General features: G+C 46.9%; 2 long non-coding RNA genes across 2 annotated transcripts; both read right to left on the bottom strand.

The window, feature by feature from the left end:
* Positions 1-12,811: 12,811 nt before the first annotated feature.
* LOC148223069 (uncharacterized) lies at positions 12,812-23,187 on the bottom strand. The gene is made up of 3 exons (XR_015805040.1): positions 23,094-23,187; positions 20,929-21,068; positions 12,812-13,065 (listed from the first exon to the last, which is right to left on the bottom strand). It is a non-coding gene; the product is annotated as an uncharacterized LOC148223069 (long non-coding RNA).
* Positions 23,188-30,120: 6,933 nt separating this feature from the next.
* On the bottom strand, positions 30,121-41,213 carry LOC148223068 (uncharacterized). Its single transcript, XR_015805039.1, has 4 exons — positions 41,097-41,213; positions 34,123-34,185; positions 31,100-31,391; positions 30,121-30,201 (listed from the first exon to the last, which is right to left on the bottom strand). It is a non-coding gene; the product is annotated as an uncharacterized LOC148223068 (long non-coding RNA).
* Between the last annotated feature and the right edge of the window lie 14,393 nt (positions 41,214-55,606).

Raw genomic sequence — 55,606 nt, 5'->3', positions numbered from 1 at the left:
ATGATTTATCCAGTGGATGATTTTTCCAGGGGATGATTTATCCAGTGGATGATTTGCCCAGTGGATGATTTGCCCAATGCTGATTGATTTTTTTAAACACAGGTAGTCTTGTCTAGGAGGAAAATAAAATAAATTAGAAATTGTTCAAACCAAGGTTTGCAGTACCTTCCTTCAACCCCTGAAGGATCAGGAGGGGGAAATGCTGTGGTTTTTTTGCTGCCACCTCCATGGATTCCAACCCTGAAGAGCAGAGGATCCAGGCTGCTTTATAAATCAGATTTTTCAGCCGTGTTTCTCTTGGCTGGGGCTCTTCCACAAATCCATCTGGGATGGATTCCCTCCTGGCTGGGGCTGTCAAGGCAAAAAAAGCAGAATTGAAGAAGAATAAAACCATTCCTGCTCAGGGCCTGCAGGAGCAGAGCTGCAGGTGTTTGTGGTGCTGCTGCTCTCACACAAAAATTCTTTTCCAGGGGCTGCAATAATCCCCAGGGAAGCCTCTCTTTGATGCCTCCATCAGGAAATTCTGCACGGAGCACTGGGGCTCCATCACTGGCAGTAATAAATAAAAATAAATAAAATCAATAAAATAAATAACATAAATTAAACAAATTAAATAAATAAGATAAATAAAACAAATAAATTAAACAAATAAAATAAATAAAATAAAAATATATAAAATAAATAAAAAGAAAATAAATAAAAATAAATAAAAATAAATAAAATAAATAAAAATAAATAAAATAAATAAAGAAAAAGCAGGTGCAGCCTGGGCTCTGGAAGCTGTCCCAGGGACTCAGAGCAGGAGATAACCCAAATGGAATTAAAGCTTCTAGCCTTGGCTGGAACAGGAAAACTGGGGGGAAACATCCCATAAACTCTCAAATGGACAAGTCTAAGGAGGAGGGGAAAAAAAAAAATTCCTGTAAAAATCCCAAAGAGCTCCAAGTCTTAAACTGGGACTGAAAGTCACTCTTGTTAAAAGGTCACTGTGTCCTTAGGTCTGGAGTCATGGAGTCAGCAAGGCTGGAAAGGCTCCAAGATCATCCTGAAACTTCCATCAGATGAAACTCAGTCTCCTCCAAAGCTATTCTGAAACAAAGACCTGAAGGTGGTCCTGAAACAGAAATCCTAAAGCTAATTAGTCCTAAACTAACCCTGGCCAGCCCAAAAATGAGTCCTAAATTAGTCCCAAATTACATAACCCATCACCCCTTGGTGCAACAGGAAGAAATTTTAAATGTGGAACATTAAAAAAAAAAAAAGTAATTTTCATTGAAGACTTCTCGCTTGTGAAGTTTTACAAAATTCCCAGGAACATCCCAATGGAGAAGAGCAGGAGACACCAGCAGGGATCATTTCTTTGCACAAACTCTGCTTTATTTTTTTTTTCTCACTCACACAGAAGCTTCCAGGTGAATCCCTTGTTATTGCCACGGATAAAACCTGAGCACTGGAATCTCCAGGCAGGGCAAAAATTCCCTGCAATTCCCGGCAGTGGGGTCCTGCTGCTGCTGAGCACCTGCTGGCAAGGAGGTGAAACCCAGCCTCATTAACTGCTGCTAATTCTGAAACTCATTAAGAGTTTTCAGAGCGTGGTTTCATTCCTTCCTCCCTCACCATAACAAATCTCATAAACCCCAGCCTGGCCTTATTTGTGCCACATTTAAAGGGGTTTTGGGTTTTTTTGGGGAATCTGGGCTGTGATTTATGGCTCCTGCACAGAGCAGTGGGACCAGAGCTGCCCAAGCCCATCCTTCCAAAGCCCTGTTGAACATTCCCTCCGTGCTTTTGTTCCCACAGTTTATTTTCTCACCTGGCTGTTAAAAATCTGAGACTGGCTGTAATAATCTTGGAGCAGTAAAACCAAAGATAAAGGAGTTTAAAACAGGATTTCAGCACCACGAGCTCCAATAACGTCATTCCCTGGTTTTTCACTTCCATCCCTGAGTCCTGAGCAGCTCAGCAGGGATGAGATGGGGCAGCCTCACCCCTCACCAGAGCCTTGGTGCTGCTGCTGCCCCCCAGCCCTGCACCAAAACCCCCAAATCCACCGTTCTCAGCTCAGGCAAACAAAGGAGTGGGCAGGAAAGGCAGGAAAGGGCTGAGGGGCCAGCCTGGAACAGCCTGGGGTGCCTGGAAGGGTTTAGGGGTGCCTGGAATGGTTCAGGGAGTTTGGAAGGGTTATGGGGTGCCTGAAACAACCCAGGGGTGTCTGGAATGGCTTAGGGGTGCCTGGAAGGGCTCAGGGGTGTCTGGAAGGATTCAGAGGATTTTGAATGTCTCAGGGGTGTCTGGAAAGGTTCAGGGGTGCCTGGAACAATCCAGGGGTGTCTGGAACAGCCCAAGGGTGTCTGGAATGGTTTAGGGGATTTGGAATGTCTCAGGGGTGCCTGGAAGGGCTCAGGGGTACCTGGAAGAGCTCAGGATGTCTGGAATGGTTCAGGGGTGCTTGGAATGGTTCAGGGTACCTGGAACAACCCAGGGGTGTCTGGAATGTCTCAGGGTACCTGGAATGTCTCAGGGTACCTGGAATGGTTCAGGGTGTGTTCCCAAAGCAGCTGCTCCTCAAACATCTCTGGGATGCACAGCAAGAGCCTGGGGGAAGGAGGAGGGCTCAGGGATGCTCAGGATTTGGGATTAAAGTAAATCTTTGGCTCACCCTAATTAGCTCCAAGCCCATCCCATCCTGCTGCTCCTCTCCAGGGCTGCGTGGCACAGGAAATCCCGGCACTGCCACCCAGGCAGGGTGAAGATTTGGAATAGAGTTGGTGTGGCAGGGATGGCAGCAGGGTGAGGGAACGAGCCGCGCCCTCCGCGGGAGCTCCTGGGGGATTCCTCGGCTCCTCCGGGACTGTTTGCTCGGGAAGGCAGAGCTGCCCCTCCATTAATTAGCAGTAATTAACACTGATAGCCAGGAAGCTGTGGGTGAAACGCTCTCGGCTGACATCCCAGAGTCCTGCAGGAGATTAGGGACTATTCTCCAGGTTATCCCACTTTTCCTCCTCTCTGTGTCCCACTGGGTCCTCCTGGGGCTTTGCAGAGCCAGGACATCCTGAACATTCCTGAGGGTGAATATTCCAGTGACTCCCAGCCCGTTTAACCCCCCCAGGCCAGCTCACATCCCCACAAAACGCTCCAGGGAATGTTGGGTTTTTTTTTTCCCCAATAAAAGCCTCCCAAAGAAGAATTCCCTGCCAGAGACCTTTAAGGATTGTTCCAGCAGCGGTAATAAGCATTATAAATGATTTCTGGATTTTTTTCCCTTTTAGAATATATATCAGAGAAATGAGTTTTAATGGCCTTTATTAAAATGTTCTCATAGCCAGCAGTGCATTTGCAGTGGTGGGGACTCTATAAAAAAGCAAACGTTTATGATGTACACCAGGAGAGTTTTGCATAATAGCTGATCTTTTTCATTTTAATTTATCTACCACGATTTATCCTCTTTATTCTTTCCCAGCCCCCTAACCTACTGAAAAAACTTCCTCCTCCTAGAAATTCTCATTGTCTCGCCCTTAAATCAGTGCCTTTGATTCATTCTGCTCCATTATGGAGCAGGGCAGTGGTGCTAATCATGTTTTCCAGTCTGGAGATAAACAGACTTGCCCCAAAAAACAAAAGGCATGTGGAAAGGACATGTGCAAGCTGCTGGGTTTGAAGTTGGAGACAGGCAAAAAAAAAAAAAAAAAAATTAAAAAATAAAAAAGGATCCTGGGATCACAGGGAAATGTGCACAAAAAGCTCTGGGCTGAGCCCTGACCCGGAGGAGGCTGCAGAAGTGGGAGATAAGACACATTTTCTGGTTTGATTCTTCAAGAAAAATCAGACTTTTATGTTGTCTGCAATAATCTTCAATCAATCGATTCCCAGCAGGGACTGGAGGGTGGCCAAGGGGACAAACTGTGCCAGGAAAGCTGGGAGGAGGATCCAGGGAATGACAGACCTGACCTCAGCTGGGAGGGGCAGAGAATCAGGGAATCATGGAATGGGCTGGGTTAAATCCCATTAAAAACCTATGGAATGGGCTGGGTTAAATCCTATTAAAAAAAACATGGAATGGGCTGGGTTAAATCACATAAAAAACTCCATGGAATGGGCTGGGTTAAATCCCATTTAAAAAATTCATGGAATGGGTTGGGTTAAATCCCATTTGTGATAAATCCCAAATCCCCAAATCCCCCCCAGAGCCACCCCAGCCATGGCAGGGACACCTCCCACTGTCCCAATGTCCAACCTGGCCTTGGGCATTCCAGGGATCCAGGGGCAGCCACAGCAAATCTGGGCACCCTGTGCCAGCCCTGGGTACTGGGACCCTTCTCCAATCCTCATTCCCAGCTCTCTAATAAATCTTGGTGTCATTTTGAGAAAATCTCACACTGATCCCACACCCTCAGACCCCCCCCAGGTGTCTCTCACCTGCTCAGTGGAGATCTTGCTCTGTTCCCAAATTCCATCAGCTGGGAAAACCCCCCTGCCCAGTGCAGTTTTGTCATTATTATTTTGTTATTATTATTTTATTTTGTTATTATTATTTGTTATTATTTTATTATTACCCGAATTATGTTTGCCTGCAGAAATAAGATCTCCTTAAAAAGAAATCTCCATAAAAATTGTCCGTGGTGCTGGGGGTGTGAGCAGACAGCTCAGGAATTTTGGGATGTGTCAAACACACCGGGGCAGCCTCCCCTCCGCGTGTCAGCACTGAAATCCAAATCTGTGATTCTGCTGCTATTAAAGGGGGTCGATTGCTGTCTTTGAGCTCACGAAAATGGTGATGATGGGGTGCCAATGATGGGGAGAGATGGCCGGGAAAGGAAGGCTCACAATTGCATCCCAGAGCAAAGATTGAATCCCAGATAAAAACACAGCCCTGCCGGGTCAGTGCCACTCGTTAGAGGAGGAATAACACAGAGGGAAAATCCATCCAAAATCTCCAAAGTCAGCGTGTCCCCCCAGCTCAGGGCAGCTCCCCCTGTGACAAATGTCAAGGGCCAATTCAGAACTAATGGGATTTAATTTCATGAATTGTTTCTATAAATGCTCTAAAATGTCTCTTGAGAGGCTCTGGGTATCCTTTCATCTCCCGTGAATCCATGGAAACATTTCAGCATGGAACAGGAGCAGCTCATTGCTGGAATTGTGTTTCTGAAGGGAACTGAGGCTTCACTGGTTTGGGGTCAAAGCACAAAGATCCCCCAGCCCCTGGAGATGCCAAAAATGCTGGATTGCACAGGCTCCATTGAAAATATTCCCTGGATTGTACAGATTCCATTCACAATTGCACAGGTTCCATTTAAAATATTCCCTGGATTACAGGTTCCATTTAAAATATTCCCTGGATTACAGGTTCCATTTAAAATTTCCTTGGATTGCACAGGCTCCATTGAAAATATTCCCTGGATTGCACAGCTTCCATTCACAATTGCACAGGTTCCATTTAAAATTCCCTGGATTGCACAGGTTCCATTTAAAATATTCTCTGGATTGCACAGGTTGCATTTAAAATTCCCTGGATTGCACAGGTTGCATTCAGGATTTCCCTGGATTGCACAATTTCCATCAACAATTCCCCTGGGACAATTAAGCAGCCAGGAATTATCATATCCTCAATAAAATCTCAGAGATCACCTCCACCTCACTGACCCTGGGCATGCAGAGAGACAAATCCTTATTTTTATTTTTATTTTTGTTTTTTTTTTGGTAGTGGGAATAGCTGGAATAACCTGGACATTTTAAGCCTCTTCTTTCTCTCCTAATAAAAGAAATACCATCAAAGTACACAAATACATTTAAATGATATCATTAAAAAACCAGAAAAATCCCACATTTAATGAAGCAAACTGCTTTTCTTTGTTGCTGACTGCTCCGTATTTCCTGGCATAATTTTACCATATTTAACAATAATTCTAAATCCCAACAAAGGAGGAGCACAAGTGATGATGGCAGAAGGATTCCCATGAGGTGGAGAGGAGAGATTGGATTTGGCTCATCCCTTCTGAGCTGGAAAAACCCAACTTCTCAAAAAATAAAATCATCATCATGGAATCCTAGGGCTGGAAAAGAGCACCTGGACATGAAAAGTTTGATCCTGATTTAAATTCAATTGGATTGATTTTCATTAGGAAGGAAATTGGCAGTGAAGGGAGGAGATGGACGGGGAGGGTTTCGATTTTGTGAACTGGCCAACAAAACCCAAATATTGCAATAGGAGGGACATTAATGAAGGATTTGGGACAGAATATTTGTATTAAATGCCCGTCCTGGCCCTGATCCTGCTCAGAGCTGAGAGTGAATAAAAGCCTGGTGCTTGTTTTTCCTGAGCTGTCAGCACGTCCTTGTTTAATGACTGCTGGAGCAGACCGAGTGCAAAGAGCTTTCTCTCACACTTATCTGTCACCATCAAGCTTTTATTTCCTCTGTCAGCTGCGATTTCGACGTCGCAGGAGCTGTGGACACGATTTTTGATTTATTTATGGTTCGGAATTATTATTTTGTTTTTATCAAAACGCAGCTGCTTTCCCAAAGTTCTTCATTTTATGGCTGTGCCGTGGTATCTCACATCTCTCACACACAGAGGGGAAGGCTCCTAATTACAAAAGCTGAATGTTGTTTGCCTTCCCAGCTTTGATTAAAAACTCCTTTTATCTCACGGGATCAGAGAATCCCGGCATGGTTTGGGACAGAAAGGGACCCTAAATCCCCCCCAGTGCCACCCCTGCCATGGCAGGGACACCTCCCACTGTCCCAGTGCTCCAACACCAACGGAAGAACCTGAAGAAATCCGAATGTATGAGCAGCCTTTCCAGGGAAATGGCTGTTATCCCAAAAGCTGTTTATCCCAGAAATCAGTTATCCCAGAAATTAGTTACCCCAAAAGTTATTTATCCCAGAATTTAGTTACCCCAAAAGTTAGTTATCCCAAAAGTTAGTTATCCCAAAAGTTAGTTATCCCAAAAGTTAGTTATCCCAAAAGTTAGTTATTTATCCCAGAAGTTATTTATCTCAAAAGTTAGTTATTAATCCCAGAAGTTATTAATCCCAGAAGTTAGTTATTAATCCCGAAAGTTTTTCATCCCAGGACTGCTGTGCCCACCGTGGGCTGGCAGTGGTGGCACCGAGGGGACATCCAGGGGTCACACACGGAGACACAAACAATCCAATGTCACCAGTGCCCCTCCAAAGGGACAGCGGCTGCCACAGATCCCTTCCAACATCCGGCACAAAATCTCATTTTATCCCTTATATGATTTCATTTCTGAATTTCAACAAACACGGGCGTGAGCTGAGCTCAGACACCACCAGAGCCTGGCACCACCAGGGGCATCCCCAGCTCCACTCCTGGAGAGGAAAAAATCCTGTGGGAATTCCTGAGGGAGCTGGGAAAGGGAATGGAGAATTCCTGAGGGAGCTGGGAAGGGGCTGGAGAATCCCTGAGGGAGCTGGGAAGGGGCTGAGCCTGGAGAAAAGGAGGCTCAGGGGGGCCCTTGTGGCTCTGCACAACTCCCTGACAGGAGGGGACAGCCGGGGGGATTTGGGATCTGGGAACAGGGACAGGAGGAGAGGGAACGGCCCCAGGCTGAGCTCAGGGTGGATATTTGGGAATAATTTCCCCATGGAAAGGGTGATCAGGGATTGGAAGTGCCCAGGCAGGGTTGGATCCCCAGCCCTGGGGGGGTGCAGTGGGACAGGAGCACTGGAGATGAGATTTCCATTGATGTCGCCAAGCTTACAGAGATTTCCCTGCCCTGATCCAGCAGAACATTCCTTGTCTGGCTTCTCTTTAATGTGGATTCTGTTGTGAGGTTCATGCTCTGCATAAATCCCATCTGAAGAACACAAAGGACTCTCTCATTTCTGTAACTCAACAAAGCTGGCCAGGGGCTGGCAGTTCCTTGATGGGGAGATCTGGGTGTGATCAGAGCCGAATTAGCATCCCTTTGTTGCAGGTTGATGAAATGTGGATGGTTTGTTAATACCCACAGCCAGGGACGGGGATTCCTGTGCACAGAACGAGCCTCAAACCAGCTCCTGAGGCTGGAATTAAAGCTCAGTCCAGCTCTGCTGCGGATGGGAGGGAGAAAGTTCTTCTGGAAAGAGCTCAGTGAGGTCACAGAAGAAGCTTCCCAAAGCTCCAAGTGCTCCTTTTGATCCTTCACCAGGCAGCCGTGGGAATCCAGGCTGTGCTGGGATCACGGAGCCTTCCTCTCCCTCATCTTCATCAGTGGATCCCACTGCTCACCCCCTGCAGGATCGCTGCTCCCCGGAGAGCTGAGGGGTGTCTGAGGGGCAGGATGGAGGATTGGGGACAGGGAGAACCTGGGGGGACCCTCAAACCCTCAGAGCAGGGCTGGGCTGGGCAGGTGGGACACGGAGGTGATGGGGGACGTTAGGATGGGATTTGTCACTAATAAATCCAGAGCCTAAACATGTCTGAGCAGCATCTAAATATGTGTGACCTGCTCAGGACAGCCCTGGGCTGGCTCAGGGCCCTTGGGCTCAGCTTTGCTCCCAGTCTGTGTCCTAAAGGATCAGGATCAGCAAGGTGGGCTGGGAACACTCAGGTTGGGTTTGGGAACACTCAGGTTGGGTTTGGGAAAATTCAGATTTGGTTGGGAACACTCAGATTTGGTTTGGGACATTCAGGAATAATTTGGAACACTCAGGCTGGGCTGGGAACGCTCAGGTTTGGTTGGGAACAGTCAAATTTGATGGGGAACAGTCAGATTTTGTTTGGAACACTCAGGAATGATTTGGGACTTAGGTTTCCAATCTCAAGCCTTGCAGAACTCCCAGTTACAAAAGCCCCAGAGAATCTCTGGAGCTCCTTGCAGCTCTTATCCCATCTCAGACCCGATCTCAGCAGTTTTTACTCACCCACCCACACAGGAACGTTCCTGTCTCCATCCAGAACGACCAACATTACCTGGAGAAAACCCCGTTTTTGTTGCCCCTCTGTCCTGCTCCATCTCCAACAAAAAGCTGCCGATTTTCCCCCTGGGCTCTCAGGATTTTTTGCCCGAAGCAGCAGCCAGGAGCATCGTTCTCATCGCGGCTGGGCTGGGCTGTGATTCCCCACCACTCCCGGTGGAGGAGGCAATCTGTGCTCTGCCTCAGCCTTGAGTCTCACTTGGAAGTGACTTGGGGAGAACTCGTGTCTGGGATAATGTTCTTGCTGATAACAAATTAAGCTGCTAAATTAGCATGTCTCTGCAGAACCAGCTGAAAGAGAAACATTAAATTAAAAAAGCAATTTTCTCCATGTGCTGATGATTTAGCAAGGATTTCATTGCACCCTGTGAATCCCAGCCTGCTGCTGGGCCAGGTTGTTGTAATAAATATTGGAGAATCAAGGTTTGGGGTCTGTATTTCTCCAACCTTTTCGTTGCTCATAGTTAGAAATAATCACAGAAACATCTGGAGCTGAATGAAATCCATAAGGATCATCAAACCCAGCTCTGTTTTGGAGCAGTGTTTGATAGAAGGAGCATTCAGATCTCACCTACTGCAGAATTTTGGGGCTGATAAAAAAGCGTTTAATGACAGTGTTTGATCAACCCCCATCAAGTGATTTCCATCCTCTCATCCCTGAAAAGAGGTTCAGGACAGAGCTAAAAAACTTCATTAAGGTTATCACTGCCATGTTTTACAGCATTAGGAATAGAGGAAAGGAGTGTCTGAGGGGAAAAAGAAAATTCTGGGAAACATCCTTGGAACTGGGAGCTGTGAAACCCGGCTGGAAGTGGCTCCTGGTTTCCAGGCTGTAAAGGTGACTGTGCTGCTGGTTCATGCTCACACTGGATCATCTCAAACGCCTTTCCCAGCCTGAACCATTCTGGGATCCTACAAAACCCCCTCGGGGTAGCAAACATTCCAAATTCCCTGTTTTCCTTTGGTTTACAGCTCCTTCGGGTGAGCTGGGAGCTGGAGGAGCTCGGGCTGGCTCTGCTGCAGAATTCCTGAATTCCCAACCCAACCCAACATCGGCTGCCTGGGGTTGCCTTGGCAACTCGGCTGGATGGGTTCCCCACTTTTCCCCTTCCCTTCCCCTCGGGTCAGGCTCCCCCTGCGTTTTTGGGAGCCAAATGTGGATATTGGAGCTGGGGGGTGAAGGGTGGGGCTGAGTCATTGGGGGGACACAGGGAAGAGCCAGAGGAGGAGGGAAGAGAGCTGGGAGCTCCCTCTGTGTGCACTTCACAGGGCAGATCTGTAAAATCAGGGAATATTTGAGTTCTTCCATCTCATGCTTGCTCTGCTCACCTTACTCTGCAGTGTTTTCCCAGCACTTTTCCCCGTGGGAGGAGGGCAGGGAGGGGAAGTGCTGTTATCCCCAGGGGAAAGGACAGATTGCAAAAAGCAGCCGGGAAATTCCGGCTCTCGCTGGTCTTTGAGCAGCAGAGCAGAGGGGAGTGAGAACCCATCGAGCTCCCGGCAGGGAGCAGCCACAGGAGAGGATCCCAAACCCCTGCCAAGATGCAAAGCAGTGAAATCCAAACAATCCCCTCGGCAGAGCTCCCCCGGGACATCCCTGGGGTCTCTCTGAACCCACACGAGGTGTCCCCAATTTTCCATCCCCCCGGAGCTCAGGAATGCCTCGTGCTCCCTCTTTCCCAAACCATTCTCCCTCTTTCCACCATTTCACCCCCTCCCAGCTCCTCTCCCTTCCCCTTTAGCTCCCACATCCCTTCCCATCCTCTCTGCCCTGCTTTTTCCCTTCCACTGATGAATTATGGCCCTCGCCCGTTGCATTTTAAAAAGTGGAATTTTGTTATATACGACTCCATATTTTTTATCCTTTTTAATTTGCAACTCAATTTTCTGCCCCCGCTCCATCCCCAAGTAGCTTCTTCTTGGTAAAATATTTCCTGTAGAAGTTGCTTTCATTGTCTGGGCTCTCCCTGCAATATTTCTTATCAATTAGATAATAAATTATGCCTCTGACAGCGTTGCTGAACTGGAGTTCATGCTCACAGTGACTCCTGAAGAATCCAGCAGAAGTTAATCCATCCTGGGCAGTTCCATTTGTTCCCTTTAGCTGGAGAACCGAGGCACTGATTAGTGCTGGAATTTCTGATTGTATCCCAAGGGATAACATGGAGAAGAGGGCCTAGAGCAGAATCAGGGTCTCAATAGAGATTTGCCTCAAGATTCTTCAGAATCTTTTTCCTAAAAGCCCCATTTTTCCTTTTGGCAGCCAAGGCAGAGTCTCCTAAGTGGGAATCAAAAGTCTTTGTGTGGGCAGGTGATGTCAGCAACACCCCAGTGGGAGCCTGAGCTGCCCAAATCCTCACCTGACTCCAGTTCCTTTCCCTTTCCCTTTCCCTTTCCCTTTCCCTTTCCCTTTCCCTTTCCTTTCCTTTCCTTTCCTTTCCTTTCCTTTCCTTTCCTTTCCTTTCCTTTCCTTTCCTTTCCTTTCCTTTCCTTTCCTTTCCTTTCCTTTCCTTTCCTTTCCTTTCCTTTCCTTTCCTTTCCTTTCCTTTCCTTTCCTCTCATTTTTTGTGGCCTTTTAGCCCCTTCCTGTGCTTTTCAAGGAGTTTGTTAAGAAATCAAGCATTTTTTGGAGCTCTCCTTCCTTCCAGTTTCCACCTGCCCCATCCCTCCTCCCCTCCTGTCAATGTCCCTGGCAGCCTCTGAGCTGTGCAGGGCTGGGGCTCCTGAAAGCCTGAAACCTTCTCAACACTGAAACCTACCTGCTGCAGGAACTCTCCCACCTTTTCAGGATCCACAAACCCCATCCACACCCACAAACCCCATCCACTCCCCACAAACCCCATCCACAAACCCCATCCACACTCCCCAGAGCAGCTCCAGGGGTGGCTGTCCCCACTTCCCAGCCCTCCCATGGGTCAGCTCTGACCTTGGAGCATCCTTGGACCAACCCCAACCTGCAGGGGAGCAGGAGCTGGGCTGAGGTTGGGACACCTGGGGGGGAAGGATCCAGGGAGAGCTCAGAGCCCCTGGCAGAGCCTAAAGGGGCTCCAGGAGAGCTGGAGAGGGACTGGGGACAAGGGATGGAGGGACAGGACACAGGGAATGGCTCCCAGTGCCAGAGGACAGGGATGGATGGGATATTGGGAAGGAATTGTTCCCTGGGAGGGTGGGGAGGGCTGGGATGGAATTCCCAGATTTGCTGTGGCTGCCCCTGGATCCCTGGCAGTGCCCAAGGCCAGGTTGGACATTGGGACAGTGGGAGGTGTCCCTGCCATGGCAGGGGTGGCTCTGGGGGGGGATTTGGGGTCCCTGGATCCCAGGCACAGAGCAGAGGGAATCCCTCTGGGAATGGCACAGACACGGAGCAGGGGCTGGCTTCTCTCTGGTTTCTCTATTTTCTATTTTCTCTCAGTTTTCTCTCAGTTTTCTCTGTTCTCTCCCTGGCTCTGCAGGTTGCTGCAGTCACTGTTTCCCTTTCAAGCCCTCCCTGCTTTCTCCCTGGGAGAGGGGAGTGTGCAGAGGGAGAGGCAGCACAAGCACACAATTATTATTTCCTGCCTTCCCTCTCACATCTCCCCGAGGCAGCTGCAGCTCAGTCCTGGGGGTGAGCATCACCTGGAGCAGGAATTCTTACATGGAATATGGAAAAAGCAGGAGGAGGGGAAAAGCAGAACAACAAACAACACAAAAAAACAAACAAAAAACAAAAAACCCAAACCAACCAAACAAAAAAAACCAAATCAAAACAAACTCCCAGACTTTTTTATCAAGAGCTTGGCCCGTTTTGCATCATTATTTTGGAGTTTGGGGGCGATTTTCCTGTAATCAAAGAACATTTTTGGAACCTGGTCAGTGCATGTGAACACAGATTCAACCCCTGGGACAGAGCCACAAAAAGGGCTTTGCACTGGCAGAGCTCTCAGGATATTCTGGGCTCTCCAAATATCTCAGGATATTCTGGGCCCTCAGGATCTCTGGATCAGGGATCCACAATCCCAGAGCTCCTCACCTGAATTTTTCCCAAAACCATTTCAAAGAACAAGAATCTCTTCTGACAGCCAAATTTCCAACAAGTGATGGCTCCAGGGACAAAGCTTTCCTTGCACATCATTTCCAGGTCCCTGGGAATTCAGGAAACTGCAAAAACAAGCAAATATTTGATTTATAAATCATTCAGTTGTGGGTTTGTTTTTTTTTTTTTTTTTTTGCAGTCTCTTCTTCTGAAAGCCATTAAAGGAAGCCTAAGGGATTGTCATTTTTGGGGGAGGAAAAAAAAAATACCTCCATAATCTGGGATTTCTGTCACTCACCAAGAAAATCAACAGTGAGCTGAAGCAAAACACAAATTTGGACAACAAGCAACCCAAGCTGAGGAACTGAGTGGAAGTGGCAAGAATTAGAATTATAGAATTAGAATTATGGCATTAGAATTATAGAATTAGAATTATGGCATTAGAATTATAGAATTAGAATTATGGAATTAGAATTATGGAATTAGAATTATAGAATTAGAATTACGGAATTAGAATGATAGAATTAGAATTATAGAATCACAGAAGATCCTGAGCTGGAAGGGACCCCCAGGATTATCAATGCCTGAGCCAGCCCAGGAATAAAGGGATAATAAACCCTGGAATCATCAAGCTGGCAAGGCAATTACAGCTTCTGTGTGTCCCTCTAAAAAAAAGGAAAGATCTCCCTCCAAGAGGAATCATCCCTGCTTCAATGGAAGGGCTTCAGAGACTGCAGTGCCAAGAGAAATATGAGGAGAATTCTTATAAAGGCTCAGGAACAAAGCAATAAAAGGATCATTTGCTTAATTCCATCATTACCAGCAGCAGGTGTCCATGGATGGAATCAGAATTTCAATTTGGGGAAGTTTTTTGGTTTTTTTTTTCCCATTGAAAACGGGAGGGAAAGTCAATAATCAGAGCACCTTTTCTGTTCCTGTGTGGTTTTCAGCACCTCGGGGGCTTTGTTTGCAGCTCCCAGCATTGGGAGCTCTCCTGCAGGAGCCAGCCCTGCTCTCCCAGGGGATTTAGGAACCACCAGGGCTTTGGGCACCTCTGGACACTCCTGCTTTGCTGCCACCCCTTCCCCAGTAAAGTGATGCTGAGCCAGATTGGAAAATTTCCAATTTTCCATCTCTCAGACAAAGAAAAGCCAAGAAAAGAAAAGAACAAAATTATGTGGCAAAACTCAGTGAGCCCAGGAAAGGAAAATTTTTGTGATGAACTTTCATGGATGTGAACCTGGCTTTTCCAAGGAACGAGGGCACTGCTTTGGGGCGTTTCCTTTCCTGCCTCCCGTTTTTATAAAATCTGCTCCACTGAGCATCTCGGGGAAGTCTCTGGTGTTCAGCAGCCGTGGGAGGGCAGGGATGAGGGAGGAGAGCACTGAGAGGTGTCAGGATCCAAGCTGGTGTCCTTTGGAAATGAGGCTGAAATATCCACAGCCTTGGAGGAGATTGTTCTGTGTGGCTCTGGCACATTCCAGCAAAGAAAAATTACATTTTGTGCTCAGTCTAAGTTTGGACTGATGGAAAATTTCCTTTTCCAGACCCTTTTCTTCTCAATTTTGGTTTCTTTCCCACCCCATCCACTGTTGTTCCCCGTGTTATTTTGGGTTTTGTCTCTTCATCCTGTGCACAAATTGATATTTCCACTCAGGGCAGTCCCTGCCATGCCTGGAGCTGGAGCATCCAAACCTTCCCTCAGCTCCTGCCAGCCCCAAACCACAGCTCACAGCAGGGACCTGCAGCTGCTGGGCAGAATCCAGAGGGGAAAAATTATCCAGAGGGGGAAAAATAATCCAGAGGGGAAAATGGGGAATAACAGAGGGGAAAAATGGGGAATAACAGAGGGGAAAAATGAATCCAGAGGGGAAAAATGGTGAATCCAGAGGGGAAGAATGAATCCAGAGGGGAAAAATGGTGAATCCAGAGGGGAAAAATTAATCCAGAGGGGAAAAATGGGGAATAACAGAGGGGAAAAATTGGGGAATCCAGAGGGGAACAAATGAATCCAGAGGGGAAAAATGGTGAATCCAGAGGGGGAAAATGGGGAATCCTGAGGGGAGAAAATAATCCAGAGGGGAACAAATGGAAAATCCAGAGGGGAAAAATAATCCAGAAGGGGAAAATAATCCAGAGGGGGAAAATGGAGAATCCAGAGGGGGAAAATGGAGAATCCAGAGGGGGAAAATGAATCCAGAGGGGAGAAATGGTGAATCCAGAGAGGAAAAATGGTGAATTCAGAGGGAACAAATGGAGACTCCAGAGGGAACAAATGGAGAATCCAGAGGGGAAAAAATCTATCCAGAGGGGAAAAATGGAGAATCCAGAGCTGAAAAATTGGAGAATCTAGAGGGAAAAAATTAATCCAGAGGGAAATAATGGAGAATCCAGGAGGAACAAATGGAGAATCCAGAGGGGAAAAAATGAATCCAGAGGGGAAAATTAGAGAATCCAGAGGGGAACAAATGGAGAATCCAGAGGGAACAAATGGAGAATCCAGAGGAGAAAAATGGAGAATTCAGAGGGAAAAAAATGAATCCAGAGGGGAAAAATGGAGAATCCAGAGGGAAAAAAATGGAGAATTCAGAGGGAACAAATGGAGAATCCAGAGGGACAAAATGATCAGGGATGGAGCAGCTCTGCTGGGGTTGCTCACCTGGAGAACACCTCTGGGAACAGCTGGAAAAAGGGAAGGAAACCACCCTGACCATCCTAACGGCCAGCCTGCTATTTGCACTGTTTTGGACATTAAAGATGGAAACAAATGCTGTGGGATGGCCCGGGGTCAGAGCCAGGCTCTAACAACCTTAATTAAACGAGCTCTAATGAGAAATCAGAGGGAGCTGGGGGAGAGCCAGGAGGGAGAGGTGAAATCCTGGAGCTGCTGTCACAAAAATGTTCCAAACCCCAAAAACTCTTGGAGCAGCTCCTCTGCTGGCCCCAGGAAATTATTTTAAATTGTTGGGTTCACTCTGAAAAAAAAAAAAAAAAATCTAAGAGGGGAAATTCATGAACTTGCAACAAGTTTAATTGGTGAAATATTAATTATCTTGCAGCTCCTCAGCCTGGGTCTGAGACACTGAGACACTAATTAGGGCATGGATTGAGGAGAAAGGAGAATTTCGATGGGAGAAAATAGGTGCTGGGAGAGAATATTTTCAATTCCATGATTCTTTTCTTAAGGGGAGAAAATCAACACTAAAAAAATGCCACGATTCAAACAAAGCAAATCGACCCAAGTGGGAAAAGGAATGTCCAGGGCAGGAAATGTCCCTGGGGGCTGCAGGGCCCTTCCCAACCCAACCCTGAGCCACGGGAGAGGCCTGGGACACCTCACATTCCACAGGCTCTGCTCTAAACGCCAGCAATTTCTAGTTTTATATATTTTTATATTTTTTATATTTTTATATTTTTATTTTTTAATATTTTTAGATTTTTATTTTTTATATTTTTAGATTTTTAGATTTTTTAATTTTTTTTAAGATTTTTTAGATGTTTAGATTTTTTTTAGATTTTTAGATTTTTTATATTTTTATTTTTAAATTTTTTAGATCTTTAAATATTTTAATATTCTTTATTTTTTAATATTTTAATAATTTTTTTATACTTCTATAATTTTAACTTTTGATATTTTTTACATTTTTATTTTTTATATTTTTATACTTTTTATTTCTTATACTTTTTATATTTTATACTTTTTAGTTTTTATATTTTTCTAATAATTTTTATATTTTTATAATTTTTTATTTTTATATTTTCATTTTTAATTTTTTAGAATTTTTATGGTTCAATTTTTAATATTTTTACATTTTTTATATTTTGATATTTAAACTCATTTTCTATTTTGATATTTTAAATATTTTATACATAATATTATAGCTTATATTTTATGCTGTTATATTTTACCTTCACATTTTATATTTTACTTGTACATTTTACATGCTGTAATTTCTATTTTACATTTTACATTTTACCTGTTATAATTTCTATTTTACATTTTTCTGGAGAGCTCAGCCCCCCAGCAAGAATTGGGATATTAAAAAAAAAAAAAGGATTTTCTCACAATTTTTTTTCAAATCCCCATTCCCTCTTTCCTGCCCTGCATTTCCCACCCATTTATTCCCAGATTTTTTCCCTCCATGCAGCCCCTCACAGCCACATCTCAATGAAATCACCCTAACGAGCACCCTGGCCTGGATTTCCTCACCTGTCCCCAGCAGCAGGACAAGCCCATTTAAACTGATTTAAGGAATTTTTTTTTTTTCCTTCTTTACAGAGACACAAAAGCAAATTCCGTTAATTAAATTAAATTAATTCACTGCCGTGAATTCTGTCACCTCCGTGACTCAGCCAGCCCCACCTGGACTTGGAGCTTCATTTTTTGGGATTTGTTTCAGGTTAGGGTTCAGTATTTTGTAAAGTTAAAAATCCTACACCACGCTTTTGTTGATATCTATTCCGTTATATTTTTTAAATTAATCTTTTAACCCAAATTATTTCATTTTTCCCTACTCAACCCATTGCAAAGCCAATGATTTCAGCAGCAGATTTTTTTTTTTTTTTGTGCTCTTACACAGAAAATTCCAGAAGGACCAAGGGACAGCGTCCCCCCAGAGGGAATGGCACACACATCCCCCAGATATTGGATATAAATATCGAGATTTCCAGATGTTTTCCAGGAAAAATCCCCTGGTTGGGGTTGTTTTTCTTTTATTTCCATGAAGCCTTGGGAATGGAGGAATCCCTGGCATTTGGCAGTTTTGGAGCTGGGAGCCAAAGGTGGCAGGGAGGTGACAGTGGCACCAAGGGGGGGGACAATAAATAATAAATAATCCAATAAATTCAGAAATCCATGGGATCACAGGGGGTTTGGGTGGGAAGGGACCCTAAAGATCATCCAGGGACACCTCCCACAGTGCCAGGTGCTCCAAGGCCAATGCCCAACCTGGACAGGGATCACAGCCACAGCAAATCTGGGAATTCATGGAATCACAGAACTCAGAATTCACAGAATCACAGAACTCACAGAATTCACAGAATCACAGAATTCACAGAATCCACAGAATTCACAGAATCACAGAAATCACAGAACTCAGAATTCACAGAATCCACAGAATCACAGAATTCACAGAATCCACAGAATTCACAGAATCACAGAATTCACAGAATCACAGAATTCACAGAATCACAGAAATCACAGAATCATAGAATTCACAGAACTCAGAATTCACAGTCACAGAACTCACAGAATTCACGGAATCATAGAATCACAGAATTCACAGAACTCAGAGAATCACAGAACTCACAGACCTCAGAACTCCCAGAACTCACAGAATTCACAGAATCACAGAATTCACAGAATCACAGAATTCACAGAATTCAGAGAATCACAGAACTCACAGAACTCAGAACTCACAGAATTCACAGAATTTTGGGTGGGAAGAGACCTCCAAGATCATTCAAGTCCAACCCAGCCCCAACCCCTCAAGTGGCCCAGGGCACCCAGTGCCACATCCAGGATTTTATAAACACATCCAGGGATGGTGACTGCACCCCTCCCCAGGCACAGAATTCCAATTCCTTTATTCCATCCCGATATCCCAGCTGTCCCCACCCTCTGCCAGTGGGAACCCTGTGTCCTTTGACTTCAGAAATCCTAATTCCCTCCTGATGTCGGGGTATCCTGAGTGTCCCGGGGCTGGGGGCAGCTCTGGCTGATTTTTCCTCTCCACCCCAGGCAGGATCACAGCAGGCAGTGGCTGTGCCACTCTGGGTGCTGTTAATGAGGTTTTACCAGTTTGGTTAATTGGGGTGGCTCATCAGATCTCCCCTGCACCCCCAGAGGCTGCCCGGGACAGCCTCGAGTCAGATCTGGTAAAAACTTAATCAAGCTGAAATGTCACAGAGTTTAATAACTACCACAGAACAGGGGCTAAGTTCAATATCCCACTAATTACCTTATTTTCCAACAGGAAAAGCGTCTGCTAATGAGCTCAAGGACTGTTTCCAGTTATCCTTGGCCATTTGTTATGTGTTTGATAAACACGTTTTATGTGTTTATCCTATTTTTGCTCTCTCCCCAGAACGAGAGCAGCTCTCAAATGAAGCAGAGCTTTAAAGTTAATGTGATTCCACACGGGCACAGCTTTGCCTGGGGTGTTTGCTGCTTCCCTGCCCTCCCAATTCCCCCTTTTTCCAGGAAACTCCATTTCCTGAGGGTGGAATCTCCACCTTTGCAGTGCAGCCCTGGCACGGGGGGGTGTTTGTGATAAATGGATCTGAATCCAATCCAAGCCAGCCAGGCTGGGGCTTTGCCAGGCAGCGAACACCTGCAGGTGTCACTTCCAGCCTTGTCACTGCCACAGGAAAGCACCAGGGGAACGTCCCAGCAGAAAGGGGATTTTAGAAATGTTGGAGTCTGAAAAACACAGCTCCTCAGAGACAGAAAAACAACTCTCTGTAAGAGCTGAAGAACATAATCCGAGGTATCAGTGTAGAAAACAATAATAGGGAAATTAAAACTTAATGTTGATATTTGAATAAGTGTCCACTAATACTTGATTTGTAACAAATCGTGAAATACAGGCTGGATCTATTCAAATCTAATATAAAATGTTTTGTACCTTCATTATTTTAAGAATTTCAGCATAAAATAGGTCTTTTGAACAAGAATTACAAGTTACAGGTTAATGGAATTTTGAAATGTGGATTTTAGCAGGAGTCAAACACCTTTAGCTTTGCATACAAGGACTGTGAAAATGGGGCTGAATCCGATGTTGTGTTCGTGTCTTTTTGCTCCCTTTGCCCCAATGATGTTGTTAAAATCATTTCTTGATGTTCCCCCACCCCCTTTTAAAAAAAATCCACCTTTCAAAATTTCAAATAGGAACGAGCCACTCACAGCCAGTGGGAATCCTGGGGGCTTTGGGAATTCCAGGGATGCTCAGAGCCAGCAGCAGGAATGTGACACAGAATCAGGGATGGGTTTGGGTTTGGAAAGGACCCAAATCCCCCCCAGAGCCACCCCAGCCACGGCAGGAATGTCTTTAAGCTGACAATGGGTAGATTTGGATGGGATTTGGAGCAGGAATTGTTCCCTGGCAGGGTGGGGATGGAATTCCCAGATTTGCTGTGGCTGCCCCTGGATCCCTGGCAGTGCCCAAGGCCAGGTTGGACATTGGGACAGTGGGAGGTGTCCCTGCCACGGCAGGGGTGGCTCTGGGGGGGATTTGGGGTCCCTTCCCACCCAACCCAGTCTGGAATTCTGGGATAAACCCTGTTTATTAAAGGCAGGCATCTGGAACTGCATTTACCTCGTGCTCTTCATGCTAAAGGACAATTTTCCAGCTTTACCTCTCCCTCAGGAATTTCTCCAGTTTCTCTTTCCTCCAACTTTTTTTTTTTTTTTTTCAATCTGAATGAAAAGGATGAAGCAGCATCGAGTCCATAAAGAGAGAAAGGGATTTAAATAAAATGATGGACGAGCACATGGTGTGCAAGGAGGGAGTTTAGGGATGCAGAAGAGCCTGGCTGAGCCTCTCCTGAGTCCAGGAGGGTTTTCCATCACCTCCTAAGTGCCCCGTGCCAAAGGTTATTTCACTCCTTGCAACCTCTAATAAAGATTTACTCGAAGCTGTAAAGCAGAAAAATGTTAGCCCGTGATTATGATTCCCTTGACGCTGAGTCTGACAGGAGCCTGTAAATCCAACATTTACATGGGGAAAAAAACCTGCTGAAAATGGGAACCAATAAAATCCCAAACACCTCCATAATCAGGGCAGCTCCACACCCAGGAATCCCAGAGGAATTTTAGGGAGAAAGGGAGAATCTTTAAATTTGCAAGGAGAAAGTGTTAGGATTATCCCTGCTCTTCTTAAGGACATTTTAAGCTGCAGGCAGGGATTTGTGCAGATCCTTTAGGCTCAGCTTTAGGATCAGTTTCAAGGTTAAAAAGTCTCACTATTCTTTGTGATCCCAGTGCAGACCTCAGCAGAAATCCTGAAGAGCTTCCACATCCAACAAAGCCGGGAAGTGCAGCCAGGGAATTCTCCACCACTTTTCCCAGAGAACAAATGATTCCAAGCCCATGTTCAGGGGATTAACACAGCTCTGGAATTCCCCCGGGCTGAGGGAGAGAGAAACAAAAAAAAAAAAAGTAAAAAAATAAAGAAATTCTCTGACCTTTGAGCAGAGGCTGAGGGTGATGTAGCCAAGGAGGTGCCGGGTTCAGGGACTTTTCCCTGTGCCCGTTTAACTCATGAGAAAATCCCAAATTCTCCTCTCTGGGATTGAGCTGCACCTGCACAGAGCAGAACAGAGTTTGAATTGAACTGGGAAAAGTTTCCCAGTGTCCTGCCCTGGTTTTTGCAGCATTCCCTCTGTAGTTAAAGGCAGAAGGAGGTGATGAGCTGAGCTGGGATGGGCTCTGTGATCCCAACACCCACATCCCACGGCTGGATCCCACGGGATCATCGAACTTTGGGTAGGAAGGAGCTCAAAGTGTCACCCCTGCCAGGGCCAGGGACACCTCCCACCGCCCCAGGCTCTCCCAGCCCCTCCAAAATCAAATCTCATGGAACGGGGCAGGGAAAAGGGACAAGGCAGTGACCCAGACACATCCAGACAATCCCAAATTGGGATCTTTGTTCTCCCAAAGAAGAGACGTTTCCACTCCAGCCTGCAATTCCTGCCCTTCCCACTGCTCTGCACGTTGGCCATGAATCTTTTATGAGCACTTCATTAGGATTTCAGGGAGGCTTTCTGCAGGCAGGAGTGAAATATTCCAGGCTCGGTTTTATGGAGTGGCACAAAAATGGGAGTTTTCACTCCATGGTTTGAAGTTCAGAAACTGCATTTTTAATGGGGCTTTCCTTAGGTGAGTGAAGTTTACTCTCATGCTTTTCTCAGATTTTATTTTCACTTCCCAGCTGTTTTAATGCCTTGTTTGAAACACAATAAGATGATAAATAAAAGTCTTTTTTTTTTTTCTCCTGCATGATGCTGTCAGGAGGATGTTCTTATTACTGGCCTTTTCCTGGAATTATGGGCACTTTTAAAATTTCTTCCTTCAATCCTTTATGAATATTTTCATGGAAATCTCTGGTAGTCTCTTGAAACATTTCAGTGCTATTTGAGTGCATTAAATGTAGAGAGGCAATTTTCAAGGTTCAGTAATTTTTTTAAGGGAACTCCTATTAAATTTGGGATATAATATTCCAGACCACAAAAAAAAAAACCCCAAAAAACTCTGTTTGAGGTTTCCAGGGCTTAAAGGGGCTCCAGGAGAGCTGGAGAGGGACAAGGGATGGAGGGACAGGACACAGGGAATGGCTTTAAGCTGACAATGGGTAGATTTGGATGGGATTTGGGGCAGGAATTGTTCCCTGGCAGGGTGGGGATGGAATTCCCAGATTTGCTGTGGCTGCCCCTGGATCCCTGGCAGTGCCCAAGGCCAGGTTGGACATTGGGACAGTGGGAGGTGTCCCTGCCATGGCAGGGGTGGCACTGGAGGGGATTTGGGATCCCTCCCAACCCAAACCCATCCAAGATTTTGTGGTTCTGTGACAGAATTCCCAGATTTCTGTCCAGGAGAAGGCAGGGAAGTGCCTCTGACATTCCCCTGACACTGCACAGGCCCCAGTGACCTTCACAGGCAGAGGCTGGGAAAGGACAAACTGGAAATTCTCCCCGAATATCAATTCAATCCCTTTTGTCACACAATTGAATCTGCATCATTTGCTCGGTGCTCCAGCCTTTTCCTGATTTCTATATTAAAGGAACATTTTTTCCCATAATAAACCCCAATGTAAGCTCAGTGCCTGTGAATTCTGTGGAATTAGGCTGATTTTTTTTCCTCCCCTAATAAGCAGGAGAAGCAGCCCGATTTTTTATGACACACTCAAGTTTGGATTTTAAATTTTAAACAACTGAACATTGAATTAAGTTTTGCATTTAGCTGAGCTCCAAATCCCATAACCAGTGGTATTAAGTCTACAGAGCTTTGATGATATTGCTCTAAAGAACCCAAAGACAATTATTGGCAAAAAGTCATTTTAGCTTTAGTGTTCCCTGGTTACTCAGGGCTGGGCTAGAAAGGAGATTGGGATGTTTTTATTATTTTTTTTTAATTATTTTATTATTTTTCTCTTACCTTGATGTGGAAGTGCCTGGAATTCTCTGCAGCCACATATCCTGGGAGATAAAGTTTGAGCAGGGAGAGGCTCCATCATCTGCAGAAAGGTTTGATCCTAATGGGAACCATTTTAATTAGAGGGGAAAGTCACTGCTCCCACACCCTGGAGCACCCCAGAATTCCAGAAACTCAGAGTTTGTCATTTCTAACATTTCCCAAGAGCTTCTCCTGCCCCTCTGGATCCCACATGACTCTGGAATCCCCATTCCCACCTCCACAGCCCTCACATTCCCAAGGCTTGTGCATCCACAGAGCAAATTCTGCAGCACAGTTAATCCCAGGCTCCAAACTACAGAACTGATCTTCAGTTCAGCTGCAGTGGGGAAAATCTTCCCATAAAACACGAGAAGCAATTCTGCTTGTCCAGAAACACCACCCTGGAGGAGGATTACCATAAATGACAACAAATCCCAAATCCAGCTGCACAAACAGAGCACGTGGTGCCCAGGCAGGCACTGGGACAAGGCGGGGATGGTTTTTAGCTGGAAGGGGAAGGATTTAGGTGGGATTTGGGGCAGGAATTGTTCCCTGGGAGGGTGGGGATGGAATTCCCAGATTTGCTGTGGCTGCCCCTGGATCCCAGGCCGGGTTGGAGCAGCTGGAGAGTGGGAGGTGTTGGGATTTAAGGTCCCTTCCACCCAAACCACGCTGGTTTTCCATGGTTTTCTCCAGCTGCAGCCCAGGTGAGCTCTGGGATCTCTGCACCTTGAGCTGGGCTGGGCTCAGGTGGCAGAATAATTAAAAAATTTAAATTCTCTTTTAAAAATGGCTCTAAAAAGAGAAATCACCCAGCTCCACAAAATCCTTGTGTCTGTAGATCTCATCATGATCTGGGTTTCACACCCAGTCCTGAGGCTCAGTTGTGATTTTTGATTCACCTTCCATTCTTACTAAAACCCAGAGAACGTGGTACAAACATTGTCCCACTCTTATCACCCAGGAAATATTCTCAAAGCATCCCTTTCCAATCCCCTCCCTCGATGTTTAAGGGAATTGGAGGCAGCAGAGTGTCAGGAAAATGAATCCACAACCACCAGAGGTTCATGTCCAAAAAGGAGCCAGAGGAGTCCTTTTCCTGTATGGAATAAAGGCAGAGCCCATGGGACATTCCCCTGGGATCTCTCAGATTTTTGGAGGACTCCCCTCCCTTTTTATCCCAATTTCCCTCTCTCTTTCCCCATTGCTGAGGGACTGGAGAGGCCCAGACTGCCCAAACCCTGATCCCTGAGATTCCCCTCTGATGTACAACCTCCCTTGGCATTTTTAATTCTTATGGAATTCATGGTTTTCCCCATTGCTTCTTTCATATTTCAATATCCAATTTCATTTATCAGCAAACCTGCAGTTTGTTTGTAAAGACAAATTTTTTTTTTTTCCATTCATCAATCAGTGGGATCCTTCCCATTGTTCCTTTTATCTCCCATTACTAGTCTTTATCTCTCAGCAGATCCACAGCTCATTTGGAAAGACAAATTCGACATTTCTCTCCAGAGGAAGGCACTTTTTTATCAGCCATGAACAAGCTGTGCTCTCCTGCACGCCAGGGGTGTCTCAGTATCTGAAGGAGTTGTGCTGAGCAGGGTAAAAATAAGATTTTCCTGGAGGGTATTGAAGTGACCCAGCAGAGAGCAAAGCCCCCAGACATCACCTGAGGGATCCAAGAGATCTTTGGAGCCACCTCCAAGTGGGGCTGGGCTGGGAGAGCAGCCAGGGGTGGAGGGATGCAGCAGGGAGGTTGGTCTGCCACTGAACCAAAGGGAGCAGCACAATTCCCCCCAAAAGGAACAAATGGATTCCCCAAAAATGATCAAATGGATTCCCCAAAAATGATCAAATGGATCCCCCCCAAGGATCAAATGGATTCCCCAAAAGGATCAAATGGATTTCCCCCAAAAGGATCAAATGGATTCCCCAAAAATGGTCAAATGGATCCCCCCCAAAAGGATCAAATGGATTCCCCAAAAATGATCAAATGGATCCCCCCCAAGGATCAAATGGATTCTTCCAAAAGGATCAAATGGATTCCCCAAAGATGATCAAATGGATTCCCTCAAAAGGATCAAATGGATTCCCTCAAAAGGATCAAATGGATTCCCCCAAAAATTATCAAATGGATTCTTCCAAAAGGATCAAATGGATTCTCACAAAAGGATGAAATTGATTCCCCATAAAGATCAAATTGATTCCCCCCAAAGGATCAAATTTATTTCCCCAAAAGGATCAAATGGATTCCACAAAAATGGATCAAATGGATTCCCCCAAAAGGATCAAATGGATTCCCCCAAAAGGATCAAATGGATTCCACAAAAATGGATCAAATGGATTCCCCAGTAAAGATCAAATTGATTCCCTCAAAGGATCAAATGGATTTCCTCAAAAGGATCAAATGGATTCTCCCAAAAAATCAAATTGATTCCCCCAAAGGATCAAATGGATTCCCCTCAAAAAGATCAAATGGATTTCCCCCAAAAGGATCAAATGGATTTCCTCAAAAGGATCAAATGGATTCTCACAAAAAGGATCAAATGGATTCCCCAGTGGATGAAATAATCCGTTTTCCCTGGAGATCAGTGGCCTGGGAGCAGCAGGAGGCTGAGCACAGCCTCTGGGGGCTGTAGGGGGGAGCCGGGATGTTCTCCCCAGGAACTGCCCTGAATTCCCCCCCTGGCCAAGCCCAGCAATCGCTGGGGGGAATCAGGGCTCTCACCCTGCACGGCTCTCAGAATGAATTCCCTGCAGCACGGGCACTCTCGGGACCCTGCAAGTGCAATCACAGCCATCACAAAGCCTTTGTCACTCGGCAAAGACATTTAATACCTCTGTCTCTTTGAAAAGACGTTCCGTGCTCTGGTTTGTCTGAAGGCAGTCTCTGAGTGTCTGTCCAAAGGAGAGCGAAGGGATCTTTTACATTTATTGAACTTGTCAGGGCAGCAATCACTCATCCCTGCTCCCTGGCAGACACAACCCTGATGTTTCAGGGGAACATCAGCCCGTCCTGCCTTGCCCTGGCAGTGCCCAGGGGCTGAATCTGCCTCGTTCCTCGTCCCCACAGCAATGAATCCCTCACAAACCCTCCCGGCAGCGCTGCCAAGCCCTGCGGAGAGCCCGGAACTCCTCTCGCCTTTCCCAACCATCTGCTCCCTCCCTCCGGGCACACCAGGAGCCACGAACCCAACCCCAGCTCTGGAAAAAAAACAATTCACTCCTCCTTATTGCCTCTTTGCTGCCGGGCTGCCCCTTGCCCACCCCTCACCCTCCCTGGATCCCTGAGCCAAACCCTGCCACATCTGGATCCCTGAGCCAAACCCTGCCACATCTGGATCCCAGAGCCAAACCCTGCCACATCTGGATCCCAGAGTCAAACCCTGCCACATCTGGATCCCTGAGCCAAACCCTGCCACATCTGGATCCCTGAGCCATACCCTGCCACATCTGGATCCCAGAGCCAAACCCTGCCACATCTGGATCCCTGAGCCATACCCTGCCACATCTGGATCCCTGAGCCAGACTGTGCCACCTCCGATGCACACAAATATTTAGGATGAGTGATCAGCCCCTGTCTCTTCTGCTGCAGCACAACCTTTCCGTTGTTTTTAAGTTTATTTTTTGGGGTTTTTTTTTGTTTTTTTTTTCCTGCTGCTGCTGTTTTATTTTTCCTCTGAAGAAACCTCACACCTTGAGCAGGTCATTTATTTTGTTTTCCAGGAAGCCTCGCTGAGCAAAGGATGAAGCATCACCCTCAGTAATAACAGCACTTTGTTGGATAACCCATCAGAACGAGTTCCTAAAGAGCCTTCCAGGAGAGCAATGAGCTCTTTGTTCGGATACCACGGGCCTGGCAGCTACAAAAGGAATTATTGAGGTTTTTTTAGGACACGTGGTTTGCTGGAGCACGGCTCCCTCAGAAAAGAAACTGAGCTACCAATGCAACCCCTGCCCCTTCAAAGAGCCACAAACCCCCCAAAGATCCCGGAGCCGACAGAGCAGCTTTGATACCACCTGAAATGTGAAATATTCGAGGGGAAATAAAGAGGAGAACATTTCACAAGTCTGCCTTCCTGCAGCTACCAGTGCCCAGGGCAGAGAGTTCCTGCTCCCACCTGAGCGCTGCCAGGTATTTCACACCTGATTCAGGTGAAAAATTCTCTGCAACAGCTTCCATTGCCACCAAATCGGGATGGGATTGGAAACATCCGGGAGGAATCAGCAGGGAATCACCCTTAACACACCCAGGCAGCCCCAGGGGGGAATAAATATCTCTAATAAATATCTCTAATAAATATCTCTATTTATGGCACTGCAAGCCCTCCACTTGGCTCTCATTGATGGATTAAATGATATTTTTCCTTCCTGCAGCCCCAAATTCTGAGCTGGGAGAGGCTGAAGGTTCAGGAAGGAGGAGCCAGGGCCATTCCCACTGCAGTGGGACATTGGCAGCAGCTTTAGGGTCCAGGCAGGGAGAGCAAACACAACCCCACAGTGCTTTAGCATCGGTTCTTGGAAAAAATCCACACCAGGAATATTTCCAGGCACCCCTGAAGTGTGAGGAGTGAAGCCAAGTGAAATCTCGTGGCAATGAGGAAATGTGTTTAATTACAATGGTGTTGGGATCTGAGGTTCACCAGAAAGAATTGGAGAGATTTTCATAAAATCCCAAATGGTTTGGGCTGGAAGGGACCTTAAATCTTAAATCAGTGCCACCCCTGCCACGGCAGGGACACCTCCCACTGTCCCAATGTCCAACCTGGCCTTGGGCACTGCCAGGGATCCAGGGGCAGCCACAGCAAAGCTGGGAATTCCATCCCCACCCTGCCAGGGAACAATTCCTGCCCCAAATCCCATCTAAATCTCCTTTCCTTCAGCTTCTGGATCGTTCTGCATTTTTCTCTGTGGTCAGCCAGTTTTGCTGGGAGTTCAAAAAGCTCAGAAGCTCAAACACACAGAAAATAAACAAAGCAAACAAACAGGGAAACGCCACAAAAGCCCTCTGGCTGTTTTCTCAGCAGCATCCGAGGAGCAGATGCCACATCCCCGTGCCATAATCCAGCTTTGCTAAACCTTGTGGAACTGCCCTGATTTCCACTGGCTCAGTGCTCTGGGAATTCTCTGCCCAGGGCTGAGGCTTTGCAGCCCTGACTGGAGCTGGAATTTAATCCCTGCCAGGTTGTGGACACACACACATTCACAGAGCTGGGGAATTCCAGCTTGGGAATTCTCTCCAGGCCTGGATTTCTCCTGACTCTCAGCTCCATTCCCAGGCTGACAAGCTGACTGCAGCTTCAGTTAGGGAGGAGTCTCCCAGGGTGACAACACGGTGACAAACAGAGTGGAATTCATCACCAACATTAACCCCTGGTGTCTTTCCCGTGGGACACATCCTGAGGTGCTGTCCCAAGGATGTTTTTCCCAATTGTCCCATGAGCTCCTGTCCTGTCCTGGCTGCACTGACACACTTTCAATCCGGGCTGGCTGTACAATAAATTGGCTTTTTTCCCCAAAGAGGTCTGTGTGTGTCGCTGTCCTTTCTCTCTCTGTGCAGCTCAGTGACCTCACCAGGTGCTGACACCCTCCAGCCCCCGTGGGCATCTCTGCCTGCAGCTCGAGATGTCAAAGGCAGGGAGGAGCTGCCTGAGCTTCCACCCATCACAGAACTCCTGAGCTGCTCAAGGTGCTCAAATCATCCTCTCCCAATTTATGGATCTGTTGTTGCTCCAGAGAGAATCTCTCTGTCCCTGGGAGCTGGACACTTGGCTCATTTTTTGGGAGGATTTTCTGGGTGTGTTTCTCTGGTCAGGGGGGGCTGCAGGTGAGGAACAGGAAAAGCCAAAGGCAGGAACAGCCTGGAGAGCTGGGGCTGGAGAGGAGAAGGCTCCAGGGAGAGCTCAGAGCCCCTGGCAGAGCCTAAAGGGGCTCCAGGACAGGTGGAGAGGGACTGGGGACAAGGCATGGAGGGACAGGACACAGGGAGTGGCTTTAAGCTGAAAGTGGATAAATTTGGATGGGATTTGGGGCAGGAATTGTTCCCTGGCAGGGTGGGGATGGAATTCCCAGATTTGCTGTGGCTGCCCCTGGATCCCTGGCAGTGCCCAAGGCCAGGTTGGACATTGGGACAGTGGGAGGTGTCCCTGCCATGGCAGGGGTGGAATGGGTGGGATTTGGGGTCCCTCCCAAGCCATTCCAGGGTTCCAAGGTTCTGTGCAGGATTCCCAGCAGATTTCTGGCCAAGCCAAGCCCAGCAGGATGGGGATCCCAGCCCCACACCCAGAGTGCCCCAGTCCCCCTCCCACAGGGACAGAACTCTCTCAAATCCAATGCCACCCTATCAGTTAAGCAACTCTTAAATATTAAAACCACAAATTGAAGTTCTTTGCTGGATTTCACCCCCTTTGCAGCAGCACTTTTGTTCCCAGCTGCTTTTCTGGTTTGCTTTGTGTTTTCTTTTGAAATCTTTATGACTTTAGGGCAGAATAAAGAAACTCCCTGGTTTCTGTCAGCCTTTGCTGCTGGTGACTCAGGTGCTCTGGGGGGAAAGCCAAGGCTCTGGCTGCAAATGGAATTCATCTCAAACTCCTTAACTGCTCCCGAATAGATTGAAAGCAGAGATTTAAATCTGCATAGATTTAAAAGTACATCTTCATCACATTTAAAGTTTTAGAAGGAACTTGTGTGTGTGAGTAACACCCAAAACTCATCTTGTGGCTTTTGTTTCAGAATCCATTTCAATAACAATCAGGCACTTTGCATTTTGCAGGAACGGCCTCAGAAGTTGAGAGGAATTTGGCAGGAATGGGAATAAAGGATGGATACACTCAGATTTTTCAATCCTGAAAGATTTTTCTTGTGCTCTTAAACGCAGACATTAAACTTCCTAAAGACATCCTGAGACACGTAATTGGGATGGGAGGATTTTCCAGGAGAATGATTGATTAATGAATTACCTGCGAGTGAAGCTGATGGAATGATGCCCTGGGAGCAGTTACCTGTGGGGCTGGGGATCCCTCCAGCACGGGCTCCTTTCCATGAGGGAAATCTCTCCGAGCACTCCAGGGCACGGGCAGCAAACCAGCTGGAAAAAGCAGAAAGAGAAGCAAATGGGACTGGATTTTTCACTGAAAAGGGAAAAGAAAAAGAGGAGCCACGGTTTCATGTTTGACAGTGCCATAAATCAAGTTTGGGTGGGGTTTGGGGTGGAAGGTGTCAGGAGAGGACAAGGGGGGATGGATTTAAAGGGACAGAGAGGAGCTTTGGCTTGGATTTTGGGCAGGAATTGTTCCCTGGGAGAGGAATGTTGAATTTGTCTTTACAAACGAGCTGTGGATCTGCTGGTAGATAAATCCAGCACTGAGAGATAAAAGAAACAATGGGATGGATTCCACTGATTGATGAATGGAAAAAGAGATATTTGTCTTTACAAACAAACTGTAGGGCTGCTGAGAAATGAAATTGGATATTGAAATATGAAAGAAGCAATGGGGAAAAACCATGAATTCAGTAAGAATTAAAAATGCCAAGGGAGGGTTGTACATCAGAGGGGAATCTCAGGGATCAGGGTTTGGGCAGTCTGGGCCTCTCCAGTCCCTCAGCAATGGGGAAAGAGAGAGGGAAATTGGGATAAAAAGGGAGGGGAGTCCTCCAAAAATCTGAGAGAGCCCAGGGGAATGTCCCATGGGCTCTGCCTTTATTCCATAAAGGAAAAGGACTCCTCTGGCTCCTTTCTGGACATGAACCTCTGGTGTTTTTGGATTCATTTTCCTGACACCTGGCAGGGTGGGGATGGAATTCCCAGCTTTGCTGTGGCTGCCCCTGGATCCCTGGCAGTGCCCAAGGCCAGGTTGGACATTGGGACAGTGGGAGGTGTCCCTGCCATGGCAGGGGTGGGAATGGGGGGGATTTGGGGTCCCTCCCAACCCAAACCATTCCATGAGAAATCACAGCTCGTTTTTACTTGCAGCAGGAAAACTCACCAAGGCAAACTGGCTCCTGTTGGAGGCCAGGACTAAACCCAGCCCTGCACAAATTCAGGAATAATTGAACTGGGAAACTTCCAGGCTCTCATGCAGCACTGCACACTGCAGCTCAGGCAGCAGCAGGGGAAAACTTCTCCTTTGAACCCCCCAGATCTGGTGGGATTCCTTTGTAATCTGCACTCCCCTCCAGGTCTTTTGAAGCTTCATTTTAGGCTGAGTTCAAGTCAGTAATCTTGATTTGTGATTCCTCGTGGCATTCTCACTCTGGAGCTCTCTGTTGCTTTGTTTGCTTGGAAAAGAGGATAAAAAACAGAGAGTGGAGAGAAATCACTCTGTAAATCAATGCCTGGCGAGCCTTTAGCTGAGAAATGATTTTATTTATTAAAGATGTGAAAATCCCCCTTTCCATTTCACACCTAAATCTTCACTTAAGCAAAGATAACTCCAGTCCTGGCTGAGGAACAACCAGGGAGAGCAGAAATGTTCAGGAGCAGCAGAAATGGTGGGGGTTGAGCTCGTCAGGATTTTATAACACACAGAAAAGAGACAGTGCAGTTCACAAGACCAAGAAGAGAGAATAGAATCTGAAATATGGCCCTAAAATCTGCTCCATCAACAACAACAGCTTTTCCCAGCTGTCTGACAACTTTAAAGATGCTCCATCAGGAGGAATAACAGAAATATTTGTCACTGAGGTCAGTGGTTGTTTTATCCCCAGTTTAGATTTTCTGGCTCATTCAGGAATCAGAGGCTTGTGACAGGCCCGGGATGATGAAGGATTTGGGCAGTGCTGGCCCACAGCACATCCCCCACCTCTGCTGTGTCCAACCTGCCCAGGAATTGCCCTTCCCTGAGTCCTTTCTTATTTATATTCATACAAATAAAGATTTTTCTGGTCATATTTTATAGTGGAGCAGCATTATTTTAATATTAACCCATTCTCCTGCTAGAGAAATTAAAGTTCTGCTGTGGCTTCCCAGTGATTTGGGAAGAGAAAATTCCTCTTTTAACATCATTTACTTGATTTAATTTTTTTTTTCTTTCATTTGAACTGGAAAATTCCCATTTAGCTGAAACCAAATTGTGTTGATTTTAGATTACAGAGGTTTTAAGCAGCAGCAATTTTGGGAATGAGGAAGGAGCTGCATTGGCAGCAGGGCTGGGTTCAAGTCTTGCTTCTCCATTCAACAGCCCTTTCCCCATCCCTAGGATTGGAGGGGATCTTGGGAAGGAATTCCTGGCTGGGATGGAATTCCCAGAGAAGCTGGGGCTGCCCCTGGATCCCTGGCAGTGACCCAGGGCACTGGGCTTGGAGCAGCCTTGGAAGGTGCCAGGGTTGGAACAGGATGAATTTCAGGTCCCTTCCCACCCAAACCATTTGGGATTCTGGGATTCCATCCAATCTCAGAGCAGGATTTTCCCTGTGGATCCCTCAGCTCTCTGCAGATGCTCAGTCCCATCCCATAATCCCATTATCCCATTATCCCATCCCAGTTCCTGCTGGGGGTTCAGGAAGAGTTTTGTTGCTGCAGGGAGAGGGGACAAACATCCATGAGAACCTGCTCCTGCCCCCCTCCTGTCCCACAGGAACACCACATGGCTGTGCCTGGAAAATCCCCCCAAAATCAGCAGGGAAAACAGCAAATCTGGTTAAAAAGTTAAATTTCTGTGTTTGGCTGGGATGGGCTCCCAAAGAGCTCCCAGGAGGTGAATCCTCCCCATCCTGTGTTTTAACAGGGATTAAAGAGCAGCTCCTCCTCTCAAGGAGCCTCGAGAAGCTGAAATAAATGATTGCTCTTGTTGGGATCTCTGAGCAGGGGGAGAACCACAGGAGGCACCACAGCATCCAAAAAAATCAGAAAATAACATCGTGGTGCAAGCACAGCACTATCACAAACAACTTGTAACAATTGAATTCATTATTGAAAGCTAAATTTCCCCTATTTTCAGCAAGTTCTTGTGCCTTTGGGATGGATTGTGCAGCTCTGTCCCCTCCAGCAATAAAACCTTAATAGACTGAAACTTTTCAATTGTGTGGCTGGCAATGGGATGCAGTTTCATTTTATAAGGGGCCATCAATAATACATAAAAAAATATTGTAAACCAGAATGTGATTATTTTAATTCCTCAGAGCAGGTCTGGAGAAACAGGGGGTGAAGTGCAACACTCAGCAGGGGCCAAATGCAATTATTTCTTCCTGTTAAATTCCACTGGAGCAGGTCAGACCCTGCTGTTCCAAAAAACTCCCTCCAGTCTTGGTGCCCAGAGAATTGTGGATTCCTCATCCCAAGGCCAGGCTGGATGGGCTTGGAGCACCCAGGGATAGTGGAAGTGTCCCTGAACGTGGCAGGGGGTGGAATGGGATGAGCTTTAAACTATGCAATTCCACCTTCATTAAATCCTAATCCTAAAATACCACCCCTGCTCAGCAACCTGCACCAGCCCCTGGGTCTGAAATTCATGAACTGGGCAGGAAATAAATTCTAAATTGTGTTTATTCAACCAAAAACCTCTCTGGGGGCAGAGGCTGGGGCTTGAGGACACATTTTTCCATTTTCCACAGCTCTGATCCCTGGCCTGGCCACGGAACAGGGACACACTGGGGATGTCACACGGGGAAAGAGAAAGAGTTTCCTGCAGACATTGTCACCCCTGGCAGGGTGTGATCCTCGGTGACACAAGTGGGACAGCAGGGAGCTGAATCAGCATTCTGCACTGCCCATCCTGCTTTTCCATGGCCAGGATGGCCAGGGGACAGGAGCTGTGACAGGGACAGGAGCTGTGACAGGGGGGACAGGAGCTGTGCCAGGGGGGACAGGAGCTGTGCCAGGGGTGGCTGCAGCCCCCTCAGGCACCCCCTGCTCCTCCTTAGCCCATTCTGGGACCTCCTGGAAATCTCAGCCACAGTGAAAAGCCATTCAATCGTGTAGGGGAGGAGGAAGAGGAGCAGGGGTTTAAGGAGCTGGGATTTCATTGCAAGGCAGATCTGTGCTGGAAAGGGTGAACTGGAATTTGTTTACCTCACATCCATGGAATACCACTGAGTGTTCTCCAGGCTGACTTTTAGTTTACTCCTCTTTTACCTAAAAAGATAAATCGTGGGGTATTTATTTAATATATACACAGTAATTAGCACATAATCTATTTTAGCATCATGACAGGGGTGGGAATCACGGACCTTGAATGTCCCCTCCACCCCAAACCAGTCTGTCACACTCTGCTCTAAGAGGATCTAAATCCAAGCACTTGATCTCTCGTTCAAGTACAATTAAAGCCATTTAATTAGCATTTCATGTGGTGAGGATACACATCAAAAGGCTCACACAGCAGAAGGTGAGAGATCATGGAACCACAGAATCTCCTGAGCTGCAGGAACCCCATGGATCATCCACCCCAACAATCCCCCCCGTGCCCCGGGGCTTTGTCCAAACCCCTTTGGGCTGGGATTTCTCCCTGTCTCGCCTTGCAAAGCCCAGCCCAGCTGTCCCTGGGCCACCCCAGGCATCAGGAGGGGACATTCCTGTGGGCATGATGCCCAGAGCAGCTGCAACAGAGGCTACACACAGAGTTAAGGGGAATAAAATTGGTATTTATTTATTGAGAGGCCTTCAAAGGCCACACCCTGGCAGTGCCAGTGCCTGGATGGCTCCAAGATGGAAGCAAAGGAGAGCTTGGGTCACAAAATCTCACATTTTTATAGGTTTTGGTTCATTTGCATGAACCCGCCCTCCTCTTTCCACGTTGTTTATGCTTGGGGCCTGAAGTTTGAAGAAATTGTCCTTGAGTTCTCAACTGGAATAGACCTGGTTTGTCTCCACCACCCCAGCACATCAGAAAAGCACAGCCAAGCAGAACAGAAAAACTTTAAATTAAGGCACGGGGCAGACAAGGCCAGCACGCCGTGCACGGCAGCAGGAACACATCCTGCCACATCAGCATTCCCGGGATAAACTCACCCCAGTGCATCACTGACAGCAATGGCAGCACTCAGCAGCACCAGGAGATGTGGGACAGGCCCTGGGGCAGCAGGAGCAGCCTCCCTGCAGGGCTCCTCCCGCTCTGGAAAGCACCTGCCAGGTGAGTTCATCCAGGAACAGCACCTGGGGCTCACACCTGCAGAGCTCCCCAAAACAGAGAGCATCAGCAAAGGGCCAGGGAGGGGAGCAGGGACCTGAGAGCTGGGGACAAGGCAGGCTCAGAGCACCTGGGCCAGGTGAGCACATCCCAGAGACATCACCTGGGCCAGGTGAGTACAGCCCACAGCTCAGCCAGGGAGGACCCAGGAGAGCACCTGCAGAGCCCCTGGGAAGTGGCTCCAGAGCTAAAAACTCTTCCTTCAGCAGCTCCATCCCTCTGATGGCTTGAGAGGCTGAGCTGGAGCAGAGGCTGGGCAGAGCTAAAGGAATAAAACAGGGATTTATTAAAGGAACAAAGCAGGGATTTATTAAAAGCCCTTCCAAGGCTCCACCCTGGGCAGTGCAGGAGCCCCAGATGGGCTCAGAGTCCCGAGTTTCACACTTGGATCACTTTGGGTCCATTCCCACCTTGGCTTCATTGTCCAATCCCAGCTCCAGGCTCTGCAGTCCCATCCTCCCACATTCTCTCCTCCACTCGCTGCTCTTTGCACTTTTTGGGGCTGGAGCTGCAGCGTGTCCTTGGTTGTGGGGCTGGCAAAGGATTGTTTGGTGTGCCTGAGCTGGGAGGAGAGCTGGGAACACTTTGTGTGGAGCTCAGAGTGACATCCCAGGGCAGGATAGAATGTGGGAAATAGAAAAATTAACCTGAAGGCATCACCTCCCCTGGAGACAGATGTGGGGAGCTGTGCTGGGCTGTGCCATCTGCGGTCACATCAGGGCAGGACACACAGATCCAGCAGCTCCACGTGCAGCACTGGGGGATGAGGAATCTGCTTTTCCTTTTCCTTGGCTCTGCACTTCTGGCAGGAGCTGCAGCCCCAGGCTGGCCCAGCCCTGCTCCCCTCTCTGGGACCAACGCACTGAACGTTGTGACATTTCACAGCTCCAGAGCCACATCAGCGCTGCCATCCGCTCCAGGAGAGAGCATTCAGAGGAAAACAACAGCACTGCAGGTGACACACGGCAGGGCTCGGGGGGCCAGCTCTGTCCTCCCCCTCCACACTGTGTCACACCCGGCCTTGGTGGCAGATTGTCACTCGGATTGACTCAGAGAGACCTGCCCTGCTCAGCTCTGGCCAGGCTCCTTCCCAGGCTGACTCCACGAATCCCTGAGTGGATGATTCCCCATTTATTTAAAGCCCTTCCAAGGATTCACCTTGGGCAGTACAAGGATTTCTCCCAAATATCCCAGCACACAGCTCCATGAAGCAGCTCTTCAAATCCAGCCTGTTTTGTATCATCCTGCTGCAGACAGGTAAAGATATTATAAAAGAAAAGATATTATAAAAGAAAAGATATTATCAAAGAAAAGATCTTATAAAAGAAAACGTTCTAAAATATGGTTTAGGCCCTGCTACTCTAACCAAGCTAGCAACTAACTTGTAAGTTCCCATAAGGAAGACTTAGAGGAATGAGAAAACACAAAAATGAGTTAGCACAATAAGCTATTTTAGTAAGAGAACCCTTTGCACCTGCAGAAACAAGAGGTCTGTCCCATGAGAATCAGTGAACAAAATATGTAAATAATCCAAGAAAAGAGAGATTTGATAGAAAAGTAAAATGCCAGTTACTGACCAATGAATTGAGTGGCAAGAGAGCTCCAAACCAACTGGAGTTCAACACGAGGTCTGTAAAATCTGTATAAAAATGAGTTATGTGAATAAAGAATTGGCTTTTCCTGCATGAAGGAACTGAGTCCTGTGCTTTATTGCAGCACCATTGGTTCTGTGTGAGAAGGGGACAAAACAAACACGGTTTGCATCCCACAGAGGCACAGCTGAGAGTTAAACCCCATGGATCTGTAGGAAAACTCACAGTTAATTAATCCCCCCTCATTAAACCGAGCACATCCCCATTCATCAGGGCGTGGCTGTGTCCAGGAAAAACCACCTGTAAATGAAGGAACACCCAGCAAAGGACTGACAGCAATTTCACTCATTAATTAGAGCCTAATTGGGGAATGTGGGAGGGCAGGGGCAGCTCCCATCCCTGCTCTGGCACTGTGACCCCAGAGAGCAGCTGGAGCTGGGCCAGGGGGTTTTGGGATGGATTTTAGGAAAGGTTCATCCCTGTGGGGCCCTTCCAGCCCAGGACATTGTGGGATTCCCAAATCCCCTTCCCTTGCAGAGCTCCCAGCCCCTCAGGGTGACTCTGGGATAATTTGGGGGCTGTTCACTGCCTGCACCCTTTGAATTTTCCTAATTCCCAATTCCCCAAGTGTCTCCAGCAGCATGGCAGTCACCAAAACAAAAAGCAAAGAGGATTTCTCTTGGTGAGATTTTTCTCTCCATTTTCTTGGTGCAGCTCTGAATATTAAAACCCAAGAGCAGTTGAGGATGTCCTCTCCCCTACCCTGAGGATTTTTAGGGAAAAAGATTTCCAAGATCATCAATCCATCTGAACCCCACTAAACTTCACTGCAGAGCACCCCAAAAATTCCTGATTTTAACCCTTCCAGTCATGGAGACTCCACAGGAACCCTCATGAGGAACATTCCCACACACCATAGAGTCCCTGGAGTGTGGACAGGTTTTGGGATGGGGTTTTCAGCCTGTGCAAACCCCACAGCTTCCCTGAAATGTGTCCCTGCCTCCAGGGAACGAGGACCCAGCCCAGGCACAGTGTCCTGGAATGCTGCTGCTCTGCTTCACACTGCAACTGCCTAAAGACAAAAGGAAACATGTTTGCTGCATGAGAAATGTGTTCCTAGCTCGGGAGAGGGAAGAAAACTTCATTTTCTTTAAAGAATAGCTGGAAAATTGGATATTTCTGAAAAAGAAACCCTGTGAATATCAAGCAGCCGAGTCCCTGAGGAGCAGCAGCTTCCCAAAGAAACCTCTGAGGATCCTTCCAAGCACACAGCATGAATGAATAATTCCTGGAATAATTGTCAGGGGAAGCACATCGATGCCTCGACAACCTCAAGTGAGGGATAAGTGCAGGGAGACAAATCTGAGCTGGGTCTCAGTCCAAGAATTTTGGTGACATCGAGGTGGAGTTCACCCCAGCCATGGCAGGGACACCTCCCACTGTCCCAATGTCCAGCCTGGCCTTGGGCACTGCCAGGGATCCAGGGGCAGCCACAGCAAAGCTGGGAATTCCATCCCCACCCTCCCAGGGCAGGATTTCTCCCAAAAATCCCGTGCAGCTCCTGTGGCACACCCAGAGTGACCCCGAGCTTTGATAATCCCCAGCCCCGCGCTGCTGCTTTGTGCAATAAATCCTCGGCTCAGCTTTATCCACTCCCATCCTGTGACCCCGGGGAGAAGCCGAGGGCACGGATGTGACTTTGCCATCCCCGAGCGCTCAGCACTCACACAGAGCTCGGGGACATCGAGGGATTGATCCCCACAGCCCCCAGGAGATCTGCAAAGAGATCCCGGTGCCTTCATCTGTGCAGAGTGAGACAGGCACGATCCGGCTTAGCCACTAATCCCTGCTCATCTCTGCCCCAAGATTAACTCTGACAGCACTGACAAGGAGCTAAGCCTGGCTCCGAGAGGCAGGCACCGAGCTGGGACAGCTATTGCTGTCACCGGGACAGGCAGCGACTTCTCCTCCCAACAGCAACGGTGACAATGATCCCGAGGGAAAGGGGTGGGAATGATCCCTAGGGAAAAGGAGTGGGAATGATCCTTAGGGAAAGGGGTGGGAATGATCCTTAGGGAAAGGGGTGGGAATGATCCAGTCCTTAGGGAAAAGGAGTGGGAATGATCCTTAGAGAAAAGGGTGGGAATGATCCAGTCCTTAGGGAAAAGAAAGAGTGGGAATGATCCAGTCCTTAGGGAAAAGAAAGAGTGGGAATGATCCAGTCCTTAGGGAAAGGAATGGGAATGATCCTTAGGGAAAGAAGTGGGAATGATCCTTAGAGAAAAGAATGGGAATGATCCTGTCGTTAGGGAAAGGAGTGGGAATGATCCAGTCGTTAGAGAAAGGAGTGGGAATGATCTTTAGGGAAAGGAGTGGGAATGATCCAGTCCTTTGGGAAAGTTCATCCCCAGAGCGTGCTGGCACTGCCCAGGCTCCCCAGGGAATGAGCTCCAGGACACCAGGGATGCTCAGGGTGGGATTGTTGGGGGGTCCTGGCCTGATCCTTGTGCTCCATTCCCACTCAGGACATTCCCAGACTGTGTTCCCAGTGACCCAGGGCTGCAGTCCAGGACTGTGGAATTCCAGACACGCCCAGGACCTCCCATATGGGACTGGCAGAATTCCCTGTTCCAGCCCTTTCAGAATTCCAGTCTTTGCCTTTCCCAGAACCCTGACTCTGCTCCCCCTCTGCCCCAGGGTCCTGAATTTGGCCAAAGGGGCTAAAGTGGAGTCCTCTGAACTGTGGAATTATTAAGGTTGGGAAAAACCTTTGAGACCATCAGCCATCATTCAGCAGCCCCGTGGTCACCCCATCCCTGTCCCCAGGTGCCACATGTGCAGGTTCTGAGCAGTCCAGGTGACTCCACCACTGCCCTGTTCCATGGGGAAATTTTCCTTAATGTCCCATCTGAACGTCTCATGGTGGCACTGAGGCCATTCCCTGCTGTCCTGCCCCTCGTTCCCTGGGAGAAGCCAGCTCAGGGCTGTCACAAGAGCCAAAAATAATCCCCAGGATTCCAAGGGTTGGGACATTCCCCACCAAAAGCATCTTTTTCCTGCTCAGCCTGCAGGGTCGGGCACAGCCCCTCACACACCACAAAGACCCCTCCCACCAGAGATTTTCAGGATAATCCCCAGCAGAAGAGATAAACGGTGTGACTTCCACGGGTGGGATCCAACCCAAATCCTTTTGATTCATCCCAAGCTGTTAACAGCAGTGGTAATGAGCATGCACTAAACATTCCATAAAATATGTAAAGCCTGGATGGCGCTCAATAGATCTTGGCAAGTGCCTCGTTTAACCTTCACAGCTCATGAAAAACTGCTCCAGCTTCCCCTCTCAGACATGAAAACCATTGATTGTTTACAGCTCCGCATGACCTTTAGTGACAAGGCAGGAAAAGATGAGATATTCGGGTGTAATTCAATCATGAAATATGCTCCAAATTAGGTGGGGTTGCAGAGAGCCCACGTGGCTCCTGCACATTTATTTCAGCTCCGAGTCTCATCCAAGCCTTTGGAGAAGGTGCCTAGGAAACTATTTCAAAGTGCAGATAAACTGTTAATGTCTGGGAGACAGCAGGGCTGAAAAGTTGCTCATAACTATAAAATCTATAATTAATTTCAAAAACATCAGCTAAACGACATTTTGCTGTTATGGATGTGCAGCACAATGCACCGAGATCCTTTCTTAGAAAAACTGTGCAAGGATTTCTGCAGGCTCCCGGGGAATGTTCAACCTCCACAGCACCAAACCCGTGTGCCAGCCCTTCCATCCCCCTTGGGAAATGGATTTGTGGAGTTCTCAGGGCCTGCCACAACGCTCACACAGCTGTGTGCACACCTGGAGGTGAGAAATGCTGACTTCCAAATGCCACGGAACAGGACAGATATCGCTGAGACAGAAAGGGCAGCTGGAAAAAAGTTTCAAAGGATGGCCCTGCAAAAAAAAAGACTGGATATTTTGGAGAAATCAAACTATGAAAGATGCATTGTAATTAATCCACGAGGGGTGATTTTAGATAATTGACTTTCAGGCATTTTACAGTAGGAGGTGACAAAAGCTGATAGGCTAATAGTATAAGAAATAAGAAATAAGCAATGCTTATAGTGTATTGTAATTAGGAAATAATTGGCTTCTAATGGTGATGGCGTGGATTACAACATCTGTATTGTATGAGACTGAAAATGGAATAAAAGTTTTCTCAAACACCTCTCAGTTGCCCCATCTCTGGGTCAGAAAAAGGCAAAACCCAGCAATCACCCACCTTGAGCCTGAGATGAGACCTTCGCTTCCCTGCTGATCCCACGACACTCAGCCCTTCAGGGGTTAAAAACAGGACAGCCACTTTTCCTCTCCTCCAGGATCTCATTTCTCCTCCTCCTGTTTCCAGTTTATTTCACTCCAAACCCTTCTCACCACCCAAACTCCACCTCCTGTGACAGGGAATTGTTGTCTCTTCCTACAAACCTGTAATTACCAGGCAGGAGGAGCCCTGAAATGGATTTTTTTGGGGAGTGCAGTGTTAGAGAGACACCTGGGAACTGGGCTGTGCCAGAAGATATAAATAAAATTCTAAATAAACGGTTATAAAGTCTTTCAGTGGTGGTGACCCTGTGGCTCCTGCACATGGCAGAGGTCAGGGATGGACATTCCCAGGGAGTGTCCCCTGCCAGGCTGGGCACACTCAGTGACCTCAGCTGCTCCTCAGGGCCATCCCCATCTCCAGAGCTCCGTGATTTCCTCTCCCAAAGGCTGAGCCTGCAGTGGTTTGAGGGCTCTGCAATATTCCAGAGGCTGGGATCCCTCCCGGAGCTGCCCCGGGCAGGAGTAGGGCTGAGGGCAGGGCACAATCCCTGACCCCTTCCCAGCCAAAACGACCCTTCCAGCCCATGCGGGGACCTTTCCACTGAGAAACGGAGTTTCCCCTAAATCCACCCCGAATTCTGCAGCAGGAGGCTCAGCAATCTCAGTCCTGGAATGACTGAATGCAGGGACCAGTGGCTGTTAAACCCTGAGCCATGTTCAGCTCTTTTACAGACTATTAGAATTTAAAACCTTGAATGCCCGTTTCAGGAAAAGAATTCAGTCTGGTTTTTAGGGATATGCAGCAGCTGGATCACCCCAAATCTGAGGATGGGAAGGAGCTGAGTCCAGAGGATCCTGCTCATCACCATCCTTCTTTTAAAAAGCAGTGCTCTGACTCACTCAAACACCTCAAATCCCAGCTTTTACTGCTATTTCTGTCCCACTCTGTGTCTGTGCTTTATCATTTTCACTGCAGCTTGGGCATCAGAGTCACTTGTGGAAAGACAAAGTTTCCTTCAATAGGTGTTGGTTTGGAAAGGCTCCCAGAATGTCCCCCAAAATAAAACCTGCAGCCTTCTGAGGCAGGATGAGCTTCCCTCGCTGAAATGGGACATGGAAAGCTTTTACAGGTTGTGAGTGTTTAAATCTGACTGCAAACGGGATCTCAGGTTCACAATTGTAAATATTTAAATCTTCCTGCAAACAGGATCATAGATTTAAATATAATATTCAAATCTAATGCAAACAGGATCAGAGAACCACACTGTAAATGTTTAAATCTGGCTGCAAACAGGATCACAGATTCAAATTGTAAATATTGAAATCTTCCTGCAATCAAGATCACAGAATCACACTGAATATTTAAATCTAATGCAAACAGGATCACAGAATCACACTGTAAATGTTCAAATCAGTGCAAACAGGATCATAGATTCAAATTGTAAATATTGAAATCTTCCTGAAAACAGGATCACAGAATCACACTAAATAAATCTAATGTAAAAAGGATCACAGGATCACAGTGTGAACGTTTAAATTTAATCCAAGCAGGATCACAGTGTGAATGTTGAAATCAATCTGAAGGTATCAGAGGTGGCCCAGGAGAGCATCCCCAGTGAGCAGTGACAGCTCTGCCCCTCCTGGCTCTGCCCCAGCCCACAGAACACACCAGGACAAAAGTGGCTGTTAATTATTAATGAGCAGAGCTGCAGGCGGTTCTGTAGATGAGAGGGATGCTCACAGAGCTGGGAGGGAGCAGGGACAGGGTGACACCAGCACTGCTCCAGTGATGCCTTAAATTTCAGCTTTTATATTTATTTATCCTATCCTGCCCTGGGATGTCACTCTGAAGTGCACACAAAGTGTTCCCAGCTCTCCTCCCAGCTCAGGCACACCAAACAATCCTTTGCCAGCCCCACAACCAAGGACACGCTGCAGCTCCAGCCCCAAAAAGTGCAAAGAGCAGCGACTGGAGGAGAGAATGTGGGAGGATGGGAGTGCAGAACCTGGAGCTGGGATTGGACAATGAAGCCAAGGTGGGAATGGACCCAAAGTGATCCAAGTGTGAAACTCGGGACTCTGAGCCCATCTGGGGCTCCTGCACTGCCCAGGGTGGAGCCTTGGAAGGGCTTTTAATAAATCCCTGATTTATTCCTTTAATAAATCCCTGTTTTATTCCTTTAACTCTGTTCCAGGGAGCCTCTTTGGGCATCACCAGCCCCGGGGAAATCCCAGCTTTGGTGTCCATGTGCAGCCAGGCACAGGCAAAGGGGTTTGCAGGGAGCAGCTCACGACTCCTGCAGGGTTCAGACGTGGGAGTTTGGTGGCATTTCCTGCACCAAATCTTCTTTAATTTGATTAATCAATTCTATATGTTATAGTACTTCATATAAAACAAATTCAAGTAGTTTGGGTTTTCTCACATTTGTTTCACTATCAGAGCATTTTTCTTAGATAAGTGAGAAATTATTTCTCCATTTGTTTCTTTTCACTCAGATTTCATTTCAGTGAACAGCATCTTCCCCAGATCTCAGTCCAGCTGTTCTCAGATGCAGGATAAAATCTATTATTGGATTTGTTTAATGCACCACGACACAGACACACATCCTTGAGGCCAGAGCATCCCAAATATCTGTGCAACCGATAAGCTTGCCAAAATCCACAGCTATTCCCACTTTCCCAAATAAATCACACAACAGCAAGCACTGCAGAGCTTCCAGAGCGAGCTCTGCCCCCTTCCCAAGCTGCAAACAAAACCAGATTTGCAGCTGTCTTTCCACGGAAAAGGATGGTTCAGGATAATTTTTCCTCATTGATTTATTCCCCTCAGGCTTAAACTCTTCCTGTTTAAAGAGGGAATTTTAACGTGAGGAGCAAAGCTGTGTAGCCAGAGAATTTAGAGCTCAGCAGGGTCGTTTTCTAAATTCTGAATATTCCTAAATTCAAGTGTTAAGGGAACTCCAAGAATGAAAACAGCAGAGGCAGCCCAGGCCAGCTCCTATGAAATGATCTTTTTACATCACCGAGCTCCTGGCTCAGAGTGGGATGTGCTCTCCCTCTAGAGCTGGAGTGACAGGAGTGATCCTGCTGCTGCTGCTCCTTCTTACCCATTCAAACACAGGAGTGGCCTTGAAAATCCATTTCTGCATCAAACCCTACCCCCAGCATTTCATCCAGCCTTGACCAGGAGCCTGAGCACATCCCAGAGTCCCATTTATCAAATAGCTACAAGAAAATCACTCACAAAACCTCGTGTTTCCAGTGTCTCAGCACATCTTCCTCTTCACTTCTGCCATTGTAATACAATCAAGCAAATTCCCCCTGAAGAGTTTAATTAAAGCCCTCTCTGTTCAAAAAAAAAAAAAAAAAAAAGCTGCAGGATTGCAGGATCACTCCTTGGAACAGCACAGGAATAAAAAGCATTTGCCTCGTGCCCATTCAAACATCTGAAGTGCAGGCAGGAGAGGAGAGAAAAAAAAAAAAAAATAATAAATAAAAAAATAAAACCTCCCAGCAAAGGAGCTCTCCAGGAAGAACCATCTGCTCCCAGTGCCCCCAGGAAAATCAGCTCCTCTGCTTTGTCAGGAAATGGGAGCCAAGAGCTCTGTCCTGGTCCTGGCACTCCAAAAATGCCAGGGGCAAATAAATTTTTTTTTTTTTTTTTTTTTTTTCTCCCCCATCCTCCAGGGACAAATCTCGTGGTTTTTTCCCTCCTGGTGAACAGCACACCCAGCAGCAGGGGATGCTCAGGATCTCTGCCCTGGGATCTGGGCAGGCTGGGAAAGGGAAGGGGGGAAAGGTGGGATGAGGGTCAAGGAACCTGACACGTCCCTGTGCTGCAGATATTCCACATTTTTCCCGTGTTAGAAGGAAATGGGCTGGAATTACTCATCTGAGGGAACACCCATTGGATTTTGTGCTCCTTGCAGCTTCACTGTGCAGAGACAGAGGAGATGTGGCCAAGTGACACGGGTGACATCTGGAGCTGGGGCTCCACACCCTGCTCAGCCACAGGCTGGGAGCTGGAAAATCCCCTCTCCCCCTCACCTGCATCCCAAAGGAAGCAGAAATCAAGGAAAGGCAGAGCAAGGCTGAGGATCCGTGTGCTGCTGCTGGCACAGCTCCAGGGAGGGCAGGGCTTGGCTCCTGCAATGATCCACTGGGGAAAAGGAAAAGAGAAATAAACCCCAGGGGAAACTCCCCAGGAACAGGAACCACCCCGTAGTTTCCTGGTGTTTGATGTGCAGGAGGAATCCCAGGCATGAAGGATTGGGAAAGCCCTGGGAGCTCATCAATTCCAACATTCCCAGCACTGCCCTGTGTCCCCAAGTGCCACATCCACGTCTGAAATCCCTCCAGGGATGGGGACTCCACCTGTGCCAGCCATTCCCAGCAAGGAACATTCCCAAATATCCAACCTGACCCTCCCCTGGCCCAGCCTGTGCCCATTCCCCCTGTCCTGTTCCTGGGCTCAGAGCCTCACCCCCCTGGCTCCATCCTCACAGCCCTCCCCTGCCCCTGATTCTCCTTTTTTTGCACCCATTCTGCTCCATCCAGGAGGAAAGCAGCAGCCCAGGCTTGGTTCTAGGGGATGTTCTGGGGCACAGGTTGGGAATTTTGCTACAAGCTGGGTTTGTACCACTGCTCTGGATTTCAAAAATTTCCATGATGTCCTCTCAGGGTGCCTTGGTTTGCAGTCACTGATGGACATTGGGATGGGCAGGAAGGACCTGAAATCCCCCCCAGTGCCACCCCATGGGCAGGGACACCTCCCACTGTCCCAATGTCCAACCTGGCCTTGGGCACTGCCAGGGATCCAGGGGCAGCCACAGCAAATCTGGGAATTCCATCCCCACCCTGCCAGGGAACAATTCCTGCCCAAAATCCCATCCATTCCTGCCCCAAAATCCCATCCATTCCTGCCCCAAAATCCCATCCATCCCACCCCTCTGGTTCCCAACAGCTGGGTTTGGAGCACCAGCCTGGTCCCTCACACTGGAGAGCATCCCCAAGCTCCAGGATAAAGAATATTAATCATCCATTCCCTTTCAAAAGCACGGACGTAGGAACAAAATCTGTCGAAGCAGATGCTGGAAAACAGAGGCAGAGTTCCCCAAATCCCTCAGGCAGCCACTGGGAAAGGCAGGAAAACCCCCAAGAATGTCACTGCCCGGGTGATTTGCTGTGTCACAGACAGGGACAGGAGCTGGGCTGAGACCCCCTGAGACCCCCACCCATCCCTGGGGGGACAGCTGAGCACTGCAGCTCCCAGACAACTCCTTAAACGCTCCAATTGCTTCAGGGGCCGCAAAGCTCCTCGTTTGTAACTCAGGCAGAGATTTAATGATGGGATGGATTTTCCTCAGAAGTGTCTAAAGGTTTCTAAAAGGCTTTGAGCATTAAAGGGAATGGGAGATCAGGCTGGAATTGTGCCGGGTGTTTTTCGCTGGTTCCCCTCCCCTTCCCCTCTCAGGATGGTAATTAGAGCACTTTACCTTCCCTCTGGAAATTGGAGTCATTATGGGAGCCTGCGAGGAAGGAGTTCAGCTCATCTCTATTCCACAGAACAGCTCCTAAAAATGCAGCCGGGCTGTAATCAGCGGCATGGCACAGCCTGGAATAACAAAGCCGAGCTTGAATTTAGTCCTGACTAACCCGGCTCTGCAAGGACCTCTCCAACCTCTCTGCCAGCGAGTTTAGGTGGGAAAAGAACAAACGTTGACCTGCAAAAACAACAAAAAAATTCCCTTTCTTGGCAAATCTCTCAGCATTAATCAAGACAACAGAAATGTTCATTTGAAGGGAGGGCAATTTGGCTCCACATTATCCAAAGCCCAGCATTTCCCGACATCCTGAAAGCTTTTCCAGCTAAAACAGCCTCTTAAAGTGTCATGAGCTGCCTCAAACCATCTCCATCTCGAGCACTGATCCCTCCTGAAAGAATCTCTCTGCTCAAAGGGACTCTCAGGGCCGTGGCTAAAAATGGAATGATTCAATTATTTGGTATCATTTTAATGAAGTCGTTTCAAGAACACGGCATTGATGCCACCTGTGGAATATCTTTGGTATTTTTAATGAATTAGGGGCTTATTCAGGGCTGAGATTGGTGTTTCCAGCAGCCCTTTGGTGCAGTTATTTACGATTCACTTTAATTACAGCATCCTGCAAGCTCAGCTGTCAGCCCTGACGTTCCATAACCCCCTTTAAAAGAAACAGATTATTTAATACAGGAATTGGAAACTGTGACAAAAATCCAGAGAATGAAACAGAAATATATCTTTCTGAACACATTTTCATTACCCCATAAATTTCCCTCAAAGCTTTGGGAGGCAAACAGGGCTCTGTTGAATTTATAGAAGGATGTTATTCCAGTTATATAATGGAATAAAAGGTAAAAGTCTGTTTGATCCCTGTGTTCTAACACGAGGCTTCTAAAGAAGTTTCAAAATGCCAAGTGCAATGTTGGCTCTACACAACAATTGGGGTTGTGGAGATTGATGATACTTCTTTTAATTAAAAAGAAAATACAGAAATTAAATGTCAAAATTAAATATCAAAATAAATATCAAAGCAACAAACCCCATCTTCATTTTCACTATGCAACAACTTCATTCCAAGCTCTCTGCTGGAACAAATGTTTTAAAAGTGAGGGTAAAAACTGGGCTGTTCAAAATGCACTCCTGCAATGTCAGGTATTTTCATTTGCCACCAGTGGAATAATGAAGGGTTCTCCCATCTGTTAAACTAACACGGGATGTGATCCCTTCATATCAATGCAGAGAAATCTCCCAGATAAACTGGAGGATTGCACAGCTGAAGAAGAGGAGGGGAAAAAAAAAAAAAAAAAAAAAAGGAGGGCAAAGAGAGCACTTGTGTTGGTTTTCAGCTTCTTTGGAATTCATCCACACTTGACCTGAGAGAATATGAATATTAAAATTGTATGAAGGGAGGTGAGGAAAAGACCCACAAAATGCCAGAGTTATAAGAGGAAACACTGAGTAATAAATGGGAAATAAAAAGCCATTTAAGTGGCTTTAATGCTGAATTGAATCCTTATGAAGGTTTATTAATGACCTGAGGAATTTCTGTATTAAATTCAGATTCAGGAGGTTCCCGCAGAGCCAGGCTCTTTTCCCACAGGGAGGAATGACAGGAAAGACCCTAAAGTGCCCTAATGGAGTGGGATTGCTCCAGAAAATAAACACGGGCCAGAACAGGACAGGCTGGAATGGCTCAGCCCAAACTGAGCACGAGGGAGGCAGGGCTGGAGCATCCAGAGTGGGAAATGCAATTCAGAGCAATTCCAGACAAAATCCAGGGCAGGAAAACAATCCTGGAGCTCAGGAGCAGAGGTGCACGGGCAGCACTCGATGATGTTCTGCCAAATTAAAATGAGCATCAAAGGAAATTCCCCCAACTGTGGGACACAGGGATGAGGAACATTCCTCTGATGTTCGAGATAGTTTTGTGTGGACACACACATTTATAGAGCTGGGGAATTCCAGCTTGGGAATTCTCTCCAGGCCTGGATTTCTCCTGACTCTCAGCTCCATTCCCAGGCTGACAAGCTGACTGCAGCTTCAGTTAGGGAGGAGTCTCCCAGGGTGACAACACGGTGACAAACAGAGTGGAATTCATCACCAACATTAACCCCTGGTGTCTTTCCCGTGGGACACATCCTGAGGTGCTGTCCCAAGGATGTTTTTCCCAATTGTCCAATGAGCTCCTGTCCTGTCCTGGCTGCACTGACACACTTTAAATCCGGGCTGGCTGTACAATAAATTGGCCTTTTTTCCCCACAGAGCCCCGTGTGTGTCGCTGTCCTTTCTCTCTCTTTGCAGCTCAGTGACCACAGTTTTGCTGTGAGTTTTCAGCTCAGGACAGAGAGAACAGAGATCCAGGGTGGGCTGGGTGGGAAGGAGCCACAAATCCCACCCAGTCCCATGGGCAGGGATCCAGCACTGGGATTTCTGCACCAGCAGGACGTGTGGGATGTGCTGGGGGAGCTCAGGAGCTGCTGAAGCAGCTTTTCCTGGGATTGGAGCAGTCAAAGGACATTGCTCAACCCCCGGGGCTGCAGGGCTGATGATTCCTGACTGAACAGGGCTCTGGGAGCGGGGCTGCTGCAGAATTCCAGCTCCTGCTGAGGCAGATGTCACACTCAGAGCCAGCCCGGTGTGACACAGCCCCTGTGTGTGACACAGCCCCGGCAGCTCCCTGCCCTCTGCTACCGAATGTTCATGCAAGGCAGGGGGTGTTGGAGAAATCCCAGAATCTCCGGGGTTGGAAAAGCCCTCCAGGATCATCCAGGGCAGGCTGTGCCCATCCCCACCTTGTCCAGAGCACTCAGAATCCTCCAGGAATTGCTGGGACACTCCAGGGATGGGGATCCAACCCTCCCTGGGCACTTCCAATCCTTTACAAACCTTTCCATGCAGGAATTGTCTCTAACACCCAATTAAACCTTCCCAGGGCCTTTTCCAATGGCCAGATTCCCAGGGAACGCCTCTGGGAGCTCTAATCCCTTACACCATTTCAGGGGGGGTGTCCCCAGCAGCCTCTGCCCAGGTGAGCTCACCTGGAGTGAGCACGGCGACCTCCAGGGCTGCAATTCCCACCCTGCCTCACCTTCCCTGTGGTTTTTTGGGGGGGTTTGTGCTCCCAGGATGGATGGCAGAGCCAGGGGAGCATCCCAGGCACTTCAGAGGAGCTCAGCCCATTAATTAGCAGTGCACAGAACCTGAGAGATAATTAAATTAATTACCTGAGGGCTCAGAGCCTTCTCACATCCACTCTGTGCTTCACAGCAAAACTAAGCCCGGGTTCCTGCCTACTTAGGCAGGGCTTAAAAGGAAATAAAACGTGGCTTGGTTTTAATTCTGTGAGCAGCTGCAGCCCTGCACACCCAGCCTGGCACAAAGCAGCTCCTCATCCATCTCTGAGAAAAAATTAGAAGTCAGGAAGGGATTTTTGGTTGGAACCCTTTGATCTTTGTTGCTTGGCCTCATCTGAGGGCTGAAAAAACAGGCAAAGAAATCCCAAAAAGGGGGTTTATATTATCTTAAATCTGCATTTTTTTTAATCCCAGAATCTCAGAATGGTTGAGAGGGACCAGAAATCCCATCCCATTGCACCCTTCCATGGACAGCAGCACCTTCCACTACTCCAGGTTCCTCCAAGCTGTAAAAAAACCTGAATTATTTCCATATCCTGTGTAACTTAATGAACTTCACAAACAAATAAATCCCAGGGTGAACCAAAACTCCCCCAAAGCAAACAGAACAATATTTCCCAAATTTTACTTAAGCAGCAAGGTCAGAATCTGGGGGTGGCCTTGTTGATGTCACTTGGAAATGATGGATTTTTGACATCTAAATGTGAGGATTCATTTCCTAACCTGAAAAACCCCCAACATGAATAGTTCATTCAAACAGGGGTCATTAAAAATGCAAACAAATAAAGCAAGGAACCCTGAGAATCAAAGGTGTGCCGAGAAGATAAAAAAATATATTTTTAGATAAAATATCAAACCGATCAAGCCACTCTTAAAAAATACATATAAATAAATAACCTGTGACTTGACTTTATTCATCAATAATATAGAAATAATAAGGGTTTTAAATGCACTCATGGCTGAGCAATCAAGGAGAAAGCAACTCCTGAAGACTCAGGACTAGCAGAACTCCCTGCTACACATTTTAAAAGCAAGCAGCAATTACGAAGTTGCCTGATCAAAGCTTTTAATGCTGAATTTTCAAAGCGATTTGTAACCATTAAGCAAATGTTTCAGCTCATGGGCAAGGCAAACATTGCTGTGCAGCTTCACTGAAGAGTTAAATTTGAGTAAAAGAAGAAAATGAAACTTTTCCAGGGTTATGCAAAGAATTGGTACCGTTTGAACCAGAGAAAAAAAAAAAAACCCAGTTCATCCTTTTCTGCCTCAAAGAGACCTGCAGGCTCCTGGCCTCCTTGTAATTGTTTTTATGATAATATTTGCATTAATTTATTGAGCAGGAGAAGAGTCACACTTTGAAATATCAGCACCAGTCCAGAAAACCATTATGAGAAGCAATTACTGCAGGTTACTGATTTGGAGCATCGGGGGAGATGGATTCAGTTTGGGCTTGGATTTCAATTGAAACCAAGAGCCTGCACATCACATTAATGCTCATAAATCCCTTGGGGGGGTGGGCTTGGCTCCCCCAACCCTGCCTGAGGTTCCTCATCCCCAGGAACCTCCTGGGTTTGTGTTTAGGTAGTGAAAAGCTGTGGGAAAGGCTTAGGAGCAGCACCATTCCTAAGATAAAACATTTTAGTTCAGGCAGCATCCAATTCCAGGTGAAAAGTGGCAGAAAGTTCTCAGGAAACTGAGAACTGGGGTTTACCTTCAGCTCTGGGCTTGGTGGGAGCAAACAAAGCTCCTGAATCCCCAAACCCCAGGTTCAGATCAGGGATTTTCCATTTTCCTGCCTGAATCCAAGGAAAACCCCAGGTTCAGATCAGGGATTTCCCATTTTTTTTTTACCTGAATCTCCAAACCCCAGATTCAGATCAGGGATTTTCCATTTTTTTTACCTGAATTCAAGGCCAAGCCCCAGGTTCAGAGCAGGAATTTTGCTGGCACATCTGCAGGGAGTTGCAGGGGATGGGTCAGGGACAGCTCCTCAGCAGGACATGGAATCAGGGAATTATGGAATCATATTTATTCCATTCCAATCCATATTTACTCCATTGTAGAAGCTGGAAAATCCCTCTGGGAACTCCAGCACTGCCCAATGTCCCCAAGTGCCACATCCCCAGGGCTTTAAAATCCCCCCAGGGATGGGAACTCCACCCCTGGCCAGTCCTTTCCATGAAATTCCTTAATATCCATCTAAAAGGACACCTCACCTGCAGGTTTTGTGTTTTTGCTGAACTTCCAACAACAACAGCCAAAAAAAAAAGGAGCCGAGTTTTGGGAAAGGGCTGGAGTGGGAGGGATGTGCCCAAACCCACCTGGAGCTGGGCCTGAGCAGCTCCCTGCCATTAAATTCTGTCATTAATTATCTTTACCTGATTACATTCCAGATTTAAAGGAAGGTTCTCAGTCCCCACAGAGAGAATTCCAGAGGTTCTGTTCCTTGGGAAAAAAAAAAGGAGGATAAAAATCCCTGGGCTGGTAATCCCACTATGGTCAGCACTTGCAGCTTTCCCAGCCATTTATCCATGAGGATTCTCCTCCCTGCAGTGGGAGGAGCAAAGATCACCAGGAGTGAAGAGTTACTGCAGAAAATAACTGAATTCCACCTGAATTGAAGGGGTGTAACCCTCAAACAGCATCTCAGGTGTGAGGAGGTGAAAAATCCTTTAGGTGATAATTCAGCTGTGAACACATCCAGCTGCTCTGGGAAAATAAAATAAAAATAAAATGAAATAAAATAAAATAAAATAAAATAAAATAAAATAAAATAAAATAAAATAAAATAAAAATTAAACCACTCAGATTTCAGAGAATCTCAGCCTGGTTTGGGTTGGAAAGGACCTGAAATCCCACCCAGAGCCACCCCTGCCACGACAGGGACACCTCCCACTGTCCCAGGTGCTCCCTGCCCCATCCAGCCCCTCTCCAGGTGTGGCTGGGTATGAATTTCGTGGCAGAAATATTCACTTTTTCCATTGAGCACGCAAAAATGAAACGGATTAGTGCTTAACAGATGATCTTTCATCATCTGAATTGTAAATGAATTTTAGAGCAGCTTCATTATCTGCTCAGTGGAGCTTTATTTGTAGCAATGCTTCTTCCAACGAGGGGTCAGCATGGAAAAATGGGATTTGGATAAAATTGAACTGCCCAGGAAAGCAGAACAAAGGGAATTATGGGGCTGGAGGAATTATCAGCAATTTCAGAGCAATGACAGAGGGACAGGGATGGGGACAATTCCTGGGGGAGAATTCCTATGGGATGGAGAGCCAGAATTCCTAGGAAAAAAAAATCCTGTGGGATGGAGATCCAGAATTCCCAGGAATTTGTATTTATTAACATGTATTTATGAACAAGTATTTATTAAACATGTATTTATTAACATGTATTAATTGAACATGTATTTTTGACATGTATTTATTAACATGTATTTATTAACATGTATTTATTGAACATGTTTTTATTTACCATGTTTTTATTTAATATTTCCACTGTTGGATCCCAGAAATTTGGAATTTTGGAGCTTTCTGTGCTCCCAGGCACAGACCCTCTGGAAAACACTGCTCTGGAGCTGGAACCTTGGAGAAGGCTTGGAAATGTGAATGATGAGTTAGGAAATGTGAATAATGAGTTAGGAAATGTGAATAATGAGTGAGAAATCCCCAATGTGCAGTGGGTCAGGTGTGTGTGTTGTCACTGGGTGTTGGGGTTTAAATTTGAGGTTTTTATAGAATTGTGGTGGGTGTGGGACACGATGGAGAATTTGGGGTGGTGTCTTTTTCTTTGTTCATCTTCTTCTTCCTCACAGAACTCGGGCAGTGACCTTTGGTTGGTCAAATGTCACTCCAAGGGTGCTGGGAATCCATTATTGGGTCCAAAGGATCAATAATGGAGGTGTTAAACTGTTTTTGGTTTATTTGGCTTTAAAAGGCCTTGGAGCAGCCTCAGCTGGGCCATTTTTGTCACTTCTAGAAGGAGCTGGAGGTGCTGCCACACTTTGTGTAATTTCTGATCAGATCCAATAAACATCCACACCCAAACACGAGAATCTCCTCAATCGTGATTAATTAATCCTGGCTCTGAGGGAAAACAGAGACTGATGACAAAGCACTGATGAGTGAGTGCTGCAAAGCCCAGCTTAAACCTTAAAATTCTTCCCCAGCCAATCTGAGGATTCCTCACCCAGCAGAGCTGGGGAAAGGTGAAGTCCCCAGGTGTGACAGGATGGGAAATGATGGAGCAGCTCTGGGAATTTGGAAAATCTCACATCCCACCATTGCTCCTGCATCCCATGGCATCAGCTGCTCTAAAATCTAAAATAGAAAATAAATATTCCAATGAATTCCTGTGCTGTGAAATTTCATTGTCTCTGCCATTCCTGGGGGTTTTATTCCTGCTTTTTTTTTTTTTTCCCCATCCCCCTGGAATGAGCAGTCAGCCTTTTCTCCCTGGGATCATCACTGTTGTCACTGCCAAACTCTGCCTGCACAAAACTTCCCAGCCTGGGCCACTGCTCTGCTTTGTGCCATAAAATCCAGGCTGGAATGAGAGGGAGGGTGATGGCAGTGAAATGACTGCAGCGTTTTTTGTTGTTTTTTTTTTTTTTAACACTTTCCCCTGGAATTATTCCCACTCTGGAAAATGAAGCAAGTTCTGCCATCTGCCCACAAACCTCGCTCCGTTTTCCAGCTTTGACTTTGCTGCTGGTCTCTATAAATCCCAAATTCCTGCGAAATCACAAGGACCCAAAGGATTCAATAAAGGTGGATGAGGGCACCTCAAAACTGGGGCTGGGAAAAAAGGATGGAGAGGAGAGAAAAGTGCTCCAAGTGACCTGGAAAACAAAACTTCATTTCTTTTATTTTATTTTCCCCTTCGGAGAGGAGGGATGGCTGCAGCAAATAAAAGGTGGAGGAAATTGCCTGGAGTTAATTATTTCTCCTGATTATCAATCTGCAATCAGAGCGAGCTGATTTCCAGACAGCCTCTTAAATGCAAGGAAATAAATAGCAACAAGGATTTGGGAAATGAAAATATCCCCAAAATGCCCCCAGAGGGTCCTGCAGAGGGACAGGGCACAGAGCCCTGCCCCAAGGGCTGGAGATCAGCGTGGAATTCCACCCAGCCAGGGAACTTCCTCCTGCTGGGAAAAGAAAAAAAATTCGGGGGGGTTTGTTTTCCTTTAGGTTTTTTTCCTCTGGATTTTTTTCCTTTTTTCCTTTTTTTTCCTTCGGTTGTTTCCCTCTGTTTTTTTGGTTTTTTTCCCCTCTGGTTGTTTTCCTTTGATTATTTCCCTCTGTTTTGTTTTTTTTTTTTTCCCTTTTTTTTTCTCTTCTGGTTGTTTTCCTTTGATTGTTTCCCTCTGGATTTTTTTTCCCTTTTTCTTTTTTTCCCCTCTGGTTGTTTCTCTTTGGTTGTTTCCTTTTTTCCTCTGCTTGTTTCTCTCTGTTTTTTTTTTTCCCCTCTGGTTGTTTTCCTTTGATCATTTCCCTCTGTTTTTTTTTCCTTTTTTTTCCCCCTCTCTGGTTGTTTCCCTTTGGTTGTTTCCCCGTTTTTTATTTTTTTCCCTTTAGTTGGTTCTCTCTGCTTGTTTCCCTCTGTTTTTTTTCCCCCTTTTTTTCCTCTGGTTGTTTCCCTCTGTATTTTGTTTTTTTTCCCCTTAGTTTTTCTCTTTGCTTGTTTCCCTGTGTTTTTTTTTTTTTTTTTCTCTGTTTTCTTTCCTTTGTTTTTTTCCCTCTGGTTTCCAAGGTCACTCTTGGTAGAACCTGGACACTGGAGCAATTCCACAG

The sequence above is a fragment of the Sturnus vulgaris genome, chromosome 8 (genome assembly GCF_052056855.1).
Source record: "Sturnus vulgaris isolate bStuVul1 chromosome 8, bStuVul1.hap1, whole genome shotgun sequence".
Taxonomy (NCBI): Eukaryota; Metazoa; Chordata; class Aves; order Passeriformes; family Sturnidae; genus Sturnus; species Sturnus vulgaris.
This window is presented reverse-complemented; position numbering and strand designations above follow the sequence as displayed.